The sequence below is a fragment of the Panicum virgatum genome, chromosome 3K (genome assembly GCF_016808335.1).
Source record: "Panicum virgatum strain AP13 chromosome 3K, P.virgatum_v5, whole genome shotgun sequence".
NCBI lineage: Eukaryota > Viridiplantae > Streptophyta > Magnoliopsida > Poales > Poaceae > Panicum > Panicum virgatum.
The window spans coordinates 16605326-16663178 of NC_053138.1; the positions used below are offsets into that span (position 1 = coordinate 16605326).

The window sequence follows — 57853 nt, forward strand, 5'->3', positions numbered from 1 at the left end:
CGAGTTCTGCGACGCGCGGAGAAAGACGGGGGCGACATCTGCGACGCGTCGTCCCCCGCTCACATATGCGGGGAATAGACGCCCCCAGTTCACCACCCTCCGGGAGGCTCTCGCCCTCCTCCTGTGCTCCGCCTTTCCCTCTCCGGAGGCGGGAAGGAGACCCCCAACTTTCAAACGCCAGGCCCCCACCTTCCAGTGGGCGCGCGACATCAGCATGGCTCCCCACTTGGAAGAGGACACATGGCGACCGATCCGGCGAGGGGATTGCAGATCCTGGGGTTGAGGTGGCTCTGCTCCACCCCGAGGAAGAGGTAGAATCCTTCTTCGGCCAACTCTGGGCGATCCCCTCTTCCATCCCCTGCCGCCTCCCTACTAGGGTTTCGAGCTCGAATGGATTTCTTGCCTGGGTCAGGAAGGATTTGGTGAGGGATAGGAAAATCACTACTGAGGAGTGCTACCCGGTTTGGAAATTCGATCGGATTGAAGGCGGCCCAATTCGCATCAGCTATTCGCGTGATATTTGGGGGAACTCGCATCAGCGTGAGTCCTACGCGGAGGTGGTGAAGAGGAAGATGGCGGAGGAACGAGGTCGATGGGTCTGGCAGCCGGAGATCCACCCTCCACCACAACGCCCCCCTCCAACACGGCCCTTACGTCGTGATCCCCCTCCTACTCGGCAACAGCAGCAACCGCCGCCGCGTTCAAACCAGCAACACCAACAAGCGCAGGGAGGGAGAAACCAACAAGGCTCTCACCCAGGAGGAGGTCAGATCCAAAGACAACAACAACGTCCTCTGCAGCAACAACAACGCAAGCCAGAAAATACAGCAGGCGAGTGGTTCTGGGGATGCTCCTCCTACCATCGATGCCAGGTATCACTTAATAAGATGCTTCAACTGTGGAGAACCAGGCCATTTTGTTGGCATATGTGGCAAGCCCAAAGTTTGTTTTATCTGTGCTATCCCGGGGCATCATATGGATGTTTGTCCCCGTTGGAACCAACCACTTCCTACTGCTGCCTATTATGGTAGTGCTAGCTTGGGTTTGGGTTTTTACCATGTCGAGGTTGCTGAAAAAAGTCCCAGTCAATGGCTCAATCTATCCAACTGTGGTGTTGTGAGGGTCCTCACTGGTCAAATTACTCTTGTAGAGCTGGAAAAAGAATTGGCTGATATCTACTGCAGAGAGTGGCCTTGGCAGATCAGAGAGTTAGAGCCAGGGAATTTTTTGGTCAGATTTCTCCCACACAAGAAGATTTCTGATATTAAGAACTATCCTTCTTTTCGACTAAGAAAAGCTGGTGTCCAAGTTGAGGTACTGGAATGGGTTGGTGATACTGAACCAATGGGAGAACTCCAAGAAGTCTGGGTCCAAATCAGGGGCATACCCCCGAGATGGTGCGATTGGAAGTTCTTGCACAGATTACTTCAGGTTTTGGCATAATGTTGGATGTGGATTTGCCTACAATCTTTAAATCCTTCTATAAAGTCGTGAGAGTTAAGTTAGCTTGCAGGGACCCATCTAAAATACCAGCAGAAAGGTTGTTCGAGCTAAAGCAAAAACTGTATGGTCTGTCTTTTGTGGAGTGCGATAAGCTGGAGCAAAAAAATGATAACCCACTAGAAGACCATGATAAAAAGGATAATGATGAGGATGATGAAGCGGATGACTTAGATGATGATCCTAGCAAGGACAATCATATGGATACAGAGAATTTCCATGAGCCCTCCACAAACAATGCAAATGGTGGCTCTTAGTCTAGCACCTCTAATCTGAAAGCCAAAACTATTCCCTGCACTGAAACCAACTATCAAGATTCTATGCAGACTTCACAGTTAAGAGATGACATGAACAAGGGTGAAATATGGCCTAAACCAGTCCCAAAAGAGAATCCAAATAACCTTGAGATATCTGGTGTTGAAGCTTTACATATGCTTGAAAATTCTCCAACAAAAAATCAATATTTTACTTGCTCCGATTCAGAAAGTCATTCCAAATGGGACCACTTCAGGCAAGTGCCCAATGAAGAATTCAATCAAACTGATTGTGTCAGACTGCTAAGAGAGATGGAAATCGAGGACTTCAGTGATTCTGAGGATGAGAGCAAGAATGAGAGATCTTGCATCGAAATATCCTCGTTTCCTTCCACAAAGAGGAACCTCCTATCTGATTTGGAGGAATGTGTTACTACACAGGAGAAGGCTATTCAAAAGCATAACCCACAGGCTAAAGCGAAGAAGGTGAAATGGGGCCTAGAACCATTGATGGAAAGGCCGAGAAGAAACATTGGCGACAATAGAACCATTACTCAAAAAGCTGCTAATCTAAAAAGCTTCAAGAACTTGGATGCTCCTTTCAAGGGAACAGGTAACTCCTTTGCTGCCCTTGACCCCCAACATTTATCTCAGATTACTAGCATAGTCGGTGTCTCCTTGGGTAATGATGACAATACTGTTACTTCCAACATTAACCATATGAAGCAAGAGGAAAATGATAAGAGTAACCAATTTACAAATGACTTCCCAGAAATTATGTTGACTAGTAGTTTAGAAGTTGAATCTTCTGCTATTGGTGTTAACACCTGCTCTACCACTTTGGTGCCTGAAAACACTAGCCTCCAGGCACATTTAAAACCAAAGTCTGGTCTCAAATAGTCCAAAACAACATTGATGCTGGTAATAATAAAATTGTGAAAAATGATAGGAGCCTTTTGGAACATCAGAAGCCTAAATAAAATAGACAGATTGGAATGCTTGACAAACTTTATTGATAATAATTCCCTTGACTTTGTTGGTATTCAGGAAACCAAAAAAGAGTCTTTTAACCAAATCTTTTTTGATTCTGTTGGTAATAACTTTAACTGGAACTTTCTACCTGCCTGTGGCACTGCTGGAGGCATTTTGGTTGGTCTTAGAAATACCAAGTTTAATATCTTGAGATGGGATATTAAACAGTTCTGCGTCTCTGTGTTTGTCTCTAATGTTAGAGACAATTTTTCTTGGAGGTTAATTATTGTTTATGGTTCAGCCTATGAGAAACACAAACATGAATTCCTTGAGGAATTACATATGGTGCTAGATGAATGGGAGGGCCCTACCTTACTTGGAGGGGATTTTAACTTAATTAGAGATGCTACTGAAAAGAACAATGGTAATATTAATTACCACTGGTCATATGCATTTAATGAGTGGATTAACCACTGGGGTCTAGTTGAACTCAAAAACCCAAATAGATCCTATACTTGGTCCAATAATCAAGAACACCTAATTATGGCTGTCTTGGATCGAGTTTTTACTACCACAGACTTAGAGGCCCAATACCCCTTGATTAATGTTAAGGGGGCATCTAGATTGGGCAGTGACCATGTTCCTCTCCTTGTTAATTTCGGCACTAACCAGGAAAAGAAACCTTTCCTTTTTCGTTTTGAAAAATGGTGGCTAGAACAAGAGGGTTTCCTCGATATAGTTAAGAAATGCTGGGAGTCCCTCTGCCATCACACAGATCCTCTTGAGATATGGCAATTTAAGCTAAGATCTCTAAGAAGGAAGCTGGAGGGTTGGTCCTTAAACCTCAATTCTGAGTTAAAGAAGAAAAAACATGCTCTCCTTGAGGAGTCCGATGTTCTGTATGTTTTCTCTGAAGAAAACAACCTAGATGATGGTGAGAGAGCAAGATTGCAGGAGGTCAAATGTGAACTAGAACATATTTGGCAGATGGAAGAAACTAAGGCTAAGTAAAGATCAAGAGATAGATTTATCAAGGAGGGAGATAGAAACACCGCTTACTTCCAAACTTTAGCAAATCAGAGAAATAGAAAGAAGAACATTAATGCCCTTCTGGGCCCAGAGGGAGAATGCGTGGAAAACAAAGGCATGCTGGAGATAGTCACTAACTTCTACAAAAAGCTCTTTGGGTATGAACAGAAACCTGACATCCATCTTGAGGATTCCTTTTGGGAACCTGATGAGATGATATCAATAGCGGAGAATGAAATGCTTGATGTCCCCCCTCATTGAAGAGGAAATTAAATCAGCCATTTTCGGCTCCTACGCTGATGGGGCACCAGGCCCAGACGGTTTCCCTTTCCTCTTTTATCAGAGATTTTGGGACCTAATCAAGTTAGATTTCATGGCTTTGGTTGATGCCTTCAATGGGAATGAGTTAGACATTGCTAGACTCAACTATGTCATCCTTACTCTTATTCCAAAAGAGGAAAATACTACTGAAATGAAGAAGTTCAGACCTATAGCTCTGATCAATTGCAGTTTCAAAATCTTTAGCAAAGCCCTGAATAATAGGTTAATCAGGATAATTGATAGATTAATTTCCCCTAATCAGACTACTTTTATAAAAGGCAGATATATTTTGGAGAGTGTAGTAGCAGCTCATGAAATTATTCATGAAATTGCTAGGGAAAAACAATTAGGTATAATTCTGAAGCTTGATTACGAGAAAGCTTACGATAGAGTTAATTGGAACTTCCTTGAAGAAGTCCTTCTGACTAGAGGTTTTAGTCACAAGGAAGACCATTGGTTTGGCACTTGCAGTTTAACCATTCAATTCTGGGATCTGTACGTCCTAGCAGACCAGAAAAATAAGACTATAGCCGAGCTTTGGGATGGTGAAACCTTAAAAATCTCCTTTAAGAGAAAATTTTCCCCTAGGTTGATGCAGCTCTGGATGGAATTATTGTCCATAGCAGAATCCATTTCCTTTACTGATGACTGTGATACCATCATCTGGGCTTTTGATGGAAGCAGTAGCTTCTCGATTCAGGCTATTTATAAAACTATTAGTTTTCGAGGCGTTTAACCAGTCTTTACGCCTAGCATCTGGAATATTTGTGTCCCTCCCCGTATCCATACCTTTCTTTGGCTTCTCTCAAACAACAAAACTCTGACTAGAATGAACCTAGCCAAGAGAAAACATATTGAAGATAAAACTTGCCTGTTCTGCACTGCACTAGAAATGGTGAACCATTTATTTTTTGATTGCTGTGTAGCAAAAGTCCTATGGTCCTATCTTTCAGATACTTTTTTGATCTCTCTAGGAGTTTATTATGAATCTACATCCCGTTGGTGGGTTTGTAATAAAAAATACAAAGTTATGAACAGTTTTGCGGGCACATTGATGTGGTGCTTATGGAAGTTTTGTAACGAAATGTGTTTTCATGGCAAGAGTTGGAAGGGGGAAAAGCTGATGTTAAGAAGGTTAATCAATACAATGAAGAATTGACAGGTGCTGTTTGTGGATGGAGACTTGGCCACCCTGGACCAAGCTCTGTCCACGCTGCAAATCAAGCTGGAGGCACCCCTATGCCTTCCTGGTTCACACAGGAATTCGACAGAGAACATGTCAAGTTTGGAAGCATCACATGGGGAGGATTTCTTCGTGGCTGCAGTGAGGATAGAGTCTGAGTACCGGTTGCCTGCTACTACTATTTCCACTTCGCTGCTTGATTATCCATTTCCTCCTGTTTCTGAACTGTAATCGTATTTAGCGGGCGCGCTTCAAAATACACTTTCTGTTATGTAACAGCTGAACCGAAAAACTTCAAGCTTTGTTTCCTGGAAATAAAGTGGGGAACTCCCTTTTGTCTAAAAATTCCTGCGTGATGCTTTGGTTGATTGGGCCTAATAACGAAAATGGTGAGAGCGTCAAGCCCACAAGCGACAACTCGCAACTGCAATGTGCAAAAAGCTCGTCCCGTCCCGTACACTTAGGCCCAGTAGACGGACTTCGGACACAGAAAGGAAACTGTCTCCATTAACCATTCGGCCCACGAGCTCTTGGCTGAACGGTTAAAGGAGTACTACTAAAAAACACAAAAAGCTGTGTAATACTGTGCATGCCAACATGCCACTCTAAATGATAGTATAGCAGTGCTTCTACTGAGGCACTGTTTGGTTTCTATAGGCCAGGTGACTTATAAGTCAAGTGACTAAAAATTAGTGACTTATAAATCATATCTGTTTGGTTGTAGATGACTTATAAGCTCATTAAAGACTTTGCTTTACCCCACCTTTCCTCCTTCCCTTATGGCTTTAAGTGTGGGTCCCACACAAAAAGGAGGGAAAGGGGGTGACTTATAAGTTTTAAGCAAGGGTGTACCAACTTGTGGCTTATAAGTCCCATGACTTAATAAGTTAGTGCTTTTGGGCAAAATAAGTTATTTATTTCACTTTTCAACTTGTAAGCAGGCGACTTAAGAGAAACCAAACAGGCATGAATCTATTATATTAATAAAGGAGTGTTAAAAGAAGCCACCACGTTCGTCGAGAGGGTCTAGAAATTCTCACGTTAATCTAAAAAAGAAAAGGATTTGAAGATCTAACGGCCTAAACTAACTCAAGAGTCCATATCAAATACGATCAATAAATAGCTAATTTCGGAATTAAAATATTAAAAAAATTAGTACATGCCCTAAGAGTTCATAATGAACACGATTGGTAAAATATCAAAATTTGGAATTAGAAAATTTGCACTCCTGCTTGCCCGTCCACCAGTAGACTGTTCATTTCGCCTTGATGTCCTTTTCAGAGTTCACGCATCCATATATACTTATGTTGCGCTTACCATCATGGCAAATAGGTTCCCTCTCGTGACAGTGTTCGCTGGGGCAAGGAGGGAGCTCGATACATCCATAATATGAGCTTATCCGTGAGAGTTATGATTGCTCGGTTCAAGTTACAGGTGGCCTGTCAGGATTCAGGATCTCGGGCTGGCAGATAGTTGCTTGCTGCCGTTTGCATTGGTGATCATCGGAGTTGACTGGAAGCATTTGGACACAGCAAGCAAGGCAGATTCAATGATTCATATCAGTACAACAAAAGGAAAAAGTAACGGTACCCTCCATGCAAATTAAACACAACTTAATACAATCATGTGTTTGCCTCTCCTGCAATGCATGCAACGCTGAACATGGACAGCATGCGATCGCTCAACTCAACTGATAATGTGAGCCTGGTGAATGGTGTGTTCGTATCGTCACTATTGATCTCGATTACATATGCATGTGGGTTCGAGCTATAGTGAGATATTGATTTCATTGGTGATTGATAAACAACTCAATTTCGACCCATTAATGATCTAGATGCTACACTTTGTGGAGAGAGAGAGAATGAAGAAAAACAACATATAGAGAGAAGAAAGTGGGGAATCTTGCTTGCACAAAGATCAAAAGGTGGTACGAGGGTGCTATATAGGTAGGATGGTAAAGGGTCTAAAATTTAGTCTAGACATTTTAAGGATCAGACTAGAATTGGGGCTCATATTGAAAAACATCATATAGAGAGAAGAAAGTGGGGAATCTTACTTGCACAAAGATCAAAAGGTAGTATGAGGGTGGTATATAGGTAGGATGGTAAAGAGTCTAAAATTTAGCCTAGACATTTTAAGGATCGGGCTAGAATTGGGGCTCATATTTTAGATATTTTTTAGCTAAAAATAATTAAGCGTTGAGTTTGATGTTGAGGGGGGTATTAGAACCATGGTCCATTACCATGCCTATATATGGGGTAGACAAAGATCCCATAAAAAATACAATTGATCTATTACCATGAACCCACTTGAAATTACTAAACAGAGTTGTCGTATTAGTGAACCACACAGTAAAACAGTGTCAACAATCATATGTAGTAGTTATTACTAAAAAATTTTCAGTAATTTCAGGTGTAGCTACATCTAAGGTGTAGAATAACATATGTAGGTATAGCTTCAATTGAAGAGAAATTTAATAATAGAAAAGATAAATAATCAAATCGGTATCAAGAATATAATAATAGAGGTACCATAAATGATGAAATTTGACCAAATAATAAGATATCATTCTTTATCCATTTGAAATTATGATGGGGCAAAAGAAAAATAATCAATCCATGGGTGTCTGGATTGGCTAAAATAGGAGCGCCAAATTTATCCCTAGGTGCCCATGGGCTAAATATGGAGTAGCCCATATTTAACCCTCTTATTTGGCATCCAAATAACAGAGCTAAGTTTAATATGAAATCCAAACATCCCCATATAATACTTAAGTGTTAAATGAATCCAATAGACTTGCTCATGGGTTTATAAATTACCACAATAATAGGTCAAAATATAAATATCTCCACCATTGATCTTAGTGGATTCATGACATAACGAATAGATTTTCTATGATATAAGGGTAAACTAAAAGCATCTTAGGATGGCACACCTATAACGATTACATTAAGTGCGTAGTATATAAGTGCCAGAGTGAATTATTGTTTGTAGAATCATCAAGGTGCAATTTAAAAAAAAGAATCATCAAGGTGCAATGGGGGAGTTGAGGACATTCGCTGTGCCCTAAATTTTTGGCACCAGTCTAGAGAAAGATTAGTGGAGCAAATGTGAGAAACGGAATACAATAGGTAAATCACTAGTGGAAGGCAGAGAGACTTCCTAGCAATGGGAGGACGCACGAGGCATTGGTACACGTCAGCGAAATAATTTTAGAAGTAAAGACTTTTGTGAAACTATAGAAAAACGTAAGTCAAATAGAAAACTATGAAACAACTAAAAACTAAGGATCCATAGTGACTCCAAGATAATATAATTTAGTGAAATTATGCTTTTAAACTATGTTTATACATTAGATATTTCCTTTTATCATGTACATGTTTTGCGTGATACAATAATATGATAAAAGGCGATATCTTAAACTAGGCTATTCAGAAAAAAATAATGATAATGAAACAACGAACAAAATCACTTGAATATATTTAATTTTAAATTAAAAGGATCCCAAATATTATCATAAAACAAGTTAGCTACCCGCGCTATTTGCGCGGGCCACCTTGCTAGTTATTCAGAACGAAAAGACACCCACCCACCCACACGAATAAAACGGCCGGCCCACCCTACAAACGGCAACAGTTCCTATGTGCATTTCATCTGTCTCAAAATATGTAAATAATGCATAATTTACATACATATGAACCAAAGGCCAAAAATATGAACATCTATCTGCATACAACCGGGACCCTCCACAAAATTGCACGCGACATTGGGACACGCCATGACGTACAGCTTTCGGTCATGCACTCTGTTCCCTGCTATGTATACTCACTGTCACTGGCTGCTAACGCTGGTTGTTGTGCTCATGCTGTCCCACAGAGCGTGCACGGTGTTAGGGGAGCGCGGCGCGTCGGGCGCGTCTTCCTTCCTCTTCTCCTTGGCGAACCCGCCCTCCTGGATGCTCCTCAGGGTGTCGAACACCTCCTTGATCGGCGGCCGCATCTCGCCGTTCTGCTGCAGGCACCGGAACGCCAGCTCGGCGACCATCGTCATCGCCTTCCGCGTCGCCTCGTCGGAGCCGTACCCGAGCCCCAGGTCCACCAGCTGCTCCAGCTGGCACTGCTGGATCTTGCTGACGGCCATGCCCGCCAGGTTGATCTCGCCGGGGCCCCGGGTCACGTCCACGGCGGGCTTGGACGAGATGAGCTCCACGAGCACGACGCCGAAGCTGTACACGTCGCTCCGGTCCGTCAGCTGGTAGCACTGGTGGTACTCCGGGTCCACGTACCCCGGGGTGCCCTGCGGGGCGGTGGAGACGTGCGTGGCGTCGGGCGGGACGAGGCGGGACAGCCCGAAGTCGGCGACCTTGACGCGGAAGCTGGCGTCGAGGAGGATGTTGGTGGTCTTGACGTCGCGGTGCACGATGGGGGGCTCCACAGCGTGCAGGTACGCGAGCGCCGCGGCCGCCTCGACGGCGACGCTCAGGCGGAGCGGCCACGGCAGCGCGCGCTCCGCCGCGCGGCGCCCGTGCAGGTGGTCCGCCACCGTGCCGTTGGGCACGAACTCGTACACCAGCAGCAGCTCGCGGCTGCGGCTGGACGTGCACCCGTAGAACAGGACGAGGTTCGGGTGGCGCAGGCGGGACAGGATGGCCGCCTCGTTCAGGAACTGCTCCACGCGCCGGCAGCTGTTGTTGTACAGCCGCTTCACGGCCACCACGCGACCGTCTCGGAGCTGCCCTGAGCCCAGCAATTCACCCAATCCCAAGTAAAAATCACTTTCCACAAGTGAAAAAACTTAAGCAATTTGGACAGGCTACGGGTGGTCTGATGTGTAGTACCTTTGTACACTGTGCCGAAGCCGCCGTCGCCGATCTCCATTGCGCCGCTGAAGCTGTCGGTTGCCTCCTCCAGCTCCTCGTACGTGAAGTGGTGCGTGTGCGGGCTGTGGACGCTGCCGGACTCCGTGTCGTCGGAGCTGCCCCTGGAACGCGGCGTCCCGCCGGAGGCCGTGTGCTTGAGGAGCCTGGAGGACGAGGTCATCTTGTACTTCCTTCTCTTGCGGATGTACAGGCACGTCATGACCGCAAGGAGCAAGCACAGAACGCCGGTGGCTATGGAGCTCCCTGAAATTGAAAAATTCGCAGATAGTGACGGCATCGTTCAGGGAAACACCATGGATTTGGGAACCTGTGGGAATGGGATGGGCGGATGGCAATATATAGAGAGGTATGGCAAGCCCGCTTGATTAATTTCTAGCACTTTGCACTCGCTATTATGCTGACAGTTACATTACGTTTCTAACTTCTATTGTCTGCAATTGTTCCCAAAATTCAATCATTGCGACAACTAAAAGAGAACCTTATGGCAAAGACTATTGATATACGCGTCGCTAACTGTGGAATATTTGTAACAATCTGATGAAGTTTTTGGAAAAAAAACAGACAATTGATTAAACAGTTAAAAATGTACAGTTCATGACTATTACTGGTAAAGTAGACAGGTTTAAGAAATTACCAATTCTAAGTGCTATTTTCCTCGGCTTTGTCTTCAGCTCTGCAAAATAAAGAAAAGAAATTATGAAGCAGTGCATAAATCAATATATCAATAATCACCATGTTCCCTTTTTAAGAATTTTTTATTGCTACAAAAACTCCCAAACTCCCCCCCCCTCTCTGCTGAGAATTTTTCCGCCACTGTTAGTCAGATCCTTTATTTGTAACTGCTGATTGTCAATTAGCTATTCAACCTGGTGAAACATCAAACTTACATTTAGAAGAAAAAAAATCTAAAGAAGGATCAAGTTTTGGATATTCATTTCCATCGAGTTCGCTGCACCAACCAATTCAATCCAAAAGCTTAAACTGATGGGGAGAGGTGGATAATTCACTTATATTCCAACACTCTCCCTCATGTGGAGGCTCTCTCAGGCCTCAGACGTGAAAAAGAAGCTAGCAGCAATTATTTTATTTAATTATGCTAACCAGAATTTAAATTTGAGACCTCTGACTTTGATACCATATTGAGTTGCATGCACCAACCAATTTAACCCAAAAGCTTAAATTGATAGGGAGACGTGGACAATTCACTTGTATTCCAACTTGTAGGAACATCCATGTCGTGGAGATGAGGAAAAGACAATTTGGCGATGAGAAAAGGCCAATTTAGCTTCCTTTCAGGAAGGATACTTAATTAATCCGCCTACTAATCTTCTACTCGACAATTGTTTAAGTGTTTAGGTGAAGTGACAACGTCAAAGAAGGAATATTGATACAGCGGTTTGGCTTGGTTGAGCGCCATGCGTGCGTTCAGGACCTGGTAACGAACTATTGTCTACTTTCTCCTTAGTAATAAAGCTCTCTGTTTGTTTCAAAAAATAAAGCTCTCTGTTACCCTAAAAAAAAAGAAGAAAAAATGTTTCCAAAGACAAAGTATTCGACCAATTCAAGAGCAATCTGATTTTTTTCCCTCATTCAATCAGAGCAAGCAATTTCGGTTCGTTTGAACCATGTAAATGCAGCTTGAGTCAAAGATATGACATGACGTCATCCTGAAAAAAAAAGAAGAAGAAGAAAAAAAAAAGAGGATATGTCATGGCCTACTACCGCGAATTGGGTAACTGTCGGGAGCTCCAACAAAGTGTCAACATAGATTCAAGTCAGCTACTATATGCATACTGAAAAATCAAAAATCTTAAATGTCTCAATCGGACTATTATTAACTAGCCTTAATGACGTCGACCTTAGCTTGTTCAAATTAGTTTGATTCCGAAGCTAAGACAGAACATACCTGAACAACATGATCCAATAGATGTACCGTCAGGGCAGAAGCACGTGTGATCACTAGGACTGCTGGAGTTATACCCACAGAACCCTCCGGAGTTCCTACAGTCTCCACACCACCCCGCACCCGCCTTCCACCGCACGGCAAAACCGCCTCTTATCACATCCCCAAAGGTAGAGTTCCCGGCGGCCAGCGAGTCCGCCATGGCCGAGCTGCACGGGAGAACAAGCGTGGAGCTGCACGACCCCGGCACGTCCGGCGCCACCGTGCCGTTGTCCAGCGCATAGTAGGACCGCCCCCCGGACAGGCACGAGAAGAAGTCCGACGCGAAAGGCAGCGACGACGAGCTGGCGCTGCAGTTGACGTACGCCGTCAGGAACTGGTCGCGGTCGGTGTACGCGAACATGGCGCCGTCGAAGGTGGCGTTCCGGTAGGGCTGCGGGCACGTATGCTCGGCTAGGCCCTCGTCGACGACGGTGAGGAGACGGTTGCCGTAGTCGACGCCGGTGACCTGGAACGGCCCGCCGCCGGAGGAGTTCATGGTGGTCACCAGCTTGCCGCCGTCCGTGCAGGAGAGGAGGTACCCCGGGACCGAGCAGTAGTCCGGCCGGTCCACGCCGTCCACCGAGAACGGGTAGGCGATGTCGAACTGGAGTGGCCCGCAGTGGTAAGGTTTCGGTGCGCAGCTGCTGTACCGGAAGTAGGCGTCCGATTGGGGCTTGCAGTAGTGGGGCAGTGATGCGAGTAGGGTGAAGAGGAGTGGTGCTAGATGCAGATGCAGGCGATGCATTTTCTCAGGAGGCGCCATTGCTGGATCGGATCAACCGGTGCAACGAGGAGGAAACGGGAGGAGGGAGGAGGGAGATATATGGATGAATGATCGCGAACACTAGACAAGTGTGCTGCTAGCCTGCTACTTAGATGGTGGTTTCTTAGTCCTCGCAATGGTCCATTCTCACAGGCAAGGTCAAGACAGGAGGGCTGACAAACAGTTCAGGATTCAGGAACAGAGATAATGGCGACAGCATCCGGTTATTTCTCTCTCCTTGATGGCTGCCAGCAGACGAAACTTTCGGTACGGCGAGGACAAGGTCAGAGACTTGAGGCGCATATCGCAGATGGTTGACGAACAGGGTGACCACCGTTTTCATGCGCGCAATCTCATGAAAAAAGTGGGGATCGTTTGCTTGGTTTGGTGCCCTTGCCTGCCCACCAGCTGCGACTGGTGGTCTACTTCGCGGCATGGTGGCGCTTCTAAAAGGATCACGATTCACAAACCACGGCGGCAGAGGTGGCGGAAAGAAATGGGGAAGAATTCCTACTGGTAAATGCTGCAGAAACAAGAGCTCTGCAGCGTGCAACTGATACACTCCGGTGGTTCGTCATCAGCCACGTCTCCGGCGGAAACCAAGCATTGGCAAACGAGGTGCTCTTTTCTACCGAATACACCCAGTAATACAGTTCTACTATGCACGGTAAAAATTTGTCACTGCACTGCACAAGTTACACTAAGGCTGTGTTTAGATCTTTACTTGTAAAAATTTTTAAAGAGAATCTTGCTGTTTAGGAATACTAAATGAAATTTATTTATAAAACTTTTTGCATAGATGGCTTGTAAATCGCAAGACGAATCTAATGAACCTATTTAATTCATGATTAATTCATAATTATTGAATAGTTACTAATTTACTGTAGTATCACTGTTGTAAATCATGGATTAAATAGACTCATTAAATTTGTCTCGCGATTTACGACCCATCCTGCGAAAAGTTTTGTAACTAGACTTCATTTAGTACTCCATACATATGTCCAAACTTTTGATGTGATGTTTTTTGTCAAATTTTTTTGGCATCTAAACACAGCCTAAGAGTGAAAAGAAAGGGTGTGGTAGACGAGACACTCACCGCAGTCTGGGTTGCGCACGCGGCCGTCGGAGCACAGGCAGCCGATGAGCTCCCCGCTCTGGTTGTAGCTGCACTGGCCGCCGGAGTCCTCGCACAGGAAGCACGGCCCGGCGCTCGGGTCCCAGGTCAGCTGGAACCCCCGCTTCAGCAGCTCGCCGTACCCGTCGCTGTTCAGGCGCGGGAGGTACTCATCGTCGGAGCCCAGGAGAAGCTCCTTGAGCACCGGCGCGACGACCACCTCCTTGCACGCCCGCGGCCACGGGTCCTTGGGCGGCACGTCGTTCAGCGCCGCCACGTAGGACACCCCGTCCCGCTCCGGGAAGCCGCTGCAGTTTATCGGAGGGATGGGCGGCGGCGGCGGGGCGGCCGCCGTGAAGGCGCAGCCGAAGTAGAAGGCGAGGTTGTCGTTGGCGGTGGTCGAGAGGTTGAGCCAGGTCTCCACAGGCACGGAGACGTTGTGTTTCACCCGCGGGCACCCGCCGCCGCCATCCACCACGTCGGCGTCGGCGACCGTCACGGTGTGCTTGTCGTAGTCGATGGCCAGCACGGTGTAGTTGCTGTCCTTGAGCCGCAGGGTCGCGCGGCCGCCGTCGCAGGCGACCGCCATGCCGGGGTACCCGCAGTAGGAGTGGGCGGTGTACCCGTCGGCGTCGATGGCCATGTCGGCGCTGGCGAGGAAGAACGGGTAGCGGACCTCGACGCTGCCGCCGCACGGGACGGACGGCCGGCACGCGCTGGGGTTGTAGTACGCCTCGCCGGCCGCGCGGGTCGCGGCGAGGGAGGCCGCGGCGAGGAGGAGGCGCGCGACGACGGCGAGGAGCGCCATGGCGGCTCGGGCTGTACGTTGCGATGATGCACCCTGACTTGCAGTGCCCGGGCTGTCACGTAGTCGCACGGCCGCTGCGCCTCTTACCGGGCTCTGTGGCTCGAGACATCTGGTTCGTGTGGTTTGTTGGCGGCGGCGCGCTGGCGGGCCGCGAGACTTGAACTCTCGTGCTGCTATGCCGGTGTGCCGAGGTGGTGCTCGAGTTTGACTTGCCCGGTCGGGGGAGGCGGTTGGTAGCTCGGGGGACGTGGCGGGGCGCGATTGGCTCCAAGAGGCGGTCGGGTCTCCGGTTGGTGGTGGCGCGCCACCGGCCGATGACCTCATCCGCGCGCGTGTCTCCGCCTGCCCGGTGGGGACGGGTCGGACGACTCCAGCTCGAGGGCTGCGTGCCGACTGCCGAGTCCCCTTCCATTTTCGCGGCGTGTTCCTCGTTGCGGTCCTGCAGATTCTTTGCGTGACAGCCCGGGCACTGCAAATCAGGGTGCATCATCGCAACGTACAGCCCGGGCCGCCATGGCGCTCCTCGCCGTCGTCGCGCGCCTCCTCCTCGCCGCGGCCTCCCTCGCCGCGGCCCGCGCGGCCGGCGAGGCGTACTACAACCCCAGCGCGTGCCGGCCGTCCGTCCCGTGCGGCGGCAGCGTCGAGGTCCGCTACCCGTTCTTCCTCGCCAGCGCCGACATGGCCATCGACGCCGACGGGTACACCGCCCACTCCTACTGCGGGTACCCCGGCATGGCGGTCGCCTGCGACGGCGGCCGCGCGACCCTGCGGCTCAAGGACAGCAACTACACCGTGCTGGCCATCGACTACGACAAGCACACCGTGACGGTCGCCGACGCCGACGTGGTGGACGGCGGCGGCGGGTGCCCGCAGGTGAAACACAACGTCTCCGTGCCGGTGGAGGCCTGGCTCAACCTCTCGACCACCGCCAACGTCAACCTCGCCTTCTACTTCGGCTGCGCCTTCACGGCGGCCACCCCGCCGCCGCCGCCCATCCCTCCGATAAACTGCAGCGGCTTCCCGAAGCGGGACGGGGTGTCCTACGTGGCGGCGCTGAACGACGACGTGCCGCCCAAGGACCCGTGGCCGCGGGCGTGCAAGGAGGTGGTCGTCGCGCCGGTGCTCAAGGACCGGCTGGTGAGCTCTGAGTACCTCCCGCGCCTGAACAGCGACGGGTACGGCGAGCTGCTGAAGCGGGGGTTCCAGCTGACCTGGGACCCGAGCGCCGGGCCGTGCTTCGTCTGCGAGGACTCCGGCGGGCAGTGCAGCTACAACCAGAGAGGCGAGTTCACCGGCTGCTTGTGTTCCGACGGGGGTGTGCGCAGCACGGAATGTGGTCATAAATCTGGTATAGACACTTGTTTCTTTTGTTTTAATTTTCGCTTCCGTGGTGAAATTTTTAATCAGGACTCTGTTGTGTGTGTCTTCATCCCGTTGAACTATATTCTTTTTTAAAAAAAACATTAAGAGGTAGTTACAATGGGATTTTTATTTTTTAGTTCCGGCCTTGATCACTCTCAAGCAAGTGATTACAGCCATACAACGGGATTTTTAACACAGAGCATGAGTCCATAAACGTTTTTTTAGGTCATAGCTTAGAAAAAACCGTTTTGCCGCTTGCCAACAGATAAGTCAAGAACTAGTCAGCAAACGTGTTCAAGTTCCACATTCCCTCGTCGTCTTTATACAAGGAATAGGACATGACCCCATAGAGATTTGCATTAAAATGCCGTGACAAATCAATTACAGATATCCACGTCCACGTCTTAGATCTATTGTCCACACTGCCAGACATAGTGATCAGGCCGTTACCCACTCAGATTCACAACTTTTTTCTATTTCGTACAGCATGTTGTCAGTAATTTCAAAGATCTATTTTTGGGTATTGCAGGATCCCCGAGGTCAGAGAAGAAGAAAATCACAGCATGTATGTAAGGATTATTCCAAGTCAATTTATAGTTTCCTTTTGGTTCTTTTGTGTGTTTTCGTTTGCATCTCTCTCTCTATATATGTTTTTTTTTGTTCTAGATTCAGTGTTCCTTATTTATACCGCATAAGTTTACACTTTACAGATAGCAACTGGTGCCACATCATCATGACTTTTGTACTGTTTAATTGTTCTTGCAGATATAGTACCAGCCGTGACGGGTGCAGTTTTACTGTCGGTGCTCCTTTCAGTGTGTGCTCTGTATCGTAATAAATTTCAGGGCACAACGTTTTGGAAAGAGGCATCGAAGCATGCTCCAAACATTGAATCTTTCTTGCAAAAGCATGAAGCTCGGAACCCAAAGAGATATACTTATTCAGAAGTGAGAAGAATGACCAAATCCTTCGCACACAAGCTAGGCCAAGGAGGCTTTGGTGCTGTTTACAAGGGCAGCTTGCCAAATGGGCGTGAAGTAGCAGTGAAGCTTCTCAAGAGCTCCAAGGATGATGGCCAGGAGTTCATGAATGAGGTAGCAAGCATCATGAGAACTTCTCATGTTAATGTTGTGGCTCTGCTAGGGTATTGTCTCCAAGGATCCAAAAGAGCTCTGGTTTATGAATACATGCCTAATGGTTCACTTGAAAGATTTGCTTTTGGGCAAAACTCCAAAGGAGGCAACTCACTAAGTTGGGAGAAGTTATTTGATATTACTGTTGGCATTGCTCGTGGACTTGAATATCTTCATCGAGGCTGCAGTACCCGCATCGTGCATTTTGACATTAAACCGCACAATATTTTACTGGACCAAGATTTCTGTCCAAAGATCTCCGACTTTGGATTGGCAAAATTCTGTTTGAAAAAAGAGAGTATTATCTCGATTGACGGTGCAAGGGGAACCATCGGCTATATTGCCCCAGAGGTTTTCTCACAGCAATTTGGAGAGGTGAGTAGCAAGTCTGATGTGTATAGTTATGGGATGATGGTCCTTGAGACGGTTGGAGCAAGGAAGAATATCAATAATAATTCAGAGACCAGTAGCAAATATTTTCCTCAATGGGTTTATGAACATTTGGATGAATACTGTGTCAATGCCGGTGAGATCATTGATACCGAGCTTGTTAGAAAGCTGATAGTAGTTGGATTGTGGTGCATACAGCTGCAGCCTAACAATAGGCCTTCAATGACTAGAGTGGTTGAAATGTTAGTAAGCAGGGCAAATGAGCTAGAAATTCCGCCACAAAATCTCTTTTGTTGAAAACTTCATTTTCTTCGTTTAAAAAAAACTTCATTTTCCGTCTGTATCTGTGTACCATGCATGTAACTGAAACTCCATCAAGATTGCAAATGCGATATGTGCTCTCAAATATGCCTGGAACTACGACAACTGCGCATTCGCTTTTGAGTGAGACTAGCGAGTTGAACTCAAAAAGGTGGCCACACTTTCACTTGTAAACATCCACTCCATGCTGACAAGTACCCATCCATCTGGGTGCATATCTAGTGGGAAAAACAAAATTGAAAATGATGCAAATTAGAAATTATTATACCGAAATTTGATTTTTTTTCCAGGTTTTTAAAACTTAGCACCTTTATATTTCATGGCGCTGTACATCCACAAGGAAATAAATCCTAAAATTCAGGAAAAAAATAAATCACTTGGAATTTGGAAAATTAAGGCAAAACAGGCGCCAAAATGGGAGTCACCTTCGTGTAAATGCTTTTGTCGTTCCATCCTAAAAGAGAGAACAGAAGAATCAATTTAAATACTTAAAAAGGAAAAAGAATGTCATCACCATTTGGCGAGCTGATTTTCCTGACCTTCAACTTGACATTTGGCGAGCACACACAGACACAAGCGACGGTAACGACCTTCAAATTCAACGACCGGGCAACACGCTTCGCCATCCTTTCTTGAATGTTGAACTGGGACATTGGACCATGTGGCCATTGCGACTTTGCGAGTTGCGACGCACCGCACCCGCACGTGAGATGGAGCGATTTCCTTCTCTCGCTGGACGCCAATACATCTCGATCCTGCTACCATCCTCACCAGTTCTCACAATTTTCAGTCATCGACCAATGGAGCCTTCAGCGCGAACCCGCCGCCTGATGCGTTTAGCATCACCACTCTTCTTCATCCAACTCCTGTCATCGCTGGTGCCATCGTGCCAGCCACTCCCATAGAGCACTTGTGCTCCAGCGCCTTACCAGTGCGGGCCACTCCAGTTCGACATCGGCTACCCGTTCTCAGTGGACGGCATGGACCGGCCAGACTACTGCTCAGTAGATCATAGTTGAATTGTTTTAATCAACAATAAGATATAATTTACGATAATGAATAGGATAATATATGGTAAAAAGTTAGTATATCTTTTAAGTAAGGATACAATGACATGTAAATTTTTGAATTTTCAATACTAACCGCGCATTTGCGCGGGCTATACACCTAGTTCAGTAGAAAAGAGCACCTCGTTTGCCAAATGTTTGGTTTCCGGAGACGTGACTGACGAACCACGCCGGAGTGTACCAGTAGAACATAGCTTCTTCCAGAGTCCAGGCTGCACATTGCAGAGCTATTGTTTCTGCAGCATTTACCAGTAGGAATCTTAGGGTGCTCCATTTCTTTCCGCCCACTGCCGCAGTGGTTTGTGAATTGCGATCCTTTTAGAAGCGTCACCATGCGGCGAAGTTGACCACCGGTCGCAGCTGGTGGGCAAGCAAGGGCACCAAACCAAACAAACGATCCCCACTTTTTTTCATGATGAGATTGCGCGCATGAAAACGGTGGTCGTCGTCAATCCTGACTTGTTGTTCAGTGTGCCGCGAAAGCCAACTTTGATCCTTCAGGCACGCGAGTTCAATGCGATGCGCACCCTGTTCGTCAACCATCTGCGATATGCGCCTCAAGTCTCTGACCTTGTCCTCGCCGTACCGAAAGTTTCGTCTGCTGGCAGCCGTCAAGGAGAGAGAAATAACCCGATGCTGAGGCCACGCTCTGTTTCTCAGCCCTCCTGTCTTGACCTCTGAGAATGGACCATTACCATTGCAAGGGCTAAGAAATTGCCACCATCTAAGTATCAGGCTAGCAGCACACTCGTCTAGTGTTCGCGATCATTCATCCATATATCTTGCTCCTCCCTCCTCCCGTTTCCTCCCCGTTGCACCGGTTGATCCGATCCGATCCAGCAATGGCGCCTCCTGAGCAAATGCATCGCCTGCATCTAGCACCACTCCTCTTCACCCTCCTCCTCGCATCACTGCCCCACTGCAAGCCACAATCGGACTCCTACTTCCCGTACAGCAGCTGCGCACCGAAACCTTATCAGTGCGGGCCACTCCAGTTCGACATCGCCTACCCGTTCTCGGTGGACGGAGTGGACCGGCCGGACTACTGCTCGGTCCCGGGGTACCTCCTCTCCTGCACGGACGGCGTCAAGCTGGTGACCACCATGAACTCCTCCGGCGGCGGGCTGTTCCAGGTCACGGGCGTCGACTACGGCAACCGCCTCCTCACCGTCGTCGACGAGGGCCTAGCCGAGCAGACGTGCCCGCAGCCCTACCGGAACGCCACCTTCGACGGCACCATGTTCGCGTACACCGACCGCGACCAGTTCCTGACGGCGTACGTCAACTGCAGCGCCAGCTCGTCGTCGCTGCCTTTCGCGTTGGACTTCTTCTCGTGCCTGTCCGGGGGCCGGTCCTACTATACGCTGGACAACGGCACGGTGGCGCCGGACTTGCTGGGTTCGTGCAGCTCCACGCTTGTTCTCCCGTTCAACTCGTCGATGGCGGGCTCGCTGGTCGCCGGGAACTCTACCCTTGGGGATGTGATGAGAGGCGGTTTCGCCGTGCGGTGGAAGGCGGGTGCGGGTTGGTGTGGAGACTGTAGGAATTCCGGAGGGTTCTGTGGATATAACTCCAGCAGTCCTACTGATCACACGTGCTTCTGCCCTGACGGTACATCTATTGGATCATGTTCTTCAGGTATGTTCTGTCCTCGAAATCCAACTTCGAGCAAGTCAAGGATTGTATGAAAAATCCATGTTCCAGTAGTAAGTCAGTCTCAATAAGAGCAAAGAAGTACATGAACATCACATCGGGACATGCCTTTAATCTTCTTTTATTATTATTTAAAGCTTTTCTTTCCGAAAGAAGGATTCTTGAAAGATAGCTGACTGTGGGATTAGAATGTTGTAACCATTACGGATGTCCACTTGCTAGGTCTTGTTTATATGGTCATTAGTTATTACAATAGTTCCAATAGATTCATATCTCGCTAGCAGGCAGTACATTTTGTCAGCAATCTAACAAGATCTATTACAGGTGCTCCAGGAAAACATAATACATTAGCATGTAAGTAAAGACTCTTCTCCTTTCCCTTTCCTCTTGTAGCTTTGTCTCTGCCGTATAACTTCAAAGTTAAGTGCGTCTAGATTAGACAACAATAGTATTAGGATGGGTGACCTTAGAAATCCTTACTGCTTCATTTCTTCTTGAAAAAAGAACCTAGTATAATTGAAGAATTATTGTTTTTACTAACAATAAGTCTTGGAGAAATAATCCTTTTTTTGTGCTGGACGTTTTCTATATTTATCTGCATCTCTAAGCATGTTTTTGATCAAATTTGAAGTATCACTGTTCGTTATCTACATTTCTATAGTCATAGGAATTTAAAGGTTACAAGTTGTAATATATCCTTATTTCCTCTATTAAAACGTTCCTGCAGATATAATATCAGCTGTTTCAGGTGGAATTTTACTGTCTCTGCTGATTTCTATGGGTGTTCTATATCGTAAGAAATTTGAAGGCTCAGTGTCCTGGAAATGGGGATACAAGCACACTCCAAGCATTGAATCGTTCCTGCAAAAGCATGATGCTCAGCAACCAAAGAGATATACTTATTCAGAAGTAAAAAGAATGACCAAATCCTTCATCCACAAGCTAGGCGAAGGCGGCTTTGGAACCGTTTACAAGGGCAACCTGCCAAATGGGCGTGATATAGCAGTGAAGCTTCTCAAGAACTCCAAGGATGATGGGCAGGAATTCATGAATGAGGTAGCAAGCATTATGCAAACTTCTCATGTTAATGTTGTGACCTTGCTGGGGTATTGTCTGCAAGGATCAAAGAGAGCTCTTATCTATGAATACATGACAAATGGTTCACTTGAAAGATTTACTTTTGGAAAAAGCTCTAAAGGGGAAAAATCGCTAAGTTGGGAGAAATTATTTGATATTACTGTTGGCATTGCTCGCGGACTTGAATACCTTCATCGAGGTTGTAATACTCGTATCGTGCATTTTGACATTAAACCCCACAATATCCTTCTGGACCAAGACTTCAGTCCAAAGATCTCTGATTTTGGATTGGTAAAGCTGTGCATAAAAAAGGAGAGTATCTCTACCTACGATTCCTGCACCAAAAGTGGGCAAACCATCACGCCACATCACCCGTTAGCCCTCTAACCGTTGGATCCAGCAAACTTACGATATCAGCCGTCCGATCATCGCCGTCGCGGGTCTCTTACCCGTTATGCCACAAACCCGGACGCTCGCGAATCGTCGCGAATCCGCTTGTCCGCCCACCGTCCTCAGCCTCTCGGTCCTGCCGCACCTCCCTCCGTCCTCCGTAGTTCCGGCTGCTGCGCCGGCCACCGACCGACGCCGCGTTCCGCGTTCCGGGAACGCAAAGACCAGCGGACGCTCGGGTCGTGACCCTGTCGTCGTCCCTGCGGCGTCGCGGTGGGTCAGGCCTTATTGCGCGGCGGCCGCCATGGCTGATGCGATCCGTGGACAGAGACTGCTCGATTTTCCGATCGATTTGTTTCTTGGTCTGCGAGGCGGCGCGAGTCTCAGATAGAGCACGAAGGCCGGCGGCCGGCGGCTGGCTACATCCGGCCGTGAGCACCTGGAGGAGGTGAAGCGGCGGAGGAAGAGTCGAGGACTCTGATTGGAAGGCAGCAGCCGGCCGTGAGCACCTGGAGGAGGTAAAGCGGCGGAGGAGTAGCAGCAGGCACCATCGAAGGCATTAGATTAAGGATAATTATTAATACTAATCAAGGCATGGTATCTTATACAGTAGAATATATTCAACACTTAAAAGAATCATATGATAAAATGATCATATTTAGGTGAACCAAAATACCAGTGTAAATATTGTGAAGCTATATTACCAATGAATGTAACTAAACTGAGAGCCGGCATATAGCAAACAAATTATATACACAAACTGTTGTAAAAATGGAAAAATAAAGATACCACCATATAAAGACCCTCACGGTTAATTAATGATAAAAATGGCACAAAATCGAAGCATTTCTTATAAAGAATAAGGCAATACAATAGTCTCTTTGCCTTCACCTCAATGAGAGCAAATATAATAAAAGACATTAACAAAGGAGAAGAATCATATGTATTTCATATTAATGGCCAAATACATCACCTTATAGGATCATTAATTCCAGAACAAGGTCAAGCACCACAATACACTGAACTATATATTTTTGATAAAAAATGAAATTGAAAATAGAATAAAAGCTTTAGACAGCCTAGAACATTTGTACGCACCGTATCACAACGTACATGATGAAATGGTAGATTCTAAGATACCTATCTTTTGAGGAGAAAAGTTAGATTCACTGGTGTTGACAATTTCTCATTTCCCACAATGTTATACCTCGCTTCACCAAAGGAACAAGGAAAAATGAGAGGCCAGACACTGGTGGTATTGATAATTTCTCATTTCTCACAATGTTCTACCTCGCTTCACCAGAGGAACACAAAAAAAGGGAGGACAGACACTGGCCATAAGCGGCAACGCCACGAGCATTTCTAGTTATATCTATTGATGGTGCAAGGGGAACTATTGGTTACATTGCTCCAGAGGTATTTTTACAGCAATTTGGAGAGGTAAGTAGCAAGTCTGATGTATATAGTTATGGGATGATGGTCCCTGAGATGGTTGGAGCAAGAAAGAATGCCAACCATACTTCAGAGGCCAGTAGCAAATATTTTCCACAATGGATTTATGACCATTTGGAGGAATACTGTGTCACTGCTGGTGAGACCAGTGTTGACACTGAGTTGGTGAGAAAGCTTATCATAGTCGGATTTTGGTGCATACAACTGCAGCCGAACAACCGGCCTTCAATGACTAGAGTAGTTGAAATGTTAGAAAGCAGTACTGATGATCTGCGGATTCCACCACAAATTCTCTTGTGCTGAAACCTTCAGGTTCAGGGTTTCAGTCTACTAGTAGTTTTGTATCATCATGTAACTGAAACTCCAGCAAGGCTGCAAATGTGGATTGTGCTTTGAAACATGCCCTAATAAACTTACACGAGTACGACAAATATTTAGTACATTTGTAAGATACACACTTAAACAAGGGTGCTGAGTATAACCAATTCAATACTAGAGAATGCAGCTTATCAATGCATGCAGATAGAACAGAACAAAAACAAAACACTGACGAACTAACGGAGAAGCTACAGATGCTGCTCAACTACTACACAAACAGGCTGCAGAGAAACTATACCGAGACAACTGCTGAGCAAGGAAGTAATTAACCAATCAATTGAATTTGATTAAAATAATGCTCATCGCGCCACGCTGTAGCACCGAAAACAAATCTTGAGCTCTACAGCTTACGAAACACAAACTGACAAAACCTCACGCAATCTTAATTGGTATTTGGTAAACACAAATGCAGATACAGCCAAGCAACTGAATGATATTTGAATAATCAAGCATACAAGAATACAACGATTAACTGATCTCACTTGCTCAAAGTCCAAACAAAGTGCTCCTGAAACGAGACAAAGCCGCAGTAGATAAGCAGAACGGGGTGAACCGAGAAGCCAACGGAATTTCGCAGGTGCTGGTACAACATGCAGAAACTACCGGTGGCCGAAGTTACGCCTCATGCTGCCGGCGCCGGCTTCCCAGTTCGCCGCCGGGCGCCGCCGTCGCGCTTGGGGTTGGGGTAGCCAATCCCTCGACGCGCACCGGTTGGCGACGGAGACCAAGCTCGATGGGGAGTCCACAGAGCTGGGCTGCGTGCATGGGTCTCAAATGGGCCTCCACGAAAACTTGTAGCCTCCGGTGAGTGGGCCTCTATTTGGCCCAGAGAGCGCTTCTATTACATGAGCTCATGTCGAATCCTGGCCGCACTGTTTAGATCCAACGGTGCAGGAGACTTCGACCCCGGACGGTAAATCAAATACCGTCCAGAGGGTGGACGCGGCTGCCCCCCGATAGCTCCACCGACCACGGCGGCGGCACGGCTTCCAATTTCGCCACCGCCGCGCGTGCGGCGTCTCCGGAGATCTCAATGTCGCGGGGAGCTTCTGCATGCTCCTCCCAAAGGGCATCCTCTCTCTCTCTCTCTCTCTCTCTCTCTCTCTCTCTCTCTCTCTCTCTCTCTCTCTCTCTCTCTCTCTCTCTCTCTCTCTCTCTCTCTCTCTCTCTCTCTCTCTCTCTCTCTCTCTCTCGGCGCGCCTTATGACCGGGGCCTTCCCGATCGGCGTTGTCAGATGGTGCCATGCTTGGCGACCGCGTCCACAGCCTTCCCGCCGCCACTTCCTCGTCCGGCACCTGCCCGCTGGGCCACGCCATCGCCTGCCTCGCATAACGGCCACCTGGATCCTGGAACGTGTACTGCTTGTCCTTTTTATGACGCCGGTCTTGTCTCGATCGTCTCGCTCTCGATCTGCCTCGTGGTCGATCGGCGGCTGATGGCCGGGGAACATCGCCGGGCCTCATGCTGCCAGTGCCTCTCGCGCGCTTAGCATGCTTGGCTTAGCTGAGTGTGGGTGCCCCGACAACACAGGAGCCGGGGCCAGGGAACGGGGACTACTAGTTTGCATTGGCAAGCTCAGAGGCAACTGCCGGGTTGTCTGATCAGCTGAGATCTGTGTTTGACGCGGTGGCAAATGACCCCAGCCGGCTGCTGGTGGTGGTGGTGGATGGTGTTACCGAGCTAGAAAGCCGATAATAGCAGGATTATTATTGCACATACGGTTGCAGAGCCAAACAACCGGCCTTCAATGTCTAGAGTAGTTTAAGTGCCAGAAGGCAGGGCAAATGACATTCAGATTCCACCACAGATTATAGTATCTTGTGCTGAAAATTTCAAATTAATTCTTCTGCCAGTATCTCTGCTACATATGTAACTCAAACTCCAGCAAAACTGCAAATGTACTTCGTCCTTCTGAAATTTGCATTTGCATTTATTTTAGGGAGGCTACCAAACAATCCGCAACCCAAAGTGACCACACTTTTATTCCTGTAACATTTACTTGATACATATGTTGTGAGTACATGACAAGTAGCGTAAGGTGCAGCGGCGGTACTTCGGCGAGGGGTCCTGCATGGCGGTGGCCTATTCGGTGTGGTGCGGTGGGCTTCTCTTCTAACTTCTGCCAATAAAAGGCCGTGGTTGGGAGATCGATGATCGTGCGTGTGTGACTTGAAGACGAAGGCGGCGTGGTGGAGGAGTCGCGTTAGCCACTTAGCTTGCAGCGGACTGCGGCGGCCAGTCCTGCATGGCAGCGGCTGGTTGGCGTGGGACATCGTCAGTGATGACGACGCTTGATGAGAGCTACTTGGCGGCCTTCTCCCGGGTTTTCTGATGGTGCAGCATGGGGTTTTTCAGTGGAGTTGAGTTGAGTTGTACGGTCGTGTTGGCGTCCCAATCCAACCAGCTGGTGGTGTTATTGTTCTGTTTGTCGTTGTGCCCAGTCTGGGTGTATCCTTCTTTTTAATATAATCAGCAGCACTCCTGTCTGATTCCTTTCAAAAAAATTTTAAAAAAAATCTCAAGTAAAATGTTCCAACTTAAATGTCTTTACCTCTAGCATTTTTTTAATCTTGAGGAAGAATGTTATTAGTTGATTGCTGTTCTTTGATCTATATAAAGAACTACCAGCCAGGAGATGAGACTCAAAGTGCACCCTTCTCAGACATAGGAAAGCTCAATCTCTGAAAGACATAGCATTGAAAAGAGTGAGCTTGTAGAGTTCTCTCTGTTCAATGTCCTTTTCCCGCATTGAGGTCCTGTATGGATATACGGCTTGCACAGGCTCTTTATTATATAAAACAATATTTACAAATATGACAGTCTTAAAAGCTTTTCATAGTTTAGTTTGGGTACACTAGATTTTGTGGCTCCGAATCATTTTAATCACCCGTTCAGTGCTGCCGTCGAGTCACACCCATGTGGCCGGTGGACGGTGGTAACGGATCATGGCCCAAATGATCTCTTCACAATCAAAGTTGGCTTTTATTTATTTTTAATTCAAAACTGTATAGATAGATTAGATAGGACTCCTTTAGGACCCGATCTTTAGATAATTTAAGTTAAATTTTAAGAGTCTTAACCATTCCTATATATGTGGGAACACAGACACACACTATGCCATGATGTTCATGTGCCAGATGCGCTTGGATGCTCCTCTCCTCTCCTCTCGTGAGAAAAACAGAATATTCGAACGAACAAGAATCCAACTGACGTAGGTTTAGGATCTCTTTCTAGAACTAGAAAGCTTACGCTGTGAATAGAAGCCTGCAATATAATTCTGCCAGTGTACAATGTCTCTCGAACAATGTGTACTACTACCGTAGTACCGTAATAGAAGTGTAAAACCCGTGAATAAAGAAAAGAAACATGTCGGCACCGTGTCGAGACTAGCTCTATCGGAGAAAAATGTGACATGTGGCAGTTGTCTCCGACGAGGAGTTTTTTAATTTGCTTAATCCAAACTGAAACAAGATGACACATGGCGAGATATTTTACCTTAACCGGAATCACCGCAGAGAGCAAATCTGATTGCTGCTAGTTTTATTACTAGTGTCATATTACTTACAGTCCACCTCACAACCAACCAACTTGTATTATGGTTCGTTATTGATTTAGGCTCCATAATTGATATATGGCCCACCCTCATTCTCTCACAAGGTACCTTGAAAGTTGAAATGTGTCTCATCTCGCTGCAAACTTTCACAATATGCTTTCTCCTCTCTTTTCTCTTCTTACTCCTCCATCTCAATATACTATTGATGTGACGTGGCACTCCATACAATCTGCTTAAGTAGCTTTACAATATTTACAATTGCTCTGACGGGATGCTACCAAGGTGGTGCGGGAACTAGCAGGAAAGTCTGCACTACGGCTTGCCTGTAGAGACATGCCGTGATGATTGATTGCGCGGATAGTCGGATCTGCATGCTAACTGCACATTCGTTTTTTTCTATGTTCCCTTTCGTCCTTTTGTCGTTAGTCGCGCGCTATAGCTGCTAGCTGGCTGCCATTTGGCGCTAAAAGCAGCACACCCGAACGTGCGACACGAGATCCCCGCTCCCCTCCGTTCTGGCTTCTTAGTAGAAGGTTATTAGTCTGGGGCAACTAGCCCTGCAAATGGGTTGGCAACCAAACTAAACCCACACCAATACATTCTCATTAGAGAAATTAATATTACCCACACCACTCCAAACCATCACCACCACAAACCAATCCAACCCAAACATTTCAGCTCATGATGTAATAAACTATTAGCCAAACTATGGTTACAACCCAATAAGAACACATTTCTCAAAAAAAATTTATAGTGTAGATTCTAGCCACGCTGCTTTGCAAAAAGTAGCTCCTAGTCATACTGAGTCATTTACAACAAATTTTAGTCAAATTCGATAAAATTTTATAGTGTGAACGCGAGGTTTTATTTTTAGAATCAGCTCTTGACGTGGGACCAACGTGTAATTCTAGCCACGCTACTTTGCACAGAGTAGCTCCTAGTCATACTGAGTTATTTACAATAAATTTCAGTCAAGTTCGATAAAATATTATAGTGAACGCGAGATTTTATTTCTAGGGTCCGGCTCTTGACGTGGGATCCACGTGTAATTCTAGCCACGCTACTTTGCACAGAGTAGCTCCTAGTCATACTGAGTCATTTACAACAAATTTCAGTCAATTTCAATAAAATTTTATAGTGTGAACGCGAGGTTTTATTTCTAGGGTCCGGCACTTGACGTGGGACCCACGTGTAATTCTAGCCACGCTGCTTTGCACAGAATAGCTCCTAGTCATACTGAGTCATATACAACAAATTTCAGTCAATTTTGATAAAATTTTATAGTGTGAACGCGAGGTTTTATTTTTAGGGTCCGGCTCTTACAGGACCGACATTTATATATAGTCATACTGTTTTGCATAAAGAATCCATTTCAGCCCACCCCAATCCACTCCAATTCATATTTATATAGAACCCACCCATCCCACCCCATTAGTTAATACAACACATTTCAATCTACCCAATCACAATCCATATCAAAACACAATTCATTAAATTCATTTCAACCCAAACCATTAGCAGGGCTAGGGGCAGCTCTTGGCACGCAGGTTTGGGCAACTTTACAGTGGTATACTGTTAAAATATGGGGGCGAATGCAAGACAAATGTGCCCACCAGCTCGCTTAATTAATACACGCATTTTACCGGTGTTCAATGTTGAACACGCGATTACGTAGAAAGATTGGTTCATCATTGCCGTGCCATATACGGGGGTGCTTAATTGTATGTAGGAAGGCACGCTTAAGTTTACACTAGAAACCTGGCGCGACTTTGTCGCGCCCTCCGCTTCATAGCCAGGGTTTGTATGGTCGAAAAACAGCAAGCATCATAATACTATTCTATTGTTTATATGTGCCTTCTAAATCATATCAACCATTAGTATGCATTAGCAATAAGACTTTTTATGAAGAAATATATACATTTGAGATATTTTTGGTAGCATTAGATTATGTGATTTCAATGTAATTTAATTTTCCTTGTACAATTGGAATTGAGGTATGTCCATCTTTAATTGTAGAAAACAAAAGTTAGTTCTAAAATATATAGGGTAATTCGAAAATCAAATCATTCCGAGTATTTTGTTATATATAATATTTTTAGCGATTGCTCCACATGTTCCATCGTGATTTTCGATCAACATTTTCAGTCCCTTTTTTTAGTTTGTGAGATTGCAACACATATAATTTGCCATATGTGAATACTAGTTTCTTCAAGTAACTCCTGCATTTTATAGAGTTTGTCCTTAACTTTTATTAGTAATCATGGAGTAACAATCTTTTATTAGAAACCGGCTTCGACATAGAAGTGGTGTAGGATAAATCTAGCAACAATCGTTGGCCATTTACTTTCTAAGTAAGGGGAAGGGAGTTTCAAGTGTGCTGCGATTGGAAGAGAATATGCGAGAGCTGTGAAAGGGGAAGTGCCCCTAGGATTTACTAGAGTCATCCAAACGACATGTGTTCAAGAAGTAGCTGGAAGTCGGACCTGGCGCTAGCTTGTGCTTTGGCCGCAGGATTAAATGGGACAGCGATCGAACGGACAAGATTAATGGAGACGTGGCTCATCCTGGGCTCGATTCCGGCCCGATGGCAGGGTCAGATTTCGTCTATTAGAGATGCGCATACTAGAAAACTGGGCATGCTAGGTGTATTCTCTCCGTTCTTAAGTATATGAGCGAGGTTCATGACAAACTAAATAGTTTTTTTAACTTATTAGCTCGTCTTAAATATCACATATCTAAGAACAGAGGAAGTACCACTCCATATGTTTCTATTCATTTTGGCTTTCAGATTAGATACATAGATAGATTTTGTTATGCACCTAGAAAAGAAGTCAAAACAACTAATAATTTGAAACGGATGGAGTAATCGAATCATTTATTTTAACACCCATTTATATTGAAAAGAAGAGTTCCTTTAACAACTTAGTGCTATGATAGTATACTGAGCTAGTACGATTGCATTACTGTAACGAACATGGCCCCATTTAGACTATTATTTTATAATTTTAGTGATCGAATGACAACGCAATCATTGAAACTAACTAGTTTGTCAAGTGAACATTTCTAGATCCCAGGGCTGAAGTAAAAAGGTCAAGCAAAGCAAAACACGAAGAAAAAACTAAAAGAAATGCTGAATCGGGCGAGTTCCGCAGAAAACAGTAGCACCGATTTAACTGATGACTCAGCCTCGGTTTATCCGGTAGGCATCGGATAGACCGACCCAAGGGCATCGATGCAATTAGATGTGCAATGCTGAGCCAAGTGAAGAAAACTCAACAACGCCGAATAAACCAACGGTGCACAAAAGGGCGTCGGTGCAATCAACGTACCATTACTCAGAGAGCATGTCAAGAGGTTAGAAGCGACACCTCACCCCGGATCATTTGAGATTTTGAGGTGGCTAGAGTTGAGGGAGACTTCATACACATTGAAGAACATCTCCAAGCCAACTAAAGTGCTTAGTGATCAAATCTTTAGACTTAGCACAAGCTTTGTGAGTGTTAGTGCTAGGATTAGCTCTTGAGAGAGTGTGAGAGAAAGTTGTTCCACCTTGTGTTCTGGTTCTAGAGTGAACCAACTTGTATCTCGGTGCGCCGGCCATCCTTAGAGTCTTGGTGGCTCGCCGGCACGTCTTCGACCCTACGGCTTGGTGTGGAGCGGCGTCAACGACATTGTGCGGAGGACGTAGAGACCCCCATCCTTCATGGAGAAACTCCTTAGTGGAACACGGGGCCAAGGTGATCGGGAACTTCGGTAAGTCTTGGTGACATTGCCTCGGTGGCAAGTCAAGGAGTCCCCGGAAGAGACTTGGTGGCCAAGAAGCAATACCTTGATTGAGCGCTTCAATAATATGGAGTAGGAGTGGCTTTGCCTAATCGAACCACGGGATAAATCTCACTTCAAGAGTTTGCTTCCTCTCATCCCCTATTTAAGCTTCCGTATTTCATATTGCTGCTTTTACTTTCTTAGTGCAGTATCTTGCTAAAATTGGCTATAGGTTGTAAAACTCTTTTGGGATGATAGTTTCACACTAGAAAAACCGTAGTTGCACATCTAGATAGCATGCAATAGTTTAATTTTTGTGTAAACTAGTTGGAGCCTAAGGTTAAATTTTTAATTAAGTTGCATACACCCCTTTCCTCTTAGGCTACGAGCACCCGATCACTTACAATTACCACAATAAGTAACCTAATGAGTTGAGCTACCTTGAATGCATGTGTTTGTCTAATTAATCTTGATTACAAACGGATGACGATTCTTCGATCATCACTGAGTATGCATGGTCCATGGCATGCTGATAGTACGTACGTACGTACATTCGTACGCGCGTGAGACATATGTAAACGCCAAAAGTAAGCCACATCCTGGTTAGCTACTCCACATACCATCACAGATTTTACCTACTGCATGCATGATCAGGATTTCGACTACACGCGCTTCCAGGCGAGACCGTGCACGTCAGCGTCAAAGTCACTGCGGCAATAGGCGGCTGCCACCTCCTCCGCGACCAAATGAGCACAGCGAGCATTATATAAACCAGGTTAAGGTAAGCAACGCACCGCCCATTTTGCTCGCTGGTTTGCAATTCGCCCATGCCAACAATGCCTCTCCTCCTGTTCCACGTCGTCCTCCTCGCCGCCGTCTCCCTGGCCGCTTGCAGCGGCGAGCTAGGGCACCGTCGGCCACACGCCCACACACACCAGAACGACCCCAGCTTGTGCCACAAGTCCCTCCCGTGCGGCGGGCACGTCGACGTCCACTACCCTTTCTTCCTCGCCAACGCAGCCTTGGCCGTCGTCGACGACGGCGGCGACGGGCACCCGGCGCGCTCTTACTGCGGGTACCCCGGCATGGCCGTCACCTGCGACGGCGGCTGCGCGATCCTGAGGCTCGGTGGCCACAACTACACCATCCTGGACATCAGCTACGAGAACCACACCGTCGTGCTCGTGGACAGGGACCTGCTCATCAACAGCGGCGAGTGCCCGAGGTTGACGCACAACGTCACCGTCCCGGCGCCGCCGTCGAGCCTCTCGGCCACCGCCAACCAGGGGCGGATACAGGAGGGGGGCTAGGGGGGCTCAAGCCCCCCTAAGCTCCCCTAATTACACGCAAAACACTGTAGCAAGACCTCCAAATCACCATTAAATCTTCACACAAATCAACATCTCTATTGTTTCAGCTCCCTTGCCTCCAATCCTGCATCCGTCACTGCCGCCAACAACAAGGACCTCTCCTTCTTCTACGACTGCGTCTTCACGGCGGACACCGCCGCCCCCGCGCAGCTGCCGGACATCCCGCCGATCAACTGCAGCAGCTTCCCGGGCGGGCGCGGGGTGTCTTTCGTGGCGCGGCAGTCTGACATGGAACGGCAAGAGCAAGATGCTGAGTGGCCGCGGGCGTGCAGGACGGTGGTCGTCGCGCCGGTGCTCAAGGACTCGTTACGGAGCGCCGAGCACCATCCGCAACTGAACGGCGACTGGTACGGGCAGGTACTGAAGCGAGGGTTCCAGCTGAGCTGGGAGCCGAGCGCGGGGCCGTGCTACGTGTGCGAGCAGACCAAGGGGAAGTGCAGCTACAACCACAGCGGCGTGTTCGTCGGCTGCTTGCGCTCCGACGGCAGCGTGCGCAACTCGGATTGCGGTAAGCACGGTCTCTATCTGGAACACGCTTATTTTTCTTAGGCTCTCAGCCTCATCTCAGGATATAATTTTTGAATCGAGCACAATACTGAAGCAGCTGGTCTATATAGTTTTCATCAGAAATTTGCAAGTCGTATTTTGAATACATTTTTTTTTCTAGAAATCTAGTTTTCATACTAACTTTTTTTCATTACTACAGAACAATCAATCTGTACCAGCAATCTTGCAGGCACAAGAGAACCCATACGGTTCTATGATCGAGAGTCCGAGACAGCCTCACATATCTATATATCCTATATAGACATAACCCACTAAACATCATTAATTGTGATTTTCCTGCAACCACATGAAGCCACATCATCACTTAAATCAAAACCGTTAGATTTCATCCTCTCCATGGGCGGAGCTAGGTGGATGCTTGGGTATTCCTAGGAATACCTATCTTTTTCCCCGAACAATCATGTACATTTGAAGTATGCATATATGTATAACTTATATTAGGCCATATTCTCTGTTCTCTAGGTTAGAAATTAGCCAAATACGATCTTTAGAGGTCCCGTCGCCCACAAATCATCTCTCTGTCCATGTATCAATTCAATCTATCTCACACGCGTTCTTGTACGACCATCCTGGTTCTGCTAGGGACGGTGGTGTGGCTGCACCCGCGGTAGAACATGCTGACTTGTCGAGGCTTTAGGCATCATGACGCCATCTGTTGATTACCCTGAGATAATATGGTTCAGTCCGTGGCAATCATATATAGCAGCTTATGATCTGAACAAGCTATAGGTACCAAATTTTGATAGAAGAAGTGGCGTATTTAGCTAATTATGTGTAGTTTGAACATTGAAATGCTCCTTTACCCATCAGAGCAAACTTAAGAGCAGACTTAAGATCAAATTTGGGACTGAACAATTACAATTTGTACAAATCGGCACTAGACTTAACTAATTAGGTTGTTCACCTAGCATATGAACTAGTTCATTGTTGAATATGAAGTAAGATCCAAAAAATGAGCTTGTATCTTTAATTGTCGATATTGTGAACTTGGATTTTTTTTTAGAAAGTAGGAATACCCAACTACAAAATCCTGGCTCCGCCACTGATCCTCTCTGTTTTCCTATACGTCCAATGATCCAACATCCACCATCTCACTCACTCACACAAGGCCATTCATCTTCTAATCCCAACTGCCGCAAGAAACTACCAGAAGCCCAAGAGTTTGTTCATGCGAAATCATTATTCATTTATGTGGCCATTTCATTATGCTACTTTGTTTCTCTTCCCCAGCGCATCTTGATCCTTCCACTTCCCCTGCTTTTTTCCCTGGTAGCGGTAGTCTCCCAATCTCTCCTCCATCTACTTTGTGTTAAGGTAAGAGCTGATTATTCTTCCTCTGTTTTAATTCCTTTGATTTTTTTTCTCACCGCCCACTCGCCGCCACCGTCACCGGGCATCGCAGCCTCGCGGGCCGACGGTGCCGTCGCGGCCGACCGCTTCCACCGCCCACTCACATATTATCATCGAATGCTTGCTTTCATTATTGCGCCGCGGTAGCGGTCTCCACACACCCAAGAGACTGTTTGGACGCTCGAGGTCACCCATCCCATCCACAGTTCTTGGTATTCCTGCCGCTCACTCCGTGGGAGCGGCTGTCGCTACTTCGGCCTCACCCCCGGCCTTCTTCAGGTTCCTCTTCCTTACAAGTCTGCTTTCGCTTCCTCCAACCGTTTCGTTACCATTTGTACTAATTTTGCGTCTCCTCTTTTCTTTGTCGGTGCCAGCTTCGCGTGCCGCCGGGTCGTCTTTCGACTGGTCCTCCACCATGGCAAGACCTGCCTGCTTTTGGACCTGCCAAAAGTGCCGACCTTCCTCCTTGCACATCGTGTTCACAGGTCATTCTCGCACCATCTGGCTTTCGTACGCTATTTTTTCAGTTGAATGCAACGTGTGTTACTGTCCTAGAATAAAATTTAAATGTTCTTATCATAATTATTATAGTTCATCTTTTTATCAGTTTCGGCAATTAGAACTTCTTATATTTACATTGACTTTAATATTTAAGTATTTCTTATATACAATCATGTCATATATATCCAATGCTAAAGTTGGCTGCAACTTCATAACTTCATCTTTTTAGCACACTCAACTTCAATATTTTTGCCCTGAAACCCCGCAGCAACGCGCGAGGTATTCAACTAGTTGCCTCTTAAAAACAAACCATCAAGAATAATCTAGGGTATCTAGTTGGATCCACCTTTCTCCCTAAATCCATTCCACCTGATATTGTCCCAATCTCTCCATTTTCTTCCTCCACACTTCCTCTCCTCCCATCCCCACCGCCCCGGGGGAGTCTATTCATCACTGCCCCCATCGCAGAAGCTTCGGAATAGAGGCCATGGAGCGCTGCTTCCCCACCTTCCCCCGCCACCCTAGTGTGTGTGTTAGTGAGAGAGTATAGTGTGTTAATGTGAATGTAATTTCATAAAATAAATAAAATTAGTTGAGTAATCCATATTATTGTATGAAAATTATACTTGAGTCTGATAATTAAGTGAAAATTATAAAAAATGATATATATATAACACATAACACATAAAGGATAATGGTACATTACATATATAATAAAAGTATTCGAATTGTCATTACTTTTGTATATAATAATAGAAACTGATTCAAGTACATGAAAGATTAGCGGTAACAGACTTTCTCTTGACAAATGTCCCTTGATTATGATTACGGCGCAAGTATGGAGCATCATCATTGGCTAGTAGGAGCATGGATCGGCATTTACTTCGAAAGGTGGAATGGCAACAAAGTTATTATATTCTTCTTACAAATCTGTCTTGTCCTCCACTCCAACGATGTTTCTCTTCCCTGATAGAACTATGTATCGCTTAGTCTCATGATCCTTTTGCTTGTTTATCCCCTTCTTTGGCTTGCTGGGCATGTCTTTAATGTAGAAAACCTGAGCGACATCCTGAGCTAGGACAAACGGCTCGTCTCTATACCCAAGATTGTTGAGATCAACTATTGTCATCCTATACTCATCTTTTGTTACCCCTCCTCCAGATAGCTTAACCCATTGGCAACGAAATAGAGGCACCTTGAAATTGGGACCGTAATCCAGCTCTCATATCTCTTCGATGTAGCCGTAATATGTGACCCTTTGTCTATTATTGTCCGTGGCATCCATACGAACACCGCTGTTTTGGTTGGTACTCTTTTTATCTTGGGCTATCGTATAAAATGTGTTTCCATTTATCTCGTACCCTTGGTATGTTAAGATATTCTAAGATGGTCCCCTAGCCAATAAGAATAGTTGTTCACTTATATCCATGTTATGCATTAGATGCTTCCACAACCAGCTGCCGAAAGTGTTCATGTGCTCACGTGTAATCCATGCCTCAGACTTTTCTGGAAATTCGGAGAGCGGAATTTTCTTGTGTTCCTTGATATACGGATCAACCAAGGATGATTGTTGACGAACCGCATAATGCGCTTTCTTGAATGAGAAATCATCTGTGCAGACATAAGATTTCTTTCCTAATGTACCCTTTTCAGTTAGTCTCCCCTCATATCGCGATTCAGGGACCCTAATCGGTTTAAAGTCATCAATAAAGTCAACACAAAAGTCAATGACCTCCTCAGTTCCGTAGGCACTAGCGATGCTTCCTTATGGACGAGCTCGATTACGAACATATTTCTTGAGTACCCCCATGAACCTTTCGAATGGGAACATATTGTGTAGAAATACTGGTCCGAGGATATCGATCTCTTTTACAAGGTGTACTAGAAGATGTGTCATGATGTTGAAGAAAGATGGTGGAAATATCAGCTCAAAGCCAACAAGGCATTGCACCACATCGTTTTGCAGCTTGAAAGGATCGGGTGCTCTAGCCTAAGAGGGGGAGGGGGTGAATTAGTCACTCTAAAAAACTTAGACCTATGGCTCCAACTATTTGCACAATATTAAACTAAAACATGCTATCTAGATGTGCAAATATAGTTGTTCTAGTGTGAAACCCCTATCCCAAAAGAGTTTAGCAACCTATAGCCTTTTCATCAAGAAACTACTCTATGAAAGTAAAGGCACACAAATTGCTAGTATGAAATGCGGAAGCTTAAAGAGTGGGATAAGAGAAAGCAAAGTCTCGACGCGGGTGTTTATCCCGTGGTTCGGTTAGCCACAAAGGCACACCTACATCCACGTTGTTGTAGCACTCACTAAGAGTATTGCTACTCGGCCACTAAGTCTCTTCCGTGAACACAATCACGGTCACCTTAGCCCCGGGTTCCACTAAGGAGCTTCTCCACAAATGATGAGAGTCTCCACGCCCCTCGCACAAAGTTGTCGTCGCCGCTCCACACCAAGTCGGAGGGTCGATGATGTGCCGGCGAGCCTTCAAAGCTCCAAGGTGCCGGCGTACCGAAATCTTCTTTTGGTTCACTTAAGAACCACAGCACAAAGGCTCAAGGCCTTGCAATCTCACTCACTAAGAGCTAATCCTTTACACAACACTCTCAAAGTGTGCTAAGTGCTAAGGATATGATCACTATGCTCTTGTATGGCTTGGAGGTGTTCTTGAGTATGTGTGGGAAATCCAGCAACTCCAGCAATCTTCAAATGGCCGGGGGATGCCATATATATAGGCCTCCAAGTCGTGGAGCCATTGCTCCAACGGTCAGCAAAAATCTGCGTACCATCGGATGAACCGATGCCTCTGCCTGGGGTAGCGTCGGTTCATCCATTCACTCTCAGACCCGAAGTAGCCGTTGAGCTTCTGACGCACTCTGCGACCCCACCGGTTTAACCGATGACATGGCGTCGGTTCAACCGGTCACTCACAGCACTCAACTAGCCGTTGGCCTCTTTCTCTCCTGCTGACATCATTACACCGGTGTTTTGCTCCGATGCATCACTGGTTCAACCGGTGCCGAAGGATCTTCTCCTGGGCATTTGACATCGTCTCTGGAACATAGTATGCCCAATGCACCGATGCCTGTCGTGATGCCGTCGGTTCAACCGGTGCCTCACATGATCTTCACTTGAGCTTCAGAGATGCTCAGACTTGCATCAAACACCAGGGTGTCGGATCTTCCGACAACCATCGGATGCACCGATGTGTAGGCATCGGTTCTTCCGGTGCTACTGATTTCTGCAGAACTCGTCCAATTCAGCGTTTCTTTGAGTTCTTTCTTCGTGTTTTGCTTTGCATGGCCCTTTTACTTCATTCCTGGGATTTAGAAATGTTCTCTTAATAAAACCATTAGTCTCATTGATTGCGTTGTCATTCGATCACCAAAATCACTCGAAATGGCATAAATGGTGCCATGTTCGTTACACAGCTTTATCAAATTATCCGGGTCAATTAACTTCTGAGAAACTGCGTTGAGGAAGGCACATAGCTTCACGATGGTTAACCGGACGTTATCAGGCAGAATCTCCTGCAGCACAACCGGAAGAAGTTAAGTCATAAGCACGTGGCAGTTATGGGACTTGTGATTTGTAAATTTCTTCTCTGCCAAATTTAAGATTCCTTTTATATTGGATGAGTATCCAGATGGAACTTTTATACTGCTCAAATAGTCAAACATGGTTTCCTTCTCTTCCTTGCTAAGAGTATAGCTAGCAGGACTTAAGTATTCTCGTCCATTATCTCGCTGTTGTGGATGTAAGGCATCTCGTTCTTCCATACGTTGCAATTCTTGACGTGCTTCTACTGTATCTTTTGTCTTTCCGTAAACTCCTAAGAATGCTATCAGGTTGATGCAAAGATTCTTCGTGAGGTGCATCACATCAATTGCATGACGAACATCTAAGACTTCCCAATATGGTAGCTCTCAAAATATATAGTTCTTCTTCCACATGGGCGCCATTCCGTTTTTGTTCGGAACAGGTTGGCTACCAGTTCCCTTTCCAAAAATAACTTCTAGATCTTTTACCATGTTGAAGACGTCTTTACCACTACAGTGCATCGGTTTTGTTCGGTGGTCCGCTTGGCCTTTAAAATGCTTGCCCTTCTTTCGTACCGCATGCCTGATGGGAAGAAACCGACGATGACCCATGTATACAACCTTCTTACAGTGAGTCAACCATATATTATCGGTATCATCTAAACAGTGTGTGCATGCTTTATATCCCTTGTTCGAATGTCCTGACAAGTTACTAAGAGCAGGCCAGTTATTGATCGTTACGAACAGCAATGCTCGTAGGTTGAAGTTTTCCTGTTTGTATTCATCCCACATCCGTACACCTTCATCGCCCCAGAGCAATAAGAGTTCTTCGACCAATGGTCTTAGGTATTTGTAACACCCCAGGTGTTAATCCCTTGTAATTAAGGATAAGCCGCAATTAACATGATTATTATCCATAAACACGCATGAACAAAATCGCTAAATAAAGTTTTTGCTAGCAAGTTAACTTATGCGAGGAGGAAATAACTTTTAAAATGATTTTCAATAACGGTTCGAGCTATGTTTGAAATCCAAATCGATCCAATATCAATTTTTCTCCTTGGAATCAACCTGGGCCCGGATAGTCCGGGTATTAGCCCGGATAGTCTGGACTAACATCTGGATACTCCGAACACACGTCCGGATACTCCGGACCAGCCGATCGAATGTCCGATTGTCTTATCCGCGGACGGTCCATGAGGGGGCGCGGACAGTCCGCCATCTATTTGAGAATGGTCTATCCGGTCTTGTCCGGATACTCCGGACAGTCATCCGGATACTCCGGACCTGGATTTTTCTACTTCATTTTATTTTGTCCTCTGGGCCCCACAACCGTTAAATATCTCACTCTCTCTCACTCACAGTTCACTCTCTCACTCTCTCCCTCTCGTTTCCTCCTCCTCCTCGACTCAAGCTGAGCCGAGCTCGCTCACGCTGGCGCCCCGGCCATCTCCGGCCGCCGTTCGTCGATTCCTTCCATGAGAGCCCTCCCAACCACACCTCGCACCTTCTCCACACCTCCATGAGCCTCGCTCGAGCTTTTCCCGACCGGAATCGGCCCTCCACCGTCGACCTCCATGGGAGCACCGTTCGAGCTCCGCCCTTTTTCGTCGATCCGCTTCCTCGGTCCCCCTCCGCCCAATTCGACCGCACAAATGGGTTCGTGGTGAGTTCCTCCATCTTCCCCACCCTTTCCCTGGCCCTTTCTACGCTACTTCATGCACCGCACGTGCCGCTGCACCCCGTGGCATACACAGTAGTTTGCCTTTTTGTTAGGTTTACCCGGATACTCCGGGTTGAACCCGGAAATTCTAGATTTAACCGGATACTCCGGATTTTCTACCAGATAGTCCGGACCTGAAGTTTTATATCATGTTCCTTGGTCCTTTTTACTATTTCCAAATGTTAAAGCATCAGCCACTCTCTTTTTGCTCACTCCCCCACGTGCTCTCCCTCTCCTCTTAGCCCTAACTTCCAAATCTTCCATCTCAAGGCCAAGGGAGCCTCAAATCATCGTGAAAGACTCGCTTCCCTATGTGTTCCACCTTGGGGTGGCTTTGTTTTCAGGTTATTTGGGCAAGAAAGGTGAGCTAAAGGTACTAAAAGCTAGGGCTAGCCGATTTGGTGGTTTTGGGAGGTTTTGAGTGATTTCTTTTGGGTGAATCATCTCCATATGAGTCACTCTACTAGGGTCTAGAAGGGTTTTGATTTTTGTGGGTCAGTTTTGCCAAAATCAGAAATTCAGTTTTGGGGGCGAAAACTGTGAGAAAGCTGGAAACTCCGGGTATTAACCCGGATACTTCAGAAAATATGGATATTCCGGACAGGAATCCGGATATTCCGGGTTACATTAGGATTGTTAAGTGTAAATTGTGCAAACTAGTAGTGTTTATACTCGGTACTTGTTAAGTTGTTGTTGTATATCATATTTGCATTCTCATGTCATATGCATCTCGTGTAGATGTGCTAGATGTACACTGAGTGAACGTGAAGCACGCGATGTTGGAACCGAACCCCAAGACGGTGTTCGGTGGACATCTCCAGAAGATGGAAGGACCCTAAGGGGCAACCAAAGACCCGGCCCAAGGTCAGAAGGGCTCAAGGCCTTGATAGCATTAACATTGACTTAGTGTTACCCCCAGGCAAGCCCCGGTGCACATCCTATTATTTCAAATTATGGCACCTATATATGTCCCTATTACCTGTGCATTAGGTTTAGGAATTGTTTGGAACCCTAGTTGCATGATCCCTAGGTTTCCTTGAGTTATACTAGTATATATAGGATGATAGAAATACTATGCTTAATGGTTCTCGGTAGAACTCGAGTGATTCCTTGTCACTCACGAGAAATAGGATGTTTAGAAGTCGAGTAATTTTTGGTTACTCGCAAGATATATAATATTTTATAATCCAGTTCCGAGTTGTTGAATTTGATATAAATGAAAGCTTGAGACCGGACGGGAAGGGATGATGATATATAGGCATGGCAGCAGGACAGGGTTCCTGGGTGTCTTAGTCCCGTCTGTGTCGGTTAAGGACCGTACCGTTGTTGGCCCTGCTGATCATGTTTGAATTATACTAACCGCATACCAGGAGTATGAGGTAGTCGAAACCGGTAAGCCGAGTAATGCCTTGCTTCGAAAATACAGGAACCCGCACCCAACTCCTGGGGTAGTCGAGTAGTCGCGGAGAAATGGGGATGCATTGTTTACTTTTGGTGGTCTCATGTTGAGCTCGGCTGACCATATGTTGTTGGGCTGGTTCCTGTAGTTCGAGGCGGGGAGGGGAATGGTTGGCATGTATAGTCCGATGGGGCAAATATGTGCCGTGTTGGTTAGGTTCACCTTGCAAGGTTAAATCGGATCGATTCGCCGTCAGTCGCTCTCGGATATGAACACCTTGATCTCCGAGTCACATCGTAGTTGATGATGGAAGGATGGTTATATAGATGATGACGAATACATGGAATTAATAATTGTTGCTCCACCATGATTGCTATAGTTGGTTTATGCAAATATTAGGTTATGGTCAATTTACATAGAACCTGAGCTAAAATGTTAATAATAAGGATCCATGTCAGTTGCTTTTCCTCAAATAAACTACCAGTCAGAAAGCCTTGCATATCTAGCTATGTGGGCTAAATTATACACACTGGTCGGGTAAGTCTTGCTGAGTATTAGTTGCTCAGGGTTTGTTGTTTAACTTATTTTAGGTATAGGAGCTAACTAGGTTTTACATCGGTGGGCTCGATGTGGCGCCTTGTCTTCACGTCTCGGTAGTTCTCGACTTATTTAGTTTGTTTTACCTATTCTCTTGTAAAAATGCTCTGTAAGTTAGATTCTTTTCCAATGCTATCTTTTCGTTTTGTAAATTTTAAATTTTAAGCTGTTTTGTAAAAGCTTTAATATTATTATTTACTACTTTTGTAAGATTTTATCGTGTTGGTACCTTCTGCGCTCGCCTTCGTGCGAGACTTCTGGTGTGTTTCAATCGGCCTGTGGGTTGTAAACAGCCTATCAAGTTACACTTAATTAAGCTAATAAGCCTGATGCGTTCAGATGATGGCGGTTATGCTTAATTAAGTGTTTTAACTCGGCGGGTCTGTCACAACATCAATGTCATTTTTCCGGGCTGCTTTGGGCCCGGGATAAACACTGGAATCATGAGGAACTTCCGTTTCATGCAGAGCCATGGTGAACGATTGTACATATAAAGAGTCACAGGCCAAGTGCTATGACCACTGCTCATCTCACCAAAAGGATTCATGCCATCCGTACTCAAACCAAACCTTATGTTTCTCGCATCCAAATCAAATTCAGGGTACGTTCTATCTAGTTTTCTCCACTGCGACCCATCAGCGGGGTGTCTCAACATCGAATCTTGCCTGCGTTCCTCTTTGTGCCATCGCATCAACTCAGCATTATCTTTATTTTTAAACAGACGCTTCAAATGTGGTATTATAGGCGAATACCACATGACCTTCGCAGGAACTCTCTTCCGGGGAGGCTCCCCCTCGACATCGCCAGGATCATCTTTTCTAATCTTGTAACGCAATGCACTGCATACGGGACATGCATCCAAATTCTCGTACTCGCCTCGGTGGAGGATGCAGTCGTTGGGGCATGCATGTATCTTTTGCACTTCCAATCCTAGAGGGCAAACAAGTTGTTTGGCTTCATACGTTGTGGTAGGCAATTCGCTGTCCTTATGAAGCATTTTTTTAACAAGTTTGAGTAATTCAACAAATCCCTTGTCGGATACACCATTTGTCGCTTTCCATTGCAGCAACTCCAAGATGGTGCCAAGTTTCTTCAATCCATTTTGACAATCTAGGTACAACAACTTACGGTGGTCTTCTAATATCTTCTGGAACTTCAATCTCTCCGTTTCACTCTCACAGTCTGCTTGCACATTGTGCAATGCCTGCCCCAGATCGTCGCTGGGATCATTTTCTGCTACATCTACTTCGGGCTCTTCCATGTGAATATCATCATCGAATGCACCGAATCCTGCATTCCCGGGAAAGTGGTCGTCAAAATCTTCTTCTTCATTGTCTTTCATGGTAACCCCTGTTCTCCGTGCTTCATCCAACAAACATACTTCTCCATGAAACTATTTGCGAAAATGTGTCTGTGTAGGATTCTTGAAGATGAGTAATCCTTGTTATTGTTGCAATGAACACACGGACAGCACATAAAACCATTCTGCTTGTTTGTCTCAGCCACAGACAAAAAATAATGCATTGTACATCCATTGCCGGTCCATCTGCATTTTAAAGAAATCGATTTGAATCCTTTACACGTATCGAATAAATAAAATATATCAAACCTAAATTAAACTAAATATAATATAATATGAATAATTAAAAGATCTGCAATATCCATCATACATCTTTATTAATTAAAAGGAGTACTTAATCCATTACAGAACTTAACAAAGGGGTACTCAACATGAAACTTAAAAATTCGGACAACAACACATATGTTTTCAACCGTCCTTGCGTGGAAACGCAGAATGCTCTAACGGATTTCTTGCTGGCGCAGAAGAAGATGGAGGAGCTGAAACCTCCGAGTTTGGTGGTGACGAACCGTAACGCCGCAATAAATCCTCAAGATCAAACGGAGGTTCCTCGCCCCTTGCCACGCATTATCTATATTCTTTTTCCAAATAACGGAGCGCTGTCCTATGAAAAGCACTAGGTTTCTTGGACCGACGACCTACTCGAGTTGTGCCCTTCTCTCCAGAAGGACAACGATCACCCCCACCGGCGCCACTCCCTCCAGCTGTTGAAGCCATATTTTATTGGAAAATACCTTTATTTTTCACAAAATTATAATTCTTACCATTACAATGCAAATATTATTTACTATTACAATTACAATGATCAGATTAATAACTCTTGCAAATAACAATGAAATCATATAAAAAAGACGAAATCTCTATAACTCCTAATTATTTTGACACCCTTCAGTTCTAGGAGAACACTCTTTTCAATATCCAGAAACCCTCTAGAAGAAAAAAAAACTTTATTTCAGAAAATGTATATGTCGGTAACCTCGACCCTGCGGTGATGACAATGCCTTTCGGGGGGACACGGTGCTATACAAGTACGTCACCAATAGTCCAGTCGCAACACCAACATTTACGGATGATAGGAACACAGCACTTGGCACAGGCAACATGCTCGTTGATATGCTCTCAGTGCAACAACGGCCACGCTGACTGTGCCAAATGCTGTGTTCGTATTAACCGCAAGTGCTGGTGTTGCGACCAGCCCATTGGTGACGTCCTTATAACGCATCGTGTATCCCCGAAATATAGTGCGACCACCGTTGAATGGAGATTAACGACGTATACTTGTTTCGAAATAAAGATTTTTAAGCTTCTAGATGGTTTCAGTGTGAGCATGAACGAATACATCACTAGAGTATCAAAATAATCCATTCATAATACAAAAAATTCTAATATACTCATTTCATTAATTCATTCATGAATACAAAAATCAACTATCCACAATATGGTCATATATACAAGTACATCACATGAAGTGTCTACACTCATTCTAAAAATTTCTACTATCCACATACTCATCTAAATCTAAAAGAAAATTACACCTACATATGCAATCTAAATGTCGAAGAAATGAGCTAGCTACACATTTTCTCTATTTTTAAATCATGAAATGAGCTATACAAGCCAAGGAAGAAGAGAAAAACAAGCCCCAAACCTTTAGCGCCGATGGATGGACGGGGAATCAAAGATCTTCACAAATGTGGTGAAGAAATGAGCAAGAACTCCCCTCTCCCGAGCCAAGAACAGCAAGAACAAGTGAGCTGAATGGCTCGGGCGGGGGGAGAGGGAAGGGGATAAGGGGGGCCAAGGAGTTTTGTTCCGGTTGGAGGGGGCCTTTTATCCCGGTTGGAGGCCCCCCTTTTGTCCCGATTGGTGCCTCCAACCGGGACAAAAGGCCCATGTCCCCCGCTGGCCCGGCTAGCCGTTGGACCCGGGACAAAAGCCACATATTGTCCCGGGCCCAAAGACAGCCGACAAATGGCCTGGAATAAAGGCTTGTTCTGTAGTAGTGTATTATTTTTTATAGCTAAGATTCAAATGGAGCAATAATAGATAGGTTACATTTTTAGAAAAATTTTGGTACTAGTTTCATATTTTTCTAATTTAAAGTGAATTAGTTTGATTTTTTAGATCTAATTAGATTTATTTATTATTTTTAGAAAATGCAAAACCACCTTCAAAACTATCCCAAGGGCCAAATTTGCCCGGTTTTGACAGTTGGATGGCATATGTTGTCCGGTTTTGTAGTTGAATGTTGAAAATCAGACTTTTGCGATAGTTCGAGGGTGAAAATTGGACTTTTTTCTTTTAAAAATAGACACCTATTTTTTGGATTGCAATTAATAGCCATGATCCAATATTTTCGGGAAAAAAAACATCCACTTTGTGCCCCAACCCCTCTCTCATCCCTCGTGCAAGTTCATGCACACTGCGGTCTGCGGGTGGCTGCTGCTGCTGCTGCCCGCAAAGAACTTGGTGGTGGGTACGGGGCTGGTACAAGCTCCCAAGAGGCTGGTGTGAACAATCAGTTGGTTTACGGTGTGGATCAGATTAAACGGAGTAGTGCGTGCATGTTCGTTGCCGCTCCTGATCGGTAGTTTACTTTGGAGATGAATCTTCCTGTCATGTGCATTTTGGGTGCAGTTGTCAATCTGTGAGCTCAGTCAATCTGGTGGTGCACGTTGTGTGGTTGCCAGTTTGCCACTAGCGGCAGTGATGGTAGTGTTGTCGGAATAATGGTTCACTACTTCACTCCAAAGATTTCCTGTCATTCTTTTATTCTTGAAGCACTTCACAGAAGCTCATACAAATACTGCATATATAAAAAGTGTTCAGATATAACGATACATACATCAAGTCTGCGGTCTGCACAACGTACCGAGGCCCCAAGCACTGCTACGTCTCAATTTATTCTCAGCAAGTATATATTACGTACGAACTCTGAGCAGATCACTGCTCTTTTATTAGTACACAGCAGATAGCACCAGCGAGCCATGCCATCGAGAGATCGGGTGTGCTCGCACGGGAGCGCGCGCGCGCGCGCGGCGTCGATCCAGAACGCGAGCTGGATCGGAATCCGATCGGGCGCTCAGCACCTGGGCAGGGGCACCTTGCAGGCGGCGAAGACCTTCTTGCCGTTGGGGGAGTTGACGTAGCGCTTCATGTTGGGGTCCTTCTTGTACTGGCAGAAGCAGCTCGCCGGGTGCGCCTTGAGCCTCGCGCAGCACGCCGCCGTGGGCGCCGCGTTCCCGATGATGGCCGGCGCGCACGGGGTCAGCTGCGTCGGGGCGCACGTCGTCGTCGCCGCGCCCGCGCCCGGCGCCAGGCTCGCCATCACGGCGCTCGATACCGCCAGCGCCGCCAGGAAGAGCGCGAGAGACGCCTGCTTGCTGCTGCTGGCTGCCATGATCGGAATCGGATCGGATGGATGGATGGATGGAGCTGAGAGATCGACCTAAGCGACCAGAGCGAGAGGTTGTCCCTGGTGAGCTGTGGCGAATGGAGAGTGTGATCCGTGGTGTATTTATAGGGGCCTTGCAGTAGGTTTGGTGAAGGGCAGCGTATAGGCAACCGAGTCGTAGAAGTTTAATTTTGAGGGAATGCAGGGTCGATAAGGTTTGGTACGTGAGCAACGAGAGATCATCACATTGCGGAGGCATGAAGCAGCATGCACTGGGCGACTGAACGACTGACACGTACAGGTCGAGTTCGTTCATTGTGCATGTGCAGGGGAGCTAGCAACTAGCATACAGCCTGTTCGGATGGCTGATCCGCTGGGCTGGTGACTGATCTCGCGGAACCTCTGATCCGCGCCCCGCTCGCTCGCGGAACAGTGCCTGCCAGTTGGTACTGTACCGAACAGGGTAGCTCTTACGGATTCGACGTGTCGGAATTCAGAGGGTACGTACGGACCCCCCCCCCCCCCCCGGGGGGGGGGGGGGAGGATGCGTCCATCCTTCTTTCCCTTTTTCCGTATGAACGAGACGATCCTTTTTCTAGAGGGAGCTTAGTAGTGGGTTGGGTTAGTAGAACGGAGCGAGGGCATCATCATGAGCGTGCCGAACTGATGAATGGACGGCAAAAGCTGGTCAAGTCCCAGCGGCATCCAGTGCTGAGCTACACGTAGTAGAAGCTCAAGCTCAAGCATGCGCCCGATGCTCAGGACCATCTTTTTTGGACGGCAAGCAAGAGGGCCAGATGGCATGCCCTCCTCATTGCAGGCTTGCAGCTGTCCAAGCCTCGTCGAACTCTTAGGGACGATTGACTGACTGACGTGATCATGGATCAGCATTTCGACATCGCCCATAGCCCATATATAGCCTTGCAAAGTATTTCGATTTTCGACCCAAGTTAATCTTCGATATTTTGAGTTGAGATTTTAATTAATTCGGGAATTTCCTACATAGAATTAACGGCCTACTCATTGATCTAAAAATAAACACGAATATGACCAATTTCAAACCTAAACCATGAGGCTTTAGATATGCCAAAAATGGGTTAACCCCAACTTGAAGGCATTTCCACCTCTTTGATCTAGGTTCTCAACACCTGGTAGTCAATAAACGTCTATGATCCTACACAAGCATATTTCTGTGGCACTATTTTAGCGCAAAATATTATATCTGACCTAGTGTAGCACTTGCGATATCCTCCATGCCGCCATGTGGTAGAGCATATGATACTTCTGAAATAGTGCAATAGAGTATTATTTTATAAGTATTTAGACTACATATTCTTTGTTTAAAACCGGATAAAAATAGAAAAATTCATTCTACTCCCCCCAAGTATCGTTAAAGTTCGGGTAACCCTCTAACCATTTTTTGTTCAATTTTCTCACTAAACTATGTCATTTGGTCTGATTTACCCCTTAAAAATTAATATTTTTCATTTATCCATGCACAAGAGAAGTCTTGTGTTAAAATTTTGTAAGATGATAGTGAACATCATAACAAATTTTAGAAAAATATGTCAAAAAAATTTCATCATTATTTTGATAAGGTATGATATTTACTAATAAATTAACCTTTATGATACAGAATTACAAAAATAAAAAATTATAATATTGTTTTGATATATATTGTAATGCCCACTACAATCCCGCAAAATTTTAAATTAAGATTTCACTTGTATGTGGAGAAATAAAAAAATAAATTGTTTTAGGAGGTAAATTGAACCAAATAACATAGCTTAGGAGGCCAAATTGAACCAAGAAATAGTTAAGGGGATTATCCAAACTTTAGCCATACTTGAGGGGAGTAATAGGACTTTTTTCTAAAAGTATTATGGATTATGTTTGAAAACTCTATATTCTTGACTCAACCTTCCATCCAGTTGTTTAATAATTCAAGTTGAACTAGTTCATGTATGTGCAGTTTTTTCCGTCAAAAAATGGCATGGAAACTACCTGTTCCTGATCTTCAGTATTGGGAAAATGAAAAACTATAACCACTTGAAAGTTCAGAATTGTCCCTAATAAAGGTAAAACAGAATAACGAGATGTGCAAATGTGCTCAAGAAACTGTCATTGGCTGGCTTAATCAGAATTTACGAGCCGCAATCCAAATTTCAGTTAGAAAAACACAATGTTCTTACTTGTGTGTGTTTTTCAATTTGCATACGGGTCGTATTTACATAAAAGTACAATTTCGCATGAAGAAGGTAAGAATGTACTTTAGGTCTATATACTGGAGATTTTTTTTTGACAAATGGTAGTCAACTTGCACTAGTGAGCAAATGGTATGTAGTGATAAGCACCTAAGCAGTATTGTATTGGCATGCCGTGGACATCCAGTGACAAAGCAGAGTATTGTATTAGCACTAGTTCCATTCCACAGCCAACATTTAATTTGTTTGTTGGCACTAATTTTGCCACCAGGCGTCATTTGCTGATCTTAACGAGAAAAACAACGAGCCCACGAACACACATATAACGCACGTAATTATTACATCCTTTATTCATACACGCGAGCCCGAAGAGCTCGGCAGATACAGGGAGCTGAGACCAGCGCAACACCACGGAGATCGACCAAGACGCATACACCGCGCGCGGTGCCTGCCGACGCGAATTATTGAAGTTAATTGATCAGCAGGAGGGCACGGGCACCCTGCAGGCGGCCAGGGCCTTCTTGCCGTTGGGCGAGTTGACGTAGCGCTGCAGGTTGGGGTCGCGGGCGTACGTGCACAGGCACGGCTGCTGCTCCTTCATCCTGCTGCAGCACGCCGCGGTGGGCGGCGCGTTCCCGATGATGGCGCCCGCGCACGGTGTCAGCTGCGTCGCGTCGCACGTCGCCGCGTCGCCGACCCCCGCGCACAGCACCAGGACCAGGACCGCCGCGAGCAGCACCAGATGATGCGCCGCCGGCTTCATGATGGCTAGCTGGAGCGAGCGATCGAGGTCAGCTGGTGGTGGTAGTAGTAGGATTCGGAGGATCGGATGGTGCGAGCGTTCGGTGGGAGACCGGCGCCATTTATAGGCTGGCTGGCATGGCTCCAGGAATCAGGAGAGAGTGGCAGCAACGACGACGACCTCGCGTCGCGCCACGTTGAGGTGGAAGCTGCGATCACGTACAAGGCCGGCCCGGACATGCACGATCGCGTTGCTAGTGCAGTACAAGTGTGCAGCGCAGATTGACTCGATGGCATCGTGAGAGGAGCACACATCACAAGCAGGCGCACGCTGTGTGCGTGCGCCACTAGCTAGGGAGAGGGAGGACACAATGCCGTGCAGAATTATTGCACACATTTGCGCTGCTGCTCGAACGGAAAAGAGGAATTATTCTGGGTAGGTGCAGGGAACACTGCTGCGCTGAAGGCAGCTCAACCGAGCGCACATAACGAAACGGCACCCACTACGCGAGTGTCGGTCACGGACTAGCTAGCGAAAAGCAAGTTTGGTACGGTGGGCTGGCCATGATAAGGTTTGTTGGGTTGCGCTGTTTCCATTCTGCTGATCAGATCAGGTTAGTTGGGATGGTTAAAGTATGAGCGAAATCTGTTTTACTTTGGTAGTTAGTTAATTTGGTTGCTTTAATTTGGGAACCAGAGAGAACGTAAAACATCTGGGGTGGTAAAAGTAGTGAGTGAAAGATAAAAAGTGATGATGGCACTGCTGCATGCCTAGCTGAATATCTTATTCTGAACATATATGTTGGGTAGATTCAGGAGCATTTTTCTCCCTTTTTTTTCCTGGATTAACAAAACTGACACTATAACTAACTCCCTTGACCCAACATTGTGCTAGGCTGCTGCCGGCTGCTAGCCTGCCACACAAGCAAACAGAAACTGATTTCACCTGTAACAGCAAATCGCTTGTACTGCAAGTTTCTGGTGAAAACTATACTCGGGGGCGTTTAGTTCCCAAAATCAAAAAATTTTGGGTGTCACATCAGTGTTTGACCAGATGTCGGGAGAGCTTTTCAAATACTAATTAAAAAACTAATTTCAGAACTCACTTGGAAACCGCAAGACGAATTTTTTGAGGCATTTGACCGCATCATTAGCACATGTGGGTTACTGTACACTTATGGCTAATCATACCCTAATTAGGCTCAAAAGATTCGTCTCGCCGTGTACATCTAAACTGTATAATTAGTTTTTTTATTTAATTACATTTAGTGCTTCATACATGTGTTCAAAGGGGAGATGAAAATTTTTGGGTGAAAATTTTTGGGAACTAAACGGCCCCTCAGCGTAGGCCCAAAAATCCAACTCCCCAACATGCTAATGGCCACTATATATTGTATTCTTCCTCTTCCTCACAACAAATAGGCATAAAACAAATATAAAAATCAAGGTGTTTAGCATGATGCTAATGCCCATTCCATTACCCAACCTTTCTGTAGTGGCAATGACACTTGCCTCTCCGCCATCTCGCATCACTGTGATAACTTGCATTGACAGCCTTCAGTTTTCCTGAAACATCTGTTCCTAAATTACGTTAGGGCTCAGATAAATTATACAATCTGGAATCTAGACCAAAAAGTTCACCCAGCAATCAGATAAAAAAAATTCATCTTGCCTGCTTTTACCCTAAGACTACCCATGCGAGGGGATTTTCCCCCTCAATAAAGCAATTTGTTCTTGACAAAGACGATGCACAGCACAACGATCAACAAGTCCCAGATGCCACGATACCGGCAGTGATTTTTTTCCCTGCGATCGCTATGTGGCTTCAAGTCTGTAAGAAGGAATCCCCTGAGCTGTTGCAAAACCTCCGGGTGAAGCAAACCTTGCCTCATATCGTTCACTCCCCTGTACCCCCCGGCACAAAGCTATCCTTGCTTTCTCATGCCAAGCTTCTTTATCCTCTCATATACATGTCAGCCTATAAGGACACAAATTTTTGGGAACTAAACGGCCCCTCAGCGTAGGCCCAAAAATCCAACTCCCCAACATGCTAATGGCCACTATATATTGTATTCTTCCTCTTCCTCACAAACAAATAGGCATAAAACAAATATAAAAAATCAAGGTGTTTAGCATGATGCTAATGCCCATTCCATTAACCCAACCTTTCTGTAGTGGCAATGACACTTGCCTCTCCGCCATCTCGCATCACTGTGATAACTTGCATTGACAGGCCTTCAGTTTTCCTGAAACATCTGTTCCTAAATTAACGTTAGGGCTCAGATAAAGATTATACAATCTGGAATCTAGACCAAAAAGTTCACCCAGCAATCAGATAAAAAAAATTCATCTTGCCTGCTTTTACCCTAAGACTAACCCATGCGAGGGGATTTTCCCCCTCAATTAAAGCAATTTGTTCTTTGACAAAGACGATGCACAAGCACAACGATCAACAAGTCCCAGATGCCACGATACCGGCAGTGATTTTTTTTCCCTGCGATCGCTATGTGGCTTCAAGTCTGTAAGAAGGAATCCCCTGAGCTGTTGCAAAACCTCCGGGTGAAGCAAACCTTGCCTCATATTCGTTCACTCCCCTGTACCCCCCGGCACAAAGCTATCCTTGCTTTCTCATGCCAAGCTTCTTTATCCTCTCATATACATGTCAGCCTATAAGGACAACTGGAGAAGAGCTATCGTGACCAGACGAATTACTACCAAACGCCACAAGAATTTCTCAGAACTCTGAAGTCATGCCTCCTCATGTTGAGAGCAGTTCTTCTGACGATGATGGACAGACAACAAGGCTATTTCATAGACGCGGATCAGTGCATAAGCTACTCGGTCGACGGAAAGGTGCAATGCTACTAGTTAGTATTTTCTGAAAAGTTTGTCATGTATCAGCAACATTCCAGGTGCTGGTGTCTGAATCGGTTCCAGAGTGATCACTGAATTAGTTTGGATTTGCAGTTGCGGACATCCTGCTATGGAGGGACAAAAACCTATCTGCAGGGATCCTCGCAGGGGCAACATTGGTCTGGTTCCTGTTCGACGTAGTTGATTACAATGTAGTAACTCTCCTTTGTCACATGGCACTCCTTGGGATGCTTCTTCTCTTCATTTGGTCGAATGCCGCACCTCTCTTTGACAGGTTGCACTGCTATGCTGTCTAAAATTTTTGTAGCTATATCTCACCGGACAAGGGATAACACGAAAACAATGTCATCTGAAGTCTCGTGTTTTGCAGGCGGCCTCCACAGATCCCAGAGGCCATTGTTTCTGAAAAAGCATTCAGAGAAATTGCACAGACTGCCCAGTACAAACTGGCTCACTTTGTATCAATCCTATACGACATTGCATGCGGGAAGGATCTTAAGAAGTTTCTCATGGTACATAAGATCTGCGTTTTCTGATCTGTGCACTTTGCTTAATAGTATTAGCATGGCCTATAACAAACAATCACGTTGTTTCTATGCGTCAAAATATGCAGAAGTTCTGAAGACTCGAACAGAGAAATTTAAATTGATGTCACATGTTCTTTGGCATAAAGCAATCTCAAATTTCCATCTGATTAGAGAATATTCATTAAGCATGTAAAGTTCACAAAATAATCTCTATGCCATTATTTTTTTAACATTCAGCTTAGTGAACTCTAATCTAATGTTGTTTTTTCTTTATTCTTATAAGGTGATTGGGTCTTTGTGGGTACTGGCAGTAGTTGGAGATACTTGCAGCTTCACCACACTGTTATATGTTGGTAAGTATCATTGAAACTAAAAGGATACTCGAAGAGATGCATCACAAAAGCATGCAAAAAGAACAATTTATTCATATGTGCTCATATTCTGACAATTTATCATGCTTTCTTGACTAGGCTTTTTGTGTGCTCTTACTTTACCGCCATTATATGAAAGATACGAAACAGAAGTGGACCATCTTGTAGCCAAAGGGGGTGAAGACCTCAAGAAATTCTACGAGAAGGTTGACTCCAATGTCCTCAACAAGATACCAAGAGGCCCAGTCAAAACAAAAGTTCGCTAAGATGTTCTTCGAATTTCCCTAAGTTGTCAGGACACGCAAATAGTCCCATACTCCCATATATATATGTAAAAAATAGTAAGTTAGTAACCAGTTACTGGATTTAACTTCAAAATAATTTATGGTACGAAATTGTGCATGCTAGACTACTATACTGCTGTGAACCACCATATACTTTACTTTGATCAATAATATAAAAATCTTAAATCTGAAACAATCCCATTCATAAAAATAAACAAGTATTGCAAGAATATAATCGTTGTCAAACCAGATGGCAAAACAAGTGTGGGTTTGATTTCCTAGCAAGGGGCTACTGATCAAACATTCACTGTTGGAATTTTGAAGATGACATCACATCTCACTCGTATCATATTTTAGACACCTCTATCCTCCTTAATCATTTCAAATTCAATCCATGATCTACACTTAACTATGTTTTGAATGCCTTTCTAGGTAGATTTTTTTTGTGATGCTAGAAAAAAAAATGGTTCCAAAAACTTCTCATCGGAGCATGGTTGTACCTTGTTTCAAAGATCTCACTATAAAAAACACAGTAATAGAATCAAAACCTAATTTGGATAACTAACTCAAAAACTATAATTTTTTATGTGTGTTTCAGCGTTACTGGCTCTCTTTCTCTTTTTCTGTGACTCGCTTCCATCTACTACGTCTTGGGCAGTTGGGCTGACATGCACACGCACATCGACAAGCCAAGTGACTACTATAGCCCATGTACGGTACATGTTTTTTTATCAAACATACCTGTATTAACTGCAAAGAGACCGTACAAAGACGAGTACACATACAGGTCCGTACTGGATGAGTATAGAGAACAGCTGTACCACCAGACGATTTGCACAAAGGTCCTTAACAGAAAGGAAAAACACAAACATGTCCCTGGAACCTTTGCTCGTCGGAGTCCACCGCCGATTGCCACCGCCGGCGGTTGTCCTGAACGAATCCCTCAATTCCCGGATCGATCAGACCTTCGTCGCCTTAAAGCTTTGAAACAAGCTGCAATAGACACCTGCCCTCAAGGACAAGCAGAAGCCTCCACTGTGGATGTATCGGCCGGGGACGCGTCCCCAGACCCGGGGACCCAGGAGGCAAGTCCATCGGTGATGATCGGAGCCACCGAGGGAAGACTGGGCCTGCTCCACCTTCTGGACCTCCACGAGACCCCGAGCTGCCTCTCTGCAGGGGCGGATCTACAGGGGGGGCTGAGGGGGCTCCAGCCCCCCTACTCCCCAAAACACCATGGAAAATAGAGGTAAGAAGGAGGGAGAAGAAGAGGAAAGAAAGGAGGGAGGAAGAAGAAAGGGGGGCTGGAGGAAGAAGAAGGGAGATGAGCCCCCCAAAAGACAAATCTTGGATCCGCCACTGCCTCTCTGCACACCAAACAAAAGGCCTACAAACTCACCTCTCTCTCTCCCTCTCTCTCTGGCCGACCAGGCGTCGGCGAAGACCTCCTATACATAAGTTCCACATCAGGAGCACCACCTCCACGAGCTCACCGATGACACCGGAGAGAAGCACCCAAGGGGCAAGGAAGAGCTCAAGAGGACTTATTCCATTGGGGCGCCGCCGCCTCGCCGGAGACGCTATGAACCCTAACCCCTAGAGACCCTAGGACCTAAACTATGACCTACCCCACTCGCCAGCAAGAGCGCAGCAGTCTCCGCCACCTCGCCATGACCCGCGGGCCATCGGAGGCGAAGGAGACCGCCGTCCTCGCCGGCGGCAACCGGATCACTGTTTTTCTCTGCTCGCAACTGTGGAAGGGGAGGCTTCAAGAGGATAAGATTGATCTGCTGCTTCATGTACGGTACATGGTAGTAATTGGAGGAAATTTGCTCTTGTCGAGACTAGACACGCCGTTCAAGGAAAAAATGAGACCAGACACCATGTCAAGCCTCTTCCTCTCCCAACCCCCTCAAAAAAAGCATCTTCCTCCTGGTCTCCCCAAATCTTCTCCAGCAGAAAAGGATGGATGAAAAACTCGTAGCTGTTAGCTCGGCTCAGCTCGGCTATAGTTACCGAGCCAAGTCAAAGTTTATCTTAGTATTTTATCGAGCCAGCTTGAGCTGGCTAACGAGCAGCTTGCGAACCAAACCAGCCCAAGGCTACGGCCCTAGATAGTAGTCAACACAGCCCATACCTCTCGCCTCTTAGCCCAATCTGTAGGTTAGTACTGATTCCCCATCTCCTAGCCCCCAACCGTGGGCTATTCTAATTTATGGGCGACCATACGGAGGCTTCTGTACGGTCAATTTCTGACCAATTTTTCTTTCCTTTTTTATATTTTGTTGTTGTTTTGTGACAAAAAAATTTCAAAGAAAAATATTTGAGTAGAGAAAAAGGGAAATTTTGATGTGAAAAGTTTAAAATAAAAAAATTTCAGAATAGTTGAAAAAAATTAAAGGCAAAATTTTGCATCCAAATCAAAACTAGAAGAAGTTTGGGGAAAATTTTGAAGAAAAATATTTTGAAGAGAAGAAAAAAGAAAAAAATGATGAGAACAAGTTTGAAACAAAAAAGTTTGAGAATAATTGGAAGAAAATTGAAGAAAAAATTTTGCATCCAAACTACAGAAAGTTTGGGGAAAAGTTTTGTAAAATTCTTTTTGCATCCAAAACTCAAAAAGAAAAAGAAAAAAAAAACTACTGGGGAGCTCGCCGCTGCCTCCGCCACCGGCCCGCCGCGATGCCTCCCCACCACCATCCCCTCCTCGCCGCCGCCGCCACCGTGCTTCCCCGCCGCCGCCATGCCTCCCCTCCACGCCGCTCCCCCTGCTGGAGCTCGCTGCCGCGCCGCTCGCCCCTAGGGTGCGGACCTTGCGGAGTCTCCCCAGGGATTTTTTTACCGACCGCCGGGACCGAACCGCCGGCCACCGGTTCCGGTTTACCGGACCGGTTGGACCGGTTACCGGTAAAAACCGGCCAAACTCAAATTTGAATTCAAAACCCACAGTTATACCGGTTTCGAACATCTAACCGGCCGGTTAGACCGGTTTACCGGTCCGGTTTGACCGGTTACCGGTCGGTTTGACCGGTAACCGGTCGGTTTAGGTTAAATTCAAATTTTTTTTCTTTTTTAGTTTAAATTCAAATGCCCGCAAAGTATACTAAATGAATGTTTGTATAATATGTTTTAGCCTAAATGAACCCTCCAACTCTCTTTTGTACTACTTTTACATTGTATTTGTATATTTTTGTATGCATGTTTTTTTTGTTTAACTTCAAATGCTCGCAAAGTATACTAAATGAACGAATATTTGAAAAAATTTGACACCATTAGATTCGTCGCAACTTGAAGTATTTTTAAGAATTTTTTGGGATTTTTCCATATTTTGAAATTCAAATTTAAAATTTGAATTTGGGCCGGTTTGAAACCGGCCGGAACCGGAACCGGTCCGGGCCGGTTAGACCGGTAACTGCGGTTACCGGACCGGTTCCGGCCGGTTTTTTTAACCCTGAGTCTCCCACCCCCAGCCGGAGTTGGAAGAAAGAGATAAAAAAGGGAAGGGGATGGAGGGACAGACGAAAGGTTGTCGGGATATCACGTGGGCATGGGACACACCATTTGGGTGAATCGACCGTGAGTACAGGAAGTCATGGGCGACTGTAAATTCATCATTGGCCCCCAGCCCTTTGTTCCTCCCGATTCCCCATCTCCCCTGCCACCTGTGTCAAATGAAAACCCTTGCTGCCACCTGCAGGCCTCAGTCAGCACTCAGCGCACCGCCGTCCGCATCCG

At 45.8% G+C, this 57853-nt stretch overlaps 6 protein-coding genes across 8 annotated transcripts; 3 read left to right on the forward strand and 3 right to left on the reverse strand.

The window, feature by feature from the left end:
- Window positions 1-8903: 8903 nt before the first annotated feature.
- Window positions 8904-14922, reverse strand: LOC120697926 (LEAF RUST 10 DISEASE-RESISTANCE LOCUS RECEPTOR-LIKE PROTEIN KINASE-like 1.2). Of its 2 annotated transcripts, none has more exons than XM_039981310.1 (4): window positions 13943-14922; window positions 10773-10811; window positions 10097-10381; window positions 8904-9995 (listed from the first exon to the last, which is right to left on the reverse strand). In XM_039981310.1, the coding sequence occupies exons 1-4, from the start codon at window positions 14766-14768 to the stop codon at window positions 9091-9093; spliced, it is 2055 nt and encodes a 684-aa protein (XP_039837244.1). In that variant the 5' UTR covers window positions 14769-14922; the 3' UTR covers window positions 8904-9090. The 2 variants fall into 2 exon arrangements, with proteins under 2 accessions (XP_039837244.1, XP_039837245.1); XM_039981311.1 differs by lacking the exon at window positions 13943-14922 and adding an exon at window positions 12045-13659.
- Window positions 14923-15169: 247 nt separating this feature from the next.
- On the forward strand, window positions 15170-18079 carry LOC120697927 (LEAF RUST 10 DISEASE-RESISTANCE LOCUS RECEPTOR-LIKE PROTEIN KINASE-like 2.8). Its single transcript, XM_039981312.1, has 3 exons — window positions 15170-16116; window positions 16660-16695; window positions 16896-18079. Exons 1-3 carry the CDS (start codon window positions 15282-15284, stop codon window positions 17948-17950), a joined length of 1926 nt encoding a protein of 641 aa, XP_039837246.1. The 5' UTR covers window positions 15170-15281; the 3' UTR covers window positions 17951-18079.
- A 3352-nt stretch (window positions 18080-21431) lies between these two features.
- On the forward strand, window positions 21432-23916 carry LOC120700649 (LEAF RUST 10 DISEASE-RESISTANCE LOCUS RECEPTOR-LIKE PROTEIN KINASE-like 2.1). The gene is made up of 2 exons (XM_039984898.1): window positions 21432-21864; window positions 23626-23916. The coding sequence occupies exons 1-2, from the start codon at window positions 21472-21474 to the stop codon at window positions 23914-23916; spliced, it is 684 nt and encodes a 227-aa protein (XP_039840832.1). The 5' UTR covers window positions 21432-21471.
- Window positions 23917-46507: 22591 nt separating this feature from the next.
- On the reverse strand, window positions 46508-47222 carry LOC120697928 (non-specific lipid-transfer protein 2-like). Its single transcript, XM_039981313.1, has one exon. The coding sequence runs from the start codon at window positions 47121-47123 to the stop codon at window positions 46806-46808; it is 318 nt and encodes a 105-aa protein (XP_039837247.1). The 5' UTR covers window positions 47124-47222; the 3' UTR covers window positions 46508-46805.
- A 2299-nt stretch (window positions 47223-49521) lies between these two features.
- Window positions 49522-50170, reverse strand: LOC120697929 (non-specific lipid-transfer protein 2-like). Its single transcript, XM_039981314.1, has one exon. The coding sequence runs from the start codon at window positions 50082-50084 to the stop codon at window positions 49800-49802; it is 285 nt and encodes a 94-aa protein (XP_039837248.1). The 5' UTR covers window positions 50085-50170; the 3' UTR covers window positions 49522-49799.
- A 2538-nt stretch (window positions 50171-52708) lies between these two features.
- On the forward strand, window positions 52709-54241 carry LOC120701262 (reticulon-like protein B9). Of its 2 annotated transcripts, none has more exons than XM_039985382.1 (5): window positions 52709-52915; window positions 53030-53210; window positions 53292-53448; window positions 53747-53816; window positions 53934-54241. In XM_039985382.1, exons 1-5 carry the CDS (start codon window positions 52813-52815, stop codon window positions 54098-54100), a joined length of 678 nt encoding a protein of 225 aa, XP_039841316.1. In that variant the 5' UTR covers window positions 52709-52812; the 3' UTR covers window positions 54101-54241. The 2 variants fall into 2 exon arrangements, with proteins under 2 accessions (XP_039841316.1, XP_039841317.1); XM_039985383.1 differs by having other exon boundaries at window positions 52715-52915; window positions 53307-53448.
- The last annotated feature ends 3612 nt before the right edge of the window (window positions 54242-57853 follow it).

Bases quoted from the DNA above. Each gene is read 5' to 3' on its own strand.
- LOC120697927 (XM_039981312.1), top strand. From the start codon at position 15,282: ATGGCGCTCCTCGCCGTCGTCGCGCGCCTCCTCCTCGCCGCGGCCTCC. The intron at 16,117-16,659 runs GTATAGACACTT...TGGGTATTGCAG, and splicing joins GGAATGTGGTCATAAATCTG to GATCCCCGAGGTCAGAGAAG. The intron at 16,696-16,895 runs GTATGTAAGGAT...TTGTTCTTGCAG, and splicing joins GAAGAAGAAAATCACAGCAT to ATATAGTACCAGCCGTGACG.
- LOC120697926 (XM_039981310.1), bottom strand. From the start codon at position 14,768: ATGGCGCTCCTCGCCGTCGTCGCGCGCCTCCTCCTCGCCGCGGCCTCC. The intron at 10,812-13,942 runs GTGAGTGTCTCG...TTTATTTTGCAG, and splicing joins CGTGCGCAACCCAGACTGCG to AGCTGAAGACAAAGCCGAGG. The intron at 10,382-10,772 runs GTAATTTCTTAA...TTTCAATTTCAG, and splicing joins GAAAATAGCACTTAGAATTG to GGAGCTCCATAGCCACCGGC.
- LOC120700649 (XM_039984898.1), top strand. From the start codon at position 21,472: ATGGGTGTTCTATATCGTAAGAAATTTGAAGGCTCAGTGTCCTGGAAA. The intron at 21,865-23,625 runs AGATTTACTTTT...TCTGATGTATAT, and splicing joins TGACAAATGGTTCACTTGAA to AGTTATGGGATGATGGTCCC.
- LOC120697928 (XM_039981313.1), bottom strand. From the start codon at position 47,123: ATGGCAGCCAGCAGCAGCAAGCAGGCGTCTCTCGCGCTCTTCCTGGCG.
- LOC120701262 (XM_039985382.1), top strand. From the start codon at position 52,813: ATGCCTCCTCATGTTGAGAGCAGTTCTTCTGACGATGATGGACAGACA. The intron at 53,211-53,291 runs GTTGCACTGCTA...TGTCATCTGAAG, and splicing joins GCCGCACCTCTCTTTGACAG to TCTCGTGTTTTGCAGGCGGC. The intron at 53,817-53,933 runs GTAAGTATCATT...TTTCTTGACTAG, and splicing joins CACCACACTGTTATATGTTG to GCTTTTTGTGTGCTCTTACT.
- LOC120697929 (XM_039981314.1), bottom strand. From the start codon at position 50,084: ATGAAGCCGGCGGCGCATCATCTGGTGCTGCTCGCGGCGGTCCTGGTC.